At 39.0% G+C, this 72,089-nt stretch overlaps 1 protein-coding gene and 1 non-coding gene across 9 annotated transcripts; one reads left to right on the top strand and one right to left on the bottom strand.

The window, feature by feature from the left end:
* Nucleotides 1-15,019: 15,019 nt before the first annotated feature.
* On the top strand, nt 15,020-35,811 carry LOC107801254 (vacuolar sorting protein 3). Of its 8 annotated transcripts, none has more exons than XR_012699294.1 (14): nt 15,020-16,095; nt 16,614-16,889; nt 20,580-20,776; nt 21,980-22,121; nt 22,633-22,905; nt 22,981-23,053; nt 29,413-29,461; nt 30,966-31,254; nt 31,393-31,434; nt 31,708-31,754; nt 31,865-31,976; nt 33,721-33,810; nt 34,562-34,732; nt 35,058-35,811. XR_012699294.1 is itself a non-coding variant. In XM_016624540.2 (14 exons), the coding sequence occupies exons 1-14, from the start codon at nt 15,046-15,048 to the stop codon at nt 35,148-35,150; spliced, it is 2,940 nt and encodes a 979-aa protein (XP_016480026.1). In that variant the 5' UTR covers nt 15,020-15,045; the 3' UTR covers nt 35,151-35,811. The 8 variants fall into 8 exon arrangements, 1 of the variants encoding a protein (XP_016480026.1); XR_012699293.1 differs by having other exon boundaries at nt 31,708-31,776; XR_012699290.1 differs by having other exon boundaries at nt 31,379-31,434.
* A 3,568-nt stretch (nt 35,812-39,379) lies between these two features.
* LOC142170009 (small nucleolar RNA R71) lies at nt 39,380-39,487 on the bottom strand. The gene has a single exon (XR_012699628.1). It is a non-coding gene; the product is annotated as a small nucleolar RNA R71 (small nucleolar RNA).
* Nucleotides 39,488-72,089: the final 32,602 nt, after the last annotated feature.

Raw genomic sequence — 72,089 nt, 5'->3', positions numbered from 1 at the left:
CGACAAAAGTTACAAAATCCTAAAGCTCATTCAACCACGAGTCTAACCATACCAAATTTATCAAAATCCGACCTCAACTCGACCCTCAAAGCTTCAAATTTTATTTTTAAATACCTAAGTTCCAACCCCCGATTTACACCTCAAAAACATGTAATCTAGTCAGAATTTTTTATGATAATTCAATATTATGGAGTAGAAATGATCACAAGGGACTTACCTCAAGTTTTCCCGTGAAAACCTTGCTCAAAATCGCCCAACCCGAGCTTGAAATGCCCAAAAAATGGCAAAAGCTCGGAACCCCTCTATTTTTTGTACTGTCCAGGGATATTTGCATCTGCGGCAACTTGGCCGTTTCTGCGCCAACCGGGATCGTTTGTACATAATTCGACATCCAGTCACTATTTGAACTTAAACTTTTAATTTTTTATTAAAATTCCATATCTCGATTTAGGGACCTCGGAATTTGATTCTAGGCATACACCCAAATCCCAATTCACGATACAGACCTATCGGAACTGTCAAAATACTGATCCGAGCTCGTTTGCTCAAAATGTTGACCAAATTCAACTCAGTTGAGATTTAAAGCTCTAATTCATATTTTAATCCATTTTTCACATAAAAACTTTCCAGAAAATTTTACAAACTGTGCACGCAAGTCGAGGAATGATAAAATAGTGCTTTTCGAGGTCTTAGAACACTGAATTAATTATTAAATTTAAAGATGATATTTTGGGTCATCACAGATTCAGATCTTAATATTAATGGTATTGACTCTTACCAACCATTTCTTTTTTATTTCTCACACATTTATATTCTTAAATATTTTCTTAGTTTTGTTTAATAATTGGGTATTTTTCAATATTACACGAAAAATTGATTTAAAAAACTATTATTTTAGTAAGAAAATATTTTAAATATAATATAAAAACATATTATCGTGGGGGTATTTTTTTTCTCAATTTCAACTCTTTATGCAGTTTATTTAATATTACTTTTTTTTGGTATTGGACATTATAGAGTGATAATTTATTGCCAATACAGAGAATTCTTATGAAATTGATTTTATTAAACCTTTCTACATATTTTTAATAAGAGTTTAATAGACAAATTTTATTAATTTTAAAATCTTAAATATTAAAAATTGGCATAGAATGTATTGTAGTCCGAAAAATAGGTTATTGCAGTTATGTCATCTTCCTATGAGTTCTTCCGTTTAATAATTTAGGTCTATTTTGGTATATTAATATCGTATTTATGATTTTATAAAAATACAAGCTTTTCTTTTTCTAAATGAATTTGGACAATATAATACATTCACAAATTAAATTAGTAATAGGACACTATAATACGTCTTCCATTTAAATCAGTAATAGAAATTTTTAAGAATTATATCCCGAAAGTAATAGAATTACATAACTAAAGATATTTACTTGTTCAATTTTATATGAATTAGACAGTCCAAAAGTAATTATACTAATAGGATTCCTAAAGGTAATCATGTAGGATTTCTAACATGTGGTATTATATCCTAAAACTAATAAGATTATTGTAACGACCCGGCCGGTCGTTTTGAGAGTTAGAGCCCTGAACCCTATTAACTGCTTTTTCCATATCTATTTCTGCTATTGTCACATGCCGGGATGATTGATTTTGAGTTTCGGAGTGTTTTGGGACACTTAGTCCCTAAATGAGAGCTTAAGTCTTAAAATTTGGACCGTAGTCAGAACTGTGTGAAGACGATTCCGGAATGGAATTCTGTCGGTTCCATTAGCTCCGTTAGGTAATTTTGGACTTAGGGGCATGTTCGGATTGTGTTTTGGAGGTCCGTAGCTTATTTAGGCTTGAATTGGCGAAAATCGAATTTTTGGAGTTTTGGATCGGTAGTTGAAATTTTGATATCGGGGTCGGATTCCGATTTCGAAAGTTGGAGTAGGTCCGTAATGTTGAATATGACTTGTTTGTAAAATATGGGGACATTCGGACGTGGTTTGATAGGTTTCGGCATCAGTTGTAGGAATTTTAAGTTTTAAGTTCTTTAAGTTTGAATTGGAGGGTTATTCGTGATTTTAGCGTTAGTTAATGTGATGTGTGGGCTTGACTAAGTTCGCATGGTATTTTAGGATTGGTTGGTATGTTTGGTTGAGGTCCCGGGGGGCCTCGGGTGAGTTTCGAGTGCTTAACGGATCAAACGTTGGATTTGAGTTGCTGCTGAAATCTTCAGGCATCTGTCATTTTCGCACCTGCGGTGGAGAGACCGCAGGTGCGTGATCACACGTGCGGAGAGGCAAGCGCAGAAGCGAAAAAGTGGAGGAGTGCCAGGGGTCGCAGGTGCGAGGTGAATTCCGCATCTGCAATGCCCGCAGATGGTCAGGGTCATCGCAGGTGCGCAATGTCCGCAGAAGCGGAAGGGATTCCTACATGCGCGCACGCGCAAGTGCGGCCCTTTCATCGCAGGTGCGAAGGCAGAGGGGGTAAGTAATTTGTGCAGATGTGCACATTTTGCCGCAAAAGCGCACCCACAGGTGCAAGCCCAGGTTCCGCAAGTGTGGAAATACCTATGCAGTGGTTAAAACCGAAGAGCTTCACGATTTTTGTCATTTTTGGACTTTGCAACTCGGTTTAGGGCGATGTTTGAGAGCATTTTCGAGAGATTTCTTGAGGTAAGTCCCTTGTGCTTATTTTTGATCAATAATCTTGCTTCCCCGTGTATTTTTCCACCTAGTTAGTGTGTATTTAAGGTAAAAATTGGGAATTGGAGGCTAGAGATTTGGAAGTTTGATTTGTGGATTTGGAGGACCATTTGGTGTCGGATTTTAGTAAATTTGATATGGTTAGACTCGTGAGTAAACGGGCTTTCGTATTTTATGACTTTTACTTGATTCTGAGACATGGGCCCCATAGGCGATTTTTGAGTTAATTTCGAAATTTTCGTTAAAATGTTGATTTCGTTAATTAGATGAGTCTATTATTGTTGTATTTATGATATGTAATTGCTTTTGGCAAGATTTGGGCCATTCGGAGCCGGATATTCGTGGAAAAGGTATTGTGACCATTGATTGAGCTTGGTTCGAGGTAAGTGGCTTGCCTAACTTTGTGTGAGGGAAATCCCCTTAAGATTTGGAACTATTGTGATATGTGAGCGCCATGTATGTGAGGTGACGAGTACGTACACGGGTCACGGGCTAGTTGTGGTAAAACTCGATTTTCTTACTGAGCAGCAACATGTTTTTCTGTTATTTTGAGTTATACCATTTTAGTGAGTACTAATCTATTTTCATTATTAATTGAGTTATTCAAATATGTGTAGCTATCATGTTTAGTCTAATACAACATGTCTACGTGTCTTAATTGTTTATGTGAATTATGTGCAACATGCTTAGTGAATTTCCTGCTTCTTCCCTGACTAGTACTTAGTATAAATTGTAAGAACTTCGTGATGTAGTTGTATTTCTATCATTTGCACTGCATATTTATTTTGGGACTACGGAACGGTATTCCGGGAGATCCCCCTATACTGCATATTTACTTTGAGACTACAGAACGGTATTCCGGGAGATCCCCCTGTCTTGCATAATTACATTGGGACTACGGAATGGTATTCCGGGAGATCCCCCTACATATTTACTTTAAGACTACGAAACAGTATTCCGGGATATCCCCCTGCACATTTACGTTTGGGACTACGAGACGGTATCTCAGGAGATCCCTTGTTGTGTTTCTGTGTACTAAACTGTTACCTTCTATGATTTCATTGTTGTTAAATTTTAGCCTTTATTGCGGTATTACACATTATATTGTTTTATTATATATATTTACCAGTAGGGCCTTGACCTGACCTCGTCACTACTCGACCGAGGTTAGGCTTGGCACTTACTGGGTACCGATTGTGGTGTACTCATGCTACTCTCTGCACATGTTTTTCGTGTGCAGATCCAGGTGCACCTTATCAGCCGCACTATCAGTGAGCCTGGACAACTTTGGAGACTTCAAGGTATATCTGCCGCGTCCGCAGACCTCGGAGTCCCCTTCTACTCTTTCTCATGTCCATTATCTTCTGTATTTTTTCTTGTTAGATTCTGATGTATAGGGACACTAGATTTTTTCTTCTGTAGTTTGTGATTCACGATGTTCCATTTTTTGGGATTTGTTGTGTATTTTTGAATAGTTGGTTAAATTTATATTTTTATTTCATTATTTCGCAAATATTTTAGGCTTACCTAGTTGTAGAGACTAGGTGCCGTCACGACGTCACACGGAGGGGAAATTGGGTCGTGATAAGTTGGTATCATAGCTCTAGGTTCATAGGTGTCGTGAGTCACAAACCGATTTATTAGAGTCTCGCGGATCGGTACGGAGACGTCTGTACTTATCTTCGGGAGGCTATGGAACTGTTAGAAAAATTTCACTACTTTGATTCCTTGTCGTGCGAAAATTGTTGACTTCAGGGATTCTAAATTTCTGTATTATATTCTCTCACAGATGGTGAGGACACGTACAAGCGGATCTGATAAACATGCACCCGCGCCCCCTGCTAGAACCGCGAGAGGCCGGGGCCGGGGTAGAGGCCGAGTACGTCCACGTGGTGCAACCAGAGAACCCCGCACGAGCTGCTACAGAGGAGCCCCCAGTAGCTCAAGCTGGAGGGCAGACACCTGAGATACCTGTTGTTGCACCAGCCCTCCAAGAGACTCTAGCCCAGTTTATGAGCATGTTCAGTACCTTAGCTTAGGCTGGATTGATTCCACTTGCTCCTGCCACATCTCAGGCCGGGGGAGGAGCACAGACTCCCGTCACCGGTACTCCAGAGCAACGGGTTCAGGTCGACCAGGTTCCAGAGATTGTACCAATGCAGCCGGTAGCTCCAACTCAGCCCGAGGTTAGGGCAGCAGCTTCTGAGGCGGAGTAGCTCAGACTTGAGAGGTACAGGAAGTACCACCCACCTACTTTCAGCAGATTGGCTATAGATGATGCTCAGAGTTTTCTGGAGGAGTGTCATCGTATTCTCCGTACTGTGGGCGTAGCAGAGACGAGCGGGGTTTCTTTTACCACATTCCAGCTTAGAGGAGCAGCCTATCAGTGGTGGCGTGCTTATGAGTTGGGTAGTCTGGCTGAGGCAGCTTCGCTTACATGGACTCAATTCTCGGACATGATTTTGAGAGAGTATGTCCCTCAGAGCCTCAGGGACTCATAGCATGCGGAGATTGAGCAGTTGCGCTAGGGTGCTATGAATGTGTCAGAGTATGCAGTTCGCTTCACTGATTTGGCCTGACATGCACCGGCCTTAGTTGCCACAGTTCGAGAGAGGGTTTGACGGTTTATTGAAGGTCTCCATCCTAGCATCCAGAGTAGTATGGCTAGGGAATTAGAGATGGATATTTCTTATCAATAGGTTATGGGTATTGCCAGGAGATTCGAGGGCATGTTTGCCCGGGCTGGTTAATATTCTGGAGCTCATGCCCCAGCAGCTCGCCATGGTAGGGGTTATGTGAGCCGCCCCGTTCATTCAGCTCTTCTAGCCTCCAGCGGTGTTCCAGCTCCTTCTAGACCCCAGGAGCCTTATTATGCACCGCCAGTATCTAGTGTGCCTCCTGCACTGGGTGTTCCTAGCGGCCAGTCCAGCAGACCTGGCCCGAGCCAGTCACAGCAGCCACGCCCTCCTAGAGCTTGTTTTGAGTGTGGCGACACTCTCCACATGGTGAGGGATTGTCCCAGGATTAGGAGGGGTGCACCTCCACAGACTTTTCAGCCACAACATGCTCCACCGGGTCCTCAAGCTATGATTACAGCATCAGCTGCTACCCCACTTGCTCAACCAGCTCGAGGTGGAGGTCGGAGAGGTAGAGGTCGCCCTAGAGGGGGAGGCCAGGCTAGATATTATGCACTTTCTGCTCGTACAGAGGCAGTTGCTTCTGATTCTATCATTACAGGTATTGTTCCGGTCTTTCATAGAGATGAGTCGGTATTATTTGACCCAGGCTCTACATATTCTTATGTGTCCTTTTATTTTGCTCCGTATTTGGGCGTATCTCGGTATTCTTTAAATTCCCCTATTTACGTATCTACTCCTGTGGGAGATTCTCTTGTTGTGGACCGCGTGTATCGGTCGTGTTTGATTGCTTTTAGTGGTTTTGAGACCAGAGTCGTTTTACTATTGCTCAGCATGGTGGACTTTGATATTATTTTGGACATGGACTGGTTGTTGCCCTATTATGCTATTCTTGATTGTCACGCTAAAACCGTGACTATGGCTATGCCAGGTTTACCATGATTAGAGTGGAGAGGTACCTTAGAGTATACTCCCAGCAGAGTTATTTCTTTTCTTAAAGCTCAACGAATGGTTGAGAAGGGGTGTGACGCGTATCTAGCTTATGTGAGAGATGTCAGTATTGATACCCCTACAGTTGAGTCAGTTCCTGTAGTGAGGGACTTTCCAGATGTGTTTCCAGCTGATCTTCCGGGCATGCCGCCCGACAGAGATATTGATTTTAGCATTGATTTATTGCCGGGCACTCAGCCCATCTTTATTCCTCCATATCGTATGGCTCCTCCTGAATTGAATGAGTTGAAAGAGCAGTTACAAGAATTGCTTAATAAAGGCTTCACTTGGCCAGTGTGTCACCTTGGGGTGCTCCTGTCTTATGTGAAGAAGAAGGATGGTTCTATGCGGATGTGTAATGATTACCGCTAGTTGAACAAAGTCACAGTGAAGAACATGTATCCATTGCCTCGTATTGATGACTTATTTGATTAGTTACAGGGTGCCAGAGTGTTTTTCAAGATTGACTTACGTTCAGGTTATTATCAGTTGAAGATTCCGGAGTCGGATATCCCGAAGACTGCTTTCAGGACCAGATATGGTCACTATGAGTTTCTTGTGATGTCTTTTGGGCTGACCTATGCCTCAGCAGCTTTTATGCACTTGATGCACAGTGTGTTCCGGCCCTATCTTGACTCATTCGTCATTGTGTTTATTGATGACATTCTGGTATACTTTCGTAGTTGGGAGGATCATGAGCAGCACCTGAGGACTGCACTTCAGACCTTGAGAGAAAAGAAGTTATATGCAAAATTTTCAAAATGTGAGTTTTGGCTAGACTCAATGGCATTATTGGGTCATATAGTATCGAGTGACGGGATCCAGGTGGATCCAAAGAAGATTGAAGCAGTGCAGAGTTGGCCCAGACCGTCCTCAGCTACAGAGATCCGGAGTTTTCTTGGTTTGGCGGGGTATTACCGTCGCTTTGTAGAGGGATTCTCATCTATTGCAGCATCTATGACCAGGCTGACCCAGAATGGTGCTCCGTTCAGGTGGATAGAGGAATGTGAGGAGAGCTTTCAGAAGCTCAAGACAACTTTGACTACAGCTCCAGTATTGGTATTACTTACATGTTTAGGGTCTTATATTGTATATTGTGATGCATCACGGATTGGTCTCGGCGCGGTGTTGATGCAGGATGGTAGGGTGATTGCCTACGCATTCAGACAACTGAAGGTGCATGAAAAGAACTATCTTATCCATGACCTTGAGTTAGCAGCTATTGTTCATGCCTTGAAGATATGGCGGCATTATTTGTACGGTGTTCCTTGTGACATTTACACCGATCATCGGAGTTTGCAGCATCTGTTTAAGCAGAAAGATCTTAACTTACGTCAGCGGAGGTGGTTGGAGCTACTTAAGGATTATGATATCACTATTTTGTACCACCTTGGGAAGGCCAATGTGGTGGCCGATGCTTTGAGTCATCGGGCAGAGAGTTTGGGGAGTTTAGCATATCTATGAGCAGGAGAAAGGCCATTGGCGTTGGATGTTCAGGCCTTAGCTAGCCAGTTTATGAGATTGGATATTTCTGAGCCGAATCGAGTATTGGCTTATGTGGTCTCTCGGTCTTCTCTTTATGATCGTATAAGGGAGCGTCAGTATGATGACCCTCATCTGCTTGTCCTTAAGGACACGGTCCAGCACGGTGATGCTAAGGAGGTCACCATTGGAGATGATGGTGTATTGAGGATGCAGGGTAGGCTCTGTGTGCCCAATGTAGATGGTTTGCGTGAGTTGATTCTCCAGGAGGCTCACAGTTCGTGGTACTCTATTCATTCGGGTGTCTCAAAGATGTATCAGGACTTGAAACAACATTACTGGTGGAGGAAAATAAAGAAGAACATAGTAGAGTATGTTGCTCGATGTCTGAATTACCAGCAGGTAAAATATGAGCATCAGCGACCAGGTGGATTGCTTCAGAAGTTAGAGATTCCGAAGTGGAAATAGGAGCGGATCACTATGGATTTCGTTGTTGGACTTCCATGGACTCAGCGGAGGTTTGATGCGATTTGGGTGATTGTGGATAGGTTTACCAAGTCGGCTCATTTCATTCCTATGATGACTACCTATTCTTCCGAGCAGCTAGCTCGAATCTACATCCGTGAGATCGTCAGGCTTCATGGCGTACCGGTATCTATTATCTCTGACTAGGGTACGCAGTTTACATCACGGTTCTGGAGAGCTGTACAACATGAGTTAGGTACTAGGGTTGAGTTGAGCACAACATTTCACCCTCAGACGGACGGGCAGTCCGAGCGCACTATTCAGATATTAGAGGATATGCTCCATGCATGTGTGATAGATTTTGGGGGTGCTTGGGACCAGTTCTTGCCACTTGCGGAGTTTGCTTACAATAACAGTTATCAGTCCAGCATTCAGATAGTACCGTATGAGGCTCTATACGGTAGGCGGTGTCGGTCCCCAGTGGGTTGGTTCGAACCCGGTGAGGCCAGATTATCGGGTACGGACTTGGTTCAGGATGCCTTGGAAAAAGTAAAGGTGATTCAGGATAGACTTCACACAGCTCAGTCCAGACATAAGAGGTTATGCGGACCGGAAGGTTCACGATGTGTCATTCATGGTTGGAGAGCGAGTCTTGCTCCGAGTTTCGCCTATGAATGACGTTATGAGGTTTGGAAAGAAAGGCAAGCTGAGCCTAAGGTTCATTGGTCCATTTGAGGTGTTGCGTCGAGTTGGGGAGGTTGCTAATGAGCTTGCCTTACCTCCCAGTCTAGCAGGAGTTCATCCGGTATTCCATGTTTCTATGCTCCAAAAGTATCACGGCGATCCGTCTCATGTGTTGGATTTCAGCTCAGTTCAATTGGACAAGGATCTATCCTATGTTAAGGAGTCAGTGGCTATTTTAGACAGGCAGGCCAGAAAGCTAAGATTAAAGAACATTGCTTCCGTGAAGGTTCATTGGAGAGTACAACCGGTCAAGGAGGCTACTTGGGAGACCGAGCAGGATATGCGCAACCGTTATTCTCATCTTTTCACCACTTCAGGTATGTCTCTATGCTCGTTCGAGGACGAACAATTATTTTAAGAGGGGGAGGATGTAACGACCCGGCCGGTCATTTTAAGAGTTAAAGTCCCGAACCCCTATTAATTATTTTCCCCATATCTATTTCTCCTATTGTGACTTGTCGGGATGATTGGTTTTGAGTTTCGGAGTGTTTTGGGACACTTAGTCCCTAAATGAGAGCTTAAGTCTTAGAATTTGGACCGTAGTTGGAACTATGTGAAGACAGTTCCGGAATGGAATTCTGTCGGTTCCGTTAGCTCCGTTAGGTAATTTTGGACTTAGGGGCGTATCCGGATTGTGTTTTGGAGGTCCGTAGCTTATTTAGGCTTGAATTGGCAAAAATCGAATTTTTGGAGTTTTGGACCGGTAGTGAAAATTTTGATATCGGGGTCGGATTCCCATTCCGAAAGTTGGTGTAGGTCCGTATTGTTGAATATGACTTGTGTGCAAAATTTGGGGACATTCGGACGTGGTTTGATAGGTTTCGGCATCGGTTGTAGGAATTTGAAGTTTCAAGTTCTTTAAGTTTGAATTGGAGGGTGATTCGTGATTTTAGCGTTAGTTGATGTGATATGTGGGCTCGACTAAGTTCGTATGGTGTTTTAGGATTGGTTGGTATGTTTGGTTGAGGTCCCGGGAGGGCCTTGGGTGAGTTTCGAGTGCTTAACGGATCAAAAGTTGGATTTGAGTTGCTGCTGAAGTCTTCAAGCATCTGTCATTTTCGCACCTGCTGTGGAGAGACCGCATGTGCGTGATCGCACGTGCGGAGAGGCAAGCGCAGAAGCAGAAAAGTGGAGGAGTGCCAGGGGTTGTAGGTGCGAGGTGAATTCCGCATCTGCGATGCCCGCAGATGCATCAGGGTCATCGCAGGTGCGCAATGTCTGCAGAAGCGGAAGGGATTTTCGCATGCGCGCACGTGTAGGTGCGGCCCTTTCATCGCATGTGCGAAGGCAGTGGGGGTAAGTGATTTGCGCAGATGCGCACATTTTGCCGCACAAGCGCACCCGCAGGTGCGGAAATACCTGGGCAGTGGTTAAAACCGAAGGGCTTCGCGATTTTTGTCATTTTTGGACTTTGCAACTCGCTTTAGGGCGATTTTTGAGAGCATTTTCGAGAGATTTTTTGAGGTAAGTCCCTTATGCTTATTTTTTATTAATAATCTTGCTTCCCCATGTATTTTTCCACCTAGTTAGTATGTATTTAAGGTAGAAATTGGGAATTGGAGGCTAGAGATTTGGAAGTTTGATTTGTGGATTTGGAGGACCATTTGGTGTCGGATTTTAGTAAATTTGATATGGTTAGACTCGTGAGTAAACGGGCTTTCGTATTTTATGACTTTTACTTGATTCCGAGATGTGGGCCCCACAGGCGATTTTTGAGTTAATTTCTGAATTTTCATTAAAATATTGATTTCGTTAATTAGATGAGTCTATTATTGTTGTATTTATGATATGTAATTGTTTTTGGCTAGATTTGGGCCATTTAAAGCCGGATATTCGTGGGAAAGGCATTGTGACCGATTGATTGAGCTTGGTTCAAGGTAAGTGGCTTGCCTAACTTTGTGTGGGGGAAATCCCCTTAAGATTTGGAACTATTGTGATATGTGAGCACCGTGTACGTGATGTGACGAGTACGTACACAGACTAGTTGTGGTAAAACCCGATTTTCTTATTGAGCAGCAACATGTCTTCCTATTATTTTGAGTTTTACCATTTTAGTGAGTATTAATCTATTTTCATTCTTAATTGAGTTATTCCAATATGTGTATCTATCATGTTTAGTCTAATATAACATGTCTACGTGTCTTAATTATTTATGTAAATTATGTGCAACATGCTTAGTGAATTTTCTGCTTCTTCCCTGACTGGTACTTAGTCTAAATTGTAATAACTTCGTGATGTAGTTGTATTTCTATCATTCGTGCTGCATATTTACTTTGAGAGTACGGAACGGTATTCCGGGAGATCGCCCTATACTGCATATTTACTTTGGGACTACAGAACGGTATTCCGGGAGATCCCCTTGTCTTGCATATTTACTTTGGGATTACGGAACGGTATTCTGGGAGATCCCCCTGCACATTTACTTTGGGACTACGGAACGGTATTCCGGGAGATCCTCCTACACATTTACGTTTGGGACTACGAGACGATATCTCGGGAGATCCCCTGTTGTGTTTCTGTGTACTAAACTGTTACCTTCTATGATTTTATTATTGTTAAATTTCAGCCTTTATTTTATTGCGGTATTACCAGTAGGGCCTTGACCTGACCTCGTCACTACTCGACCGAGGTTAGGCATGACACTTACTGGGTACCGATTGTGGTGTACTCATGCTACTCTCTGCACATATTTTTCGTGTGCAGATCCAGGTGCACCTTATCAGCCGCACTATCAGTGAGTCGGGACAGCTTTGGAGACTTCAAGGTATATCTGCCGTGTCCGCAGACCTCAGAGTCCCCTTCTACTCTTTCTCGTGTCCATTATCTTATGTATTTTTCCTTGTTAGATTCTGATGTATAGGGACACTAGATTTTTCCTTCTGTAGTTTGTGATTCACGATATTCTGATTTTTGGGATTTGTTGTGTATTTTTGAATAGTTGGTTAAATTTATATTTTTATTTTATTATTCCGCAAAAATGTTAGTCTTACCTAGTTGTAGAGACTAGGTGCCGTCACGACGTCACACAGAGGGAAAATTGGGTCGTGACAATTATAAGACTAATATTTAGAATTTCGATTATGTCCTTTTATTATGAGTTATTATACTTAATATTATAAGGTTATTTTTGTAAACCGACATTGTATTCGTACTTTTATAATAATATAGATAGATAGATATAGATATAGATAGATATAGATATAAGACATAAAAATAAAATGGTAATAATATTAGGCAAAACCATAAACTTCTACTAGAAATTCCCAAAATTCAGTGTCACAAGTGCACGAGCAATCTAGTAGAATATACAAAATCCCTACACCTACTGTCTGAAATAGAATAGACAGAAATAGTAAATACAACAAGAGAAGATTCCGGGTCCTGTCGATCGAAGCATGAGAAGCAGCTCACCACTAGGTCTCTGGATGATGCTGATGCGCGGCCGAATGGATACGAGATGTACTTGCCTCAGTACCTGCACAATTTGTGCAAAAGTGCAGCATTAGTACGTAAATCAACGCGTACCCTATAAGTATCTAATATAACCTCGAAGAAGTAGTGACGAGGGGCCGACATCGACACTTACTAGTGGTCAATAAATAAAGTACATGAAGTTTAAATAGGCATGAAATACAACAGTGACAATAGAGTAAGAAACAGAAAATGGCGTGATCCTTTAATCATGATATCAATTTAAGTCCCCAAATATCACATGCCATCTCAACAAATAAAAACCATCAATTAATTATCAAATCTCAAGTCATGAAGAAAATATCATGTATATTCTGACTCTTAATAATATTACGCACGAGTTACGCGTGGTCGTACGGTCCGATTCATAATAATCGTGTACACAGCCGGAGGTCGACCAGCACGAACCATAGATAAATCTCAAATATACTGCCGAGGCATTCGGCCCGATCCATAGGAATAGAGAAACTCTGCGAACTGCGGTCAATGACTACAACACATGAATGGTACTCAAAGAAGGCATAATTTCCACCAACAATCAAGTATTTCGCCAAAACTCAAGATAATGAAGCTCGATCTAATAAAATCCCAAATCCAATGTAAATTATAAATTCAAGTAATTAAACTAACAAATTGAGTTCAAACAATACAAATATTGCATGATAAAGTACTAAGTCTACCTGGACATAAACACGCTTTTAGCTACGTACGGACTCTAGTCACCTCGCGCGTATGCAACACCCATAATTAGTAGCACATAACAATTTAATTACCTACAGGGATAAATTCCCTCTTACAAGATTAAGCAAGAGACTTACCTCACTTCAAAGTTCACTAGCCGGCTCTTCAATCACACTAATTGCCTCAAATTGGTGCCGAGCAATTCGAAACTAGCCAAAGGTCGTACAAACTAAATAATATATGCTCAAAAGTTCATAATTCATCTATTAAAGTAATTACCCAACACAAATCGGAAAGTTCCTAAAAGTCACCCCCGGGCCCACGTGCCCGGATTTTAAAAATTTTCGTAGAATAATGTTACCCATGACCCTATGAAGTCAAATAAATAATTTCTACTAAATTCCATAATCATTTTCGTGGTCTAGTCCATTTTTACTAAACCCTAGATTTTTCAACAAAAATCCCATAATTTTTACAAATTTCTATATTAAAATATACCCATAATCTATATATTAAACTCACATTATGTAGAAATTACTTACATTGAGATGCTAGGTGAAAATCCCTCTCCAAGGAGCTCTAAAATCGGCCAAGAGTCGAGAGAAATGAAGAAAATGAGCCTAAGTCCCGTGTTTTAAAATGCTTCTGCCCAGTGATCTTTCTTCGCGATTGCGACAATGCCCTCGCGATCGCGAAGGCAAAACTGCAAAGGCCCTCAAAAACCTCTTCGCGATCTTGACAAGATCCACATGATCGCAAAGGCCAGCCCCACCAATCATCGCGAACGCGAAGGGCATCTACTTGATGAGCCCCAAACCCAGACCATTCTACGCAAACGCGACCCAACAATCGTGAACGCGGAGGCGAGTGTCTCAAAGCTTCGCGATCGCGACCCCGCATTCATGACGCGTATAACAAAAGTCCTCAGCCCCAATTCATTCATCGCGAACACGAGGTTTTCTCCGCATTCGCGAAGAAGGAAACCAACAGCAGGATTTCTGCAATTTTTTACTTAACTCCGAGTGGTCGAAAACACACCCAAGCCACCCGGGTCCCCGTCCAAATGCACCAACAAGTCCATAAACATAATACGGACCTACTCGAAGTCTCGGAACACGTAAAACAACATTAGAAGCAAGAATCACACCCTAATACAAAATTAATCAACTTATGAACTTCAAACTTCTTCAACTAGCTCCGAACACGACGAATCATACTTAGACAACTCGGAATGACGCTAAATTTTATGCACAAGTCACAAATCACCATACGAACCTATTCCCAGGCTCGGAATCCCAAACGGACAAAGATAATACCAAAGTCTACTTCAAACAAAATTTAAGAACCTCTTAAACCTTCAAGGCGCCAGCTTTCAACAATAAGCGCCGAAACGCTTTCGATTCACCGAACTCGATCCGAACACACGTCTAAGTCCAAAATCATCATATGAACCTATTGGAACCATCAAATCCCGGTTCCGAGGTCGTTTATTCAAAATGTTGACTCAAGTCAAACTTGGCTACCTTATGCCACTATTATGGAATTAAGTGTTTCGAATTCAACCCGAACTCTTCCAAAACCAAACTATCATCCTCGCAAATCATAAAACAACAAAAGCACATACGGAAAGTACTAAATAGGGAAACGAGGATCTAGAAAACAAAATGACTGGTCGGGTTGTTACATGATGTATATTCTTTGATTTTGTGTAGATTTTATTATATTTTTGTATACCATATTAAATAATAAAATACAACTAATATTTATCAAAATAATATAATATATTAGATCATAATTTTATAAGATTAATATTTTGTCAAAATAATATAATAACACTAGTCATTTGAAAAAAAAGAAAGGAAAGAGATGTTCTGTTGTCATTCTATATGACTTGCTTTACAGTGGAGCCATGGTTGAGTTTAGTAAGTGATCGCTCCTCGGCTTCTCCAATGGCGAATTCGAAACCCAAACCCGGATCCGAACCCAAATCTCATTCCCAGAACGTTCTAGAACTTCTCGCCGGCTTAAACCCTTCCATTCCTCCAATTCCTCCGGTTCGTTCTTTAGCGATCACCACAATCTCCGATTCCCAAACCCTAGTTTTTATAGGAACAGTCTCCGGTGACGTCATTTCACTATCCCTGAACCCTAACACCGGTCTATCATTCCACCTGCGGCTGAACATCATCGGCAAACCTGTGAGTTCGATCCTCATTGTTAGTCATATCGGAAAACTCATTGTTCTCTCCGACGGTTTTATTTATTTGCTTGACTTGAATTCACTAGAACCGGTTCGAAAATTGAGTCTGTTGAAGAATGTTAATGCTGTAAGTAAGAGATTTTTAAGTAGAAATTACAGTATAAACCCTATTTCAAATGGGGTTAAAGGAAAAGAAGATGGTTGTTTTTTCGCGGTTGCGATGGGGAAGAAGTTGATGCTAGTTGAGCTGGTTTTGAGTGGTTCTCCTGTAATTTTGAAGGAAGTTCAGGGTGATTTTACTGACGGGATAATGTGTATATCATGGGTAGATGATTCTGTTATTGTAGGAACTAGTAGTGGTTACTATTTGTATTCATATGCAAGTGGGCTGTCTGGTGTGATATTCTCCTTGCCTGATTCGTCCGTGCCGCCAAGGATGAAGTTTTTAGCAAAAGAGTGCAAGGTGATGTTAATGGTGGACAATGTGGGTGTTATTGTGGACAGTGAAGGGCAGCCTGTGGGTGGTAGTTTAGTTTTCGGTGAAGCTTCGGAGACCATGGGGGAAATAGGGGCATATATTGTGGTGGTAAGGAATGGGAAGTTGGAGCTGTATCATAAGAAGTCGGGGAATTGCGTTCAGCAAGTGTCGTTTCCTGGTGAAGTAGGTAGTCCTTGTGTTGTGGCTGATGAGGAGGATGGAAGAGGAAAGCTTGTCGCTGTAGCGGCAGGCTCAAAGGTAATACTTGATCACTTTAACTGTAAAAGGTCTACACTTTGATGCTTTCTGGGTTAGGTTTTAGTCTTTAAGAATTTATACGCTCCAATGGTTAAGGGGTACTTAAACCTTTGCTTGTGCTGAATCATCCCATGCATAACTTAATTCTCCGTGAGGGCCTGCAGAGTTGTGAACGTACTTATAGAGACTTGTCTAAGCTAGAGTATCAAGGTGATCTTTTTGATAATTCATTATTTTGACCTTAACAAAAAGGTAAAAAAAGGAAATAGAACATAGCTTCAACTATTTTGCTGAGGCATCTGATGAAGTTATGAAAATAAATTCTGCTTACTCACTGGAAGGCCTCGTGAATTATTCTTGTAGATGCATGGTCCCTTAGCTTCGTCGGGTTCTCTCTGTCATTGGATTCTTTATTATGTCTTAGAAGCACAGTGATTGTTTGGAAAAAGAGAAAAGAACATTGTAAAATTGCCCGTTTACAGTAATTAAATTCATGTCTAATTGTGTTCTGGTGGCAGATTATGTGTTATCGGAAGGTGCCTTGTGAAGAACAAATAAAAGATCTATTGCGAAAGAAGAACTTTAGGGAAGCAATCTCACTGGTTGAAGAGCTTCAAAATGAAGGTGAAATGACAAGAGAGACGCTCTCTTTTGTCCATGCTCAAGTGGGATTCCTTTTACTGTTTGACCTACACTTTGAGGAAGCAGTTGATCATTTCTTGCTTTCTGAAATAATGGAGCCTTCAGAACTTTTCCCGTTTATCACACGAGACCCAAATCGGTGGTCATTGCTGGTACGTGCTGGTGTATCAGTTATTGTCCTGTGCATGCATTTATGTTTTAATGCATGGATCTCTAGCTATTATGATGGTATATGTGCTGATAAATCTACAACATGATTTTCGCATCTGTTATATGAGTCAAGTTAGTTTCAGTTAGTCCATCCAGTCTTACTAAGTACATCTGTTCTTTTTCTTGAATCTTTTTCGTATCTGGTCTCCGATTCACCGTCATTGGGCCCCAGTCTAGTCATTTGGTGCCAAAGAGTGTGTCTATATGTTTTATGTAGGAAAAAAGAGCGTGTCATACCATACTTATTATCCTAATATATGTATCAGTCTACCCTTTTTTTTCTTGCTGTGTAGGAAAGGACCAACTAGGTGCAGTCCATTCTTCTTCTACTTCTTTCTTTTTCTTCTTTGCTGCATTTTAGTCCTGCTTATGCCACTTCTTTTGCTACTTTTACAACTTGCCATAAATTGATTGAATCTTTTGCTTTACCTATAAAAAAAGGGAATCTTTTATTTCAAACTTACTGCATAAGTTAACTAGGGCAATGCTAATATTCTGCAGCAGTTCCTAATATTTGTCCCTCATAAAGGGTGACAACGAGGACTGAGCTAGTCATGTTGGGGTTGTATGCTGGCATTCCTATCAACATGGGCTGCTTTTAGGATATGCAGGATTTTCGTATATTAGGAAATTTAAAGCTAAATGCTTTGCACCTGCTTGGACCATAGATAATTTTGATCTGAAATACAACTCAACTAAGTGATTATTTCAACCCTTATTTCTTTTTTTCATTAAAAAGGTAAAGTCTATTGATATGAGGAAGAAACTTGTGTACGGGATCTGTAGAAAATTTCACTAAAAAACATGATTCTTTACAAAGAGCACCTAATTTTCTATACTAATTAGTATCTAATGAGTGCTCCATTTTCTCGGTTGCTCCTACTGCGCTTTGATTTCGTTCGTTCAATATGGTCCACATAAATGCCAAGTGAGATACTTCATTAAAAAAAATGCCAAGTGAGACACCTCCTATACTCTTTTTCTCTGTCTCTTTTTCCGAAGATTTCGATCCTAATGACATGCTTTAACACTGAGCAATAATCGATACTCAATATACCTCCAAACAGTGTAGCAATAGCTGAATCACATCTTTTCTAGCGCACCTACACATGATGCACCAACTGATGTAGACTTTTCTTCTTCTTTCTTATTGTCCATCTGTCATAATTGCCTTCCCACCAACCATGCAAAAAACTAACCTTCGGTCTCTTTCTCCAGATTCTAAAGTAAAACTGATCTTACAGTAAATATGCCATTACTTCCTTGTATTATTTCGTTCCTACTTGAGAACAACCTTTGAAGCTCTCCTTTCCCTCACTCAAGTCCCATAATGGTCTACCTTCTTGTTCCTTGTGTATCCGAGCGTTGTCTTCCCTCTGTTAGGGGCATGTATAATGTAATGGGACATGTTTGCAGCATATCTGATTCTAGAACCGGATTGTGACTCCATTTCCCTCTTTTCCAGCTTTCAATAGCCTCAATAAATTATTTCAACCATTCATTTGGATTCATTATTTATGACAAACGACATGTTAAATCTGAAAACTTGAGACCCCCTCTTAATTCTTAAATCGAAATATCTCCATCCAAACCAACTCTAACAGTAATTCACCAAAAATATGATACTCGCCTGGACGCCACCGTCTTAAAAAAAGATACTCCAGCACAATCACATGTGTTGGCCCTTGGAGTCTCTCGCTAGATGTGTGACTCTCTTTCTTTCTCTGCCGAGGAGGCTCTTCTTATCCAACTTTCTCTTTAGGCAGAATAGGCTGAGAGACACTTCTACTCGTTCGGTTTTGACATCACGGTCCTCCTACTTCACGAAGTTTCAAACACTTGTAGTTGTTCAAAATCAAAGTTTTAAACCGCTTTGATCATTGGCCGAGTATATGTGGCAGCTTGACAACGAATTGGACAAAATATGTGTATTTCACACGTATATGGAGCGTAAATATAAATATTTAAACTAGGAGATGATTAAACTAATAAAAAAAAGCAAAAGAAAAAAGAAAGGAAAAAGACAAAAAATTAAATACAAAAAGAAAATAAAAGTCAAAGAGTGGTTTCTCTTTCACGTTTTCCCCACCTCTCCCTCCCCCATTTTTCTTTCTCCCCCTCCATTCTTCCCTTTATTACCTCTCCCCCATTTTAACCCCAAATCCAACAGCAGCACTCCCAGATTGGTAGCAACTTTATGGGAGAAATTTCTTTTCGACCTCCCCCATTTTCTCCCCCCAACTTCTGAAGACGAGCTGTTGCAAGGAAATGAAATAGAAAAAGTGCAAGAAGATCACTAACAAACCGTTTTCCGGTAGAGGAATCTTAAACAAATTTGGGTGGAGTTTCCAGTGATGATGGTTTTTAGGAGTCGTTTCGGATCGATTATTTTTGGTGGTTGATTGGTGGTGCTATGGTGGAGTGTTGGCTGTGAAAAAGCTTTTTAGGTGAAGGGTGGTCGGAGAGGAATCACATGCATTGGTGGGCGATTTTTAAGAGTTGAGTTGAAAAAGAGAATTAGAAAAATGAAGAACAATGAGAGAGTGGTCACCGGTGGGAGAAAAAATGAAGAGTGAAAGAGTGATCACCAATGAGAAACAAAAGTTTGAATTCATTCTCTCATTGTTTGTATCATAACATTGTTACTTTGTGGGCTGTTTTGAACGTGGTGGTAAATGGTGAATGGTGGAGAATAAGGATGATGAGAGAGGAGGAAGGTGATGGTGGCATGGAAAAGAAAAAAATATAATTTTTAAATAATATTAAAAATAAATTAAGCGGTACAAAACAATAAATATGATTGGCAAAAAGATATATATTAATTATTGAAGAAATCATTATGAATAAAATTGTCACTCCTTTCTTGCATTACATATATATTTTTTATTTTTTTCTTCGTTGCGCCTTTTTTAACTAAAGCCCACACTTTAATTGCGCTTTGCGCTTAAAGCCCCGATAGACTTGACCGCTTTTCGACGCTTTTCGCCTATGATAATACTGGAATGAAAGAGTGGTCACCGATGGGAAAAAAATGAAGAGTGAAAGAGTGGTCACCGATGGGAAACAAGAGTTTGAATTCATTCTCTCATTGTTTGTATCAAAACATTGTTATTTTGTGGGCTGTTTTGAAGGTGGTGGTAAATGGTGAATGGTGGAGAATAAGGATGAGGAGAGAGGAGGAAGGTGATGGTGGAATGGAAAAGAAAAAAAATATAATTTTATATAATATTAAACAATAAATTAATCATGATGTGTTACAAGAAATCTGGTGTGGATACTAATGTGTCATCTACGTGAGGTCACAGTGGTTTAAAATACTGAGTTTGAACAACTATAAGTGTCGGGATGACTTTGTTGAGTACATGGGCCTGGATGACAAGCGCGAACAAGTACAAGTGTCTTTTAGGCTATTTTGCCTTTTCTTTAATCTCTTATTTTCCTTTGGTGCACTCACGAGGTTCCTGTAGGTATAGTAGATTGAGCGTCATTTATAGAAAACAATATCTTGTTGGAAGGTTTTTTACTTTTGGTGTACTTCTTGTATATGAGTGTTTTTGCCCATTGTTAATAAATTCTATACTTGATCAAAAAATATTTAAATCTTTCTTTAATGTGCTGGAATTCGTTCACAGGTTCCGAGGAATAGGTATTGGGGCTTGCACCCTCCTCCCTCACTTCTCGAAAAAGTTGTGGATGATGGCTTAACTGGTATTCAGAGAGCTATCTTCCTTAAGAAAGCAGGTGTAGAGACTGCAGTTGATGACGAGTTTCTTCTGAATCCACCAAGCAGAGCTGGTTTATTGGAGTCTGCAATTAAAAACATGACCAGGTTATCTATTGATAAGAGTGTGTGTTTACTACCAACTTCTTGTCCTAGTTCTGGCCTCATGTCTTCTGGGTTGAAACCTTCCAAAACCAAAACAATATTTGATTTTTCAAGAATATTTTTTTTTTAATTTTAAAATGACCAGTGTTCAATCCAACTTTGCACTCTCATGAATTTTGAGAATTTTTTTTAAACTGTTCCCACTTCCATTGTGGGGGAAAAGAGAGAAAAATGAGAAAGAGTGGATATGAATGTCTTCCTCAATATTGATAAGACTTACGAATGTTTAGCTTAAGATTCCTAGACAGAAAATTCATCAAGGGACATCATAATCACATCTACCAATGGAGGTTGTCAATATGGACGTTGCTCAAGTTTTATGAGATAATATTTAGATAAAAAGCTATATAAGTCACAATATTTTACAATTAAATATATTTTAGGAGTGAAAACATCATATTCAAAGAAAACCTGTTTAACTTCTGTCACATAAAATAGGACTGGGAGCAATTCATGAATGGAGCATAGATATATGAAATACTTACTTCGGGTGACTTAAGGATATATCACAGATAACTAGTGTAACTATTGTAAGACCATAATGGAAGGTAGAAATGATTTTATGCTTAGGCATGTAAGCTTGATAATTAGAGAAATTCTAGGTTGAGAGAGACCTGCCTTTCAGGTTTATGGGGTTGATATAAACATTGGCAAGGATTTAAGATAGAGAGAAAGCTGTGAACTGACCCTTTGAATTGTTTTTCCCTTCCTTCTCAGAGAAATTGTAGACTATATCGGTAATTCCTCTAGGCGATGTCTTAATTTTCTAGTGTAAGTTTCAGTTGAATTGCTATTGGTGTCTCGCTTGTACCTTTATTATCGTTTCATAAGTTGAGAACAGGAGGAATTGACCACAAAGCGTCAGTTATTGTACTAATATGTTACAACATGGTTTTGGTATCGTCTCTTTGGTGCTAACAGAGAAATTTAAGATGGGAAGAAAACTAATATAGTTCTCTGCCCTTTGTTTAACTTGCATTCATTTAATATATTTAGGCTGAGTATGTTTTTCAGTATTCAAAATTTGGTTTATTTTGTCGGATACTTATGAAGTTTGCTTGTTGAAAACTTTTATCTGGTGTTTTTTGTCCAATTTGGTTTTACTTGTCTATTCTGATCCTTAGTTTTTCCTCTCTTTTATAACAGATTTTTAGAAGTATCACGACATAAAGATTTGACTCCTTCAGTGAGAGAGGGAGTTGACACACTTTTAATGTACCTCTACAGAGCTCTAAATCGTGTTGATGACATGGAAAGACTTGCCTCATCTGAGAACAGTTGCGTAGTGGTATGTCTATATAACCTTGTCCTATCTTGTCTAATGTATGATATGTAGGTTGCGTTTCTTTACAGTGTATCGCACACAGTTCTTGTATTGATCTGCTAGTGAATGTGCTATCAAACTCTTTTTTTGACAACGGTGGGTTTGGGCTAGCAAGGCTTAGGCAGGTAGAAAGAAATCACCTAGGGCTTTTTGCCTCTGCTGGAATTTAAGCCTTGATTTCTCATGGTGTTAACCCACTCCTTCACCCCTACGCCTCACCTTTAAGTGCTTATCAAACACTTATTTGTTATACAAACCATATCCAGCATACTTACTGAATATTTTTTTTTGGATTAGGTAAAGTTTATAGATCTTAGTGAAAGTTGATGTAGATAATATAGAAATGTTGTGTATGTAGACCTTAAGGTGTTGTAGGCTTGTAGCATCTTTCTTTGCTAGGAAACAGTTCAATCTTAAAGTTGAGATCTGGTATCTTCTCTGAAGGATAGCCATAAAAATTAAATGGACAGTGCAGGAGGAGTTGGAATCACTGCTGAGTGAATCTGGGCATTTGCGGACACTTGCTTTTCTGTATGCCAGTAAAGGGATGAGCTCAAAGTCTCTTTCAATCTGGCGTGTCCTGGCTCGAAATTATTCATCAAGCTACTTGAAAGATTCACATGGTGCAAATCATTTACAAGACACCACAAAAGACAATTCCTCTGATCAGCAGACTGCTGTAGCCGAGGCTTCAAGAATTCTTGAGGCATCATCTGATCAGGAGTTAGTACTGCAACATCTCGGATGGGTATGGCATTCTTTTTGGTTTTCAGGGGCTTTCTGCTTTCGACATGCTAATTGAGAGTATTAATTTCCATTTTAGATTGCAGACATCAATCAGGTGTTAGCTGTTCAAGTGCTCATATCGGAGAAAAGAACAGATCCTCTCCCACCAGGTATGTCTTACATGGTATCTAGTGATGTTCAAATTTCATACCAATCTGCAAAGATTGGCTTTTCTGTAGTAAAATTTAGCCTCACACCGACGTTTAAAGAACTGATATCTCTTTTGATAAGGTAAATAATTTCATTAAAAGGCAGCCCGGTGCACAAGGCATCTCGCTTGAAGGGTCACAGGGAAGGGCATTTTTGTTATGGAAAGTGAAAGTCGTTTCGTTTAGTACGAGATCGCTTCACACCTCGCGGTACTTACACCTCTCGCTTATCGAAGTCTCGTTCAAAAACCTCTCCAGCTGAGTTGGGCGCACTGGATGGCCTGAAGTTGGTTCGTCGAGCAAGAGGAGAGAAGGATCAACAAGGATTTCATACCCTATGATAGTTATTTTTCTCTCCCCTAGATATGCCTTTAATAAGTCCTCCACCTATTCTCGTGTGACGACATCTATGATTGTGAAATCTTCTTCACTAGTACAAGGAAGGTGGAAGAAATGAAGTCTCTCTTTTTTGGGGGGGGGAGCAGAGCAGTCAAAGAATGAACCAAACCAAATGATTGTTCTAGAATGGCTATTCCTCTGCTCGCAGAGCGGTATACCGAAAAAAAGAAGGGACTACCTTACTTAAGCAATTCTTCTTATTCTTATTCTTTCTTAGTTGAAGTTCCTATATTGGTTTTTTCTTTCTTTTATGAATGTTATAACTCCTAATTCTTTGGTAGCAGACAAATAATCCAAACGAGAAAATCATATCTTCAAAGCTCATCACTTCAATAAAGGCATTGAAGTTAGGAGGCCGACCCCGAAGTTTGTTCTAATGGATCCGCAATTACATTAAAGTTCCCCCTACTAGCCAGGGGAAGTTAATGCAAGTGCACCCCAAGGGGTGTGATGTAGACAGCCTACCCTAATGCATGCATTAGTAGCTACTTCCACGGCTCGAATCGTGGGGAATCTTTTTCTTTCAGTAAAGAAGGGTGGAGGGGCAGGCCGATCTCAAGCTGGATGAGAAGGCAAATAAAGACTACTAATTCTGAGAATAGTCATAATTCAATTTTTGGCCTTGAATTAATGGTTTACATAGACAGGTAGGTTAGACCATGCCCGCTTTTATTTACCTAAAATACCCCTGCTACTTTGCTAAACCATTAAAAAATCATGGATAATATTGTCATTTTATTCTACACATAAAAAGGAAAAGAGTTGTCCAGATCACGTTTTTTACTTTTCCAAGAATTAAGGCAATTTTGTAGCCCCTTTCTCCTCCATGGCGAGAGCAGCAATTAACCTTTGTTTTTGGAAATTTTGCTCTTTTTTCATCACCAATAAAGAGTAGGAATATAATTACAGTTGGTGAAAATACAATTATTACAGTGGAAAATAAAATTAAAAATTATAAGTTCTTCAGGCCGAGGCGCGAGATAAGCGAATATCTCACTCTCTGTAAGGAAATTAGCCCAATGCTGTAAAATCTTCACCGGTTCAGCAGTAAAAATCTTGACTTGTCCCTTCCAGGACACAACAAACCAAAAATGTTGTATGATCCGAACAATCCGTGGACTAGTTTTTGAGTCTAAAGTTCCACCAATAAGAACACTTTCCTTCAACAAAGTAAAACTCTCTTTTGTAGTGAATAAGTTGAAGATTTATACCTTTTTCTTTTCTCACAACTCTTTTTTTTTCTTTCAAATACATTTCACTTTTGTTGCACATTACAACACTTTCCACACATCTTCACAAGGTAAGAAATACTACTATTTATAGGTGTAAGAATTCTTTCTTGGAATAAATTGGAAGGTAGTGAGGTAATTAAGTTATGTGAACATGAGAGATTAATGGCTAGTTTAGTGGGTCAATGATATGATAGAACATGAGATAGTGGTTATGGAGAATTGTGGCCACTTTTTAGATCATGGAATAGTGAATTTATAAGAGTTATGATCACTTTCTCCACTTAATAGCTATGACAGATAATACAATTTTAAAAAGTACAATTATGTGAGCATGTTGTAACTCCTTTGATTTAATTGTTCGCTTGCTTTCTATGCAAAGTGAGAATGATGTGATATATCAAAAGGAGTATGCTAGCTTAGATGGAAATTTGAGATGTGACTAATTGCACTAGGCATGATGATATTGCATATGCAACATGAGTACTTAGCAAGTTTACAAGTAAGCCAGGTAATGAACATTGGCATTCCATATGAGAGTTATATTTACTTGGTGTCAAATACCTATGGCATGTATTACAAAAGATATCATGTTGTACACACAAGAATTTTCATATTCAGAATGGAACACTTCATCTGGTGATTCCTATTATGCTACTGGTTGTATTTACTTTGGGAGGTGGTGCTTTGTTGGAAATCGAAAAAGCAAACTATTATTGCCGACTCTATCGTGGAAGCTGAGCTTATTGCTTTAGCTTCAGCTACTGAAGAAGCGAATTGGTTGAGAGATTTATTATTTCAACTACCTTTGAAAAACCAATTCCTCCAATTTTATTTTCTTGAGATAGTACCGTTACTATTGATAGAGTGCAAAATAGTTATTACAACGATATATCCAGACCCATATTAGGTGTTATCGGATGCGAAAAACGCAAAACAACTCGAATGTCCTTTGGGACTTTAAGCACTAAGTGCAAATAAAACGTGGGTTTAACTGAAGAAAGACGCAAATGGAGAAAAAAAATACAAATATGTATGTGCAGTTCAAGACTAATAAATATACGCATGAATAACAAATATATGGACAAAGAAATTGAATAAAAATTACAATAAATGGAGTATCAATTGTTTTGTGTTGCCTCTTCAGGATTACGCCCATTGGCGAAGAAAAGTATGTCTTAGAGCCTTGATGATGACATTGAAGCACTTGCTAAGCGAGGCGAAGCGTTCAACATGTTGTGTGGCTCGCTTCAGGGCTTAAGTTTGCCTTAAGCGCACCTTTAAAAGCAATGGGTCCCACAAGGAGAAAAAAAGTATTGTGAGATTATGTTTGACAAGTGGTAGCATAAATGTTGATTATGTTAAATCTTGTGATAATCTTACAAATCCATTGACTATGGTCTTAGCAAGAGAAAAGGTTCGGAGCACATCGAGGGGAGGAGATTGAAACCTATAAATTTATGAGCATATATTTTGGGGACCCATTTTGGGGACTAGAGATTCGATAACTAGGTTCAATGGGAAGAAATGATCATATGATAGCTTATTTTGACATGCACTATTATATTTATGTTTTTGCCATCCTTATGGACTGAGTGCATTTATCCTGTAACGATTTGTGAAGGATGAGTCTATGAACTCTTAATGAAAATTTGTAGCTTGTTGAGTGGATGTTAGAGTTACAAAAGCACCCTTGGCAGATTTTACCTATATGAGTGTGGAAGTAAGTCACTTCCTATGGGAATTGGGCTTTTTAAAAAACACTCGTGAAATCGGGATGGCAGAATGCCGTAATGTGATGGCTAATAAAGATCATGTCAACAACTTGATTTTTATGTGTAAGTAGTGATACTTTATTTCCCTTAAAAGTCATCGTTCAAGTCTACGACCGCTACGACTCTGGAGTAAAAATTGTTGTTTTACTTAACGGAGGATCAATGCAGAGCACACCTTCATTATGCATAATAGTCTCTATTGAACTGATATACTCTCTTATTTTAATAGTAAAATGAGTGGGATTGTTGGAGAATATTATATTTTAATATTAAAATAATAATATTAAATACACTATTTGTCATGACTATTAAGTGGAGAAAGTGGTCATAACTTCTTCTAATCCGCTATCCCATGATCTAGAAAGTGGTCATAATTTTTTGTAACCACTCCCGTGTTTTACCATGTCATCAACCCACTAAAGGCCAAATAACTAGCCATTAGTTCATATCTCATGTTCTCATAATTTATTATCCCACTACTTTATTCCAAGGAATAATTTCTATAACTATAAATAGTAGTACTTCTTACCTTGTGAAAAGTATTGCAGTGGGCACAAAAGTGAGGTGTATTTGTGATAAAAGAGAGCTGTAAGAAAAAAAAAGTGTAAGTTTTCAACTTATTCACTACAAAAGCGAGTATTATTTTGTCGAAGCCAGTGTTCTTGTTGGTGGAGCTTCCAGATGTTGTTCGGGTCATACGACATCGTCAGGTTGTATTCTAGAGGGGACAAGTCAATGTTGTTACTACTGAACGGTGATGGTTCTATAGCAGTGGGTTTGAATCTCCTTAACGAGAGCAAAATATCTGTGCATCAACCTCTAATTTTTTTTAAAATTATTTTTCAACTGTACTTGTATTTTCACTAACAATGGCAGTGTATATGTCCGTGCATGTGGGTTTTGCTAGCCTACTACAATCAGAAGGTTAGACCATGGTGACTTTTATTTAACCATAATACCCCTGCCACTTCTCTAAACCATTGAAATAACATGGATAATATGTTCATTTTGTTCTCCACATGAAAAGGAAAAGAGTTGTCCGGATCATGTTTTTTACTTTTCAAATAATTGAGGCAATTCTGCAGCCCCTTTCTTCGCCATGGAGAGAGCAGCAACTGCCCTCTGTGTTTGGGTAATTTTGCTTTTTGTTCATCAACGAAAAAGAGTAGGAAAGAAGGAAAAATTGAACGCTTAAATTAATGACTGAATGCATGTAATTATTGTCTCTTTCCTAGCTAAAGCAAACTCTTAAACCCTAAAGTTTCTTTTCCAATCCCTGAAGTTCTTTGATTCCTCCTCCACAAAGACAACTGGCTTCTTTCTCCTTTTTGTTATCATCATCAGGCCTTGGAATATTCTCTACATTCGTGACTTATATGAGCTGAGAAGTGAGTCGAGAAACATAAAGCCGTGAAGTTTCGTTGGAGCAACAGGGGAGGGGAGGAAAGAGAAAAAGAGGGGCGAAATATAGAGAGTTGGGTTTGATTTTGGTTTAGTTCTTGGTTGAAAAAACTAGAAAAGTACCTACTATTAATGAGATAGTAAGGACATTTTGTGTAAATAAAAACGGGTATTGATGTTAATCTACTACAGTACGCACACAACTTGTATTATGTTGTATTAGTGCACCAATGCGACAAAAGACTTTCATGCAGATTCGGCAGCTTTCTTCTTACATGGTTATTATTTTTCAGTTATGTTTAAGGTGCCGACATCAAAATGCAAGGATGAAGTTCAGCTACACCAAGTTCAATATTAGAATTTTACCCCCCACCCAAAAAAAAATAAAAAAAAGCCCAAAAGTGAAAAAGAAAACCTCAACAACAGAAATCGCAATTCTTGTCAACTAAGAGTGTATGCACAAACTAATGCAAGTTACCATTGTGGGAATTGTGTCAAAGTGTTGCGTATCCATGTAAGATAACAGTAGCTTATGCACATGGCTTGGTGCAATTGGTGGCACATTTTGGACAATGTGAATAAGATCTTTTTTGATAGGTTTGCTTAATTTTAGGAAAAATTTATCCAGATTTAAACGATAATGTCTGTGTGGGTGATACTGAGAAATTCCATGTGAATTAGCTGCCCCAGCCCCAGCCCCATTTGTTTGAAACTTGGAGGAGTATGTACCTACACCTCTGCCTGCTCTCACTTATATAGCAGATTTCAGTCAGGGGGATCTAACTTGTGACGTGTGCCAAACCCACACTTCACGTTCTGCATGCTGAACTAGAGATACGGGGGCAAGCTGGCCTGATAATTAATTTCTCGAAAAGTAGATGTTTACTTTCTCAACTGTAAATTTTAAGCTCTTTTTAGCATACCTGATTGCCTAATAAATCAAAGAGGTGAATATACCAGTCACCCAATGCTAAATTGTATTATCTTTTAGTTTCAAATATATCAAAAGAGGTTGGGGGCAGTCATCCAAGTACAGGAGAAAATAAGAGAACCTCACAACATATGCTTTTAGAAACATGGTAGTTAAGTGGAGAAGGGTAGAGGGGCGGGCCCTTTCTCCAACCGTGCACCTACTGGCCTTCGGGAATTTCTCAGTTATTAAGAAAGAGGAAGTAGAAAGAAAAGTAGTTCTCTTTATAGGTAGTGCAACTATTATAGGTAGTGCAACTATTATCCGTCTTTTAGTCAGGTGGCCTTCGGGAATTTCTCAGTAATTAAGAAAGAGGAAGTAGAAAGAAAAGTAGTTCTCTTTATAGGTAGTGCAACTATTATCCGTCTTTTAGTCAGGTCTTTGAATGATAAAATTAAAATATTATATTACTCTCTTCACATACACCACTATCAGCTTATTTACTTTTTATGACTCTATTAGCTTTCATATCTTTTCTTTTGCTTGTTTTTAAAATGTAGTTTCTTCATTAAGTGGCATTCTTTTAATGCAAGTCTTCAATCACAGATGAAGTAATTGCCGCAATTGATCCCAGAAAAGTCGAAATTCTTCTAAGGTCAGTTGTTTTGCCTTGCCAACTCTTTTTCAAACTACATTCTGTCTCTTTCTCCTGAACTGGTGATTGGTGCCTGGGTTTTGTTTCTCCTTAGTTGTGTGGCTGGTGTGACATTTTTGCAACTTTTGACTGCACTGTCCCACTTTTTTGCTTCCATTTTGGAGATTGCTAACTTATCCGACAAGAAAAGTGTAGTTCTACCGTCTTTTTTTCCTGTTAACAAATTGTTTGAGTTACTGAGTGCTGTATCACATTGCGAATGATAAGCAGCTTTTTTTCGTCCCGCTCTGCTACCCCCTTGTTCTGATAGCAAGGGCATATTGTAGACCCAAATTGAGAACAGTCTGATTAAGAATTAGAATAGCTCATGTTTGCGGTTGAAAGGAAGCAGAAGATGAAGATGAATCTGGTGGGAGCTCCAGAAGATTAAGAGTTAAAATTTTACTGCCTTAAGAGTGGAGTCTAGTCAGTGCTTGACATTTGGCTATTTTCCAGACCTAACTCTGTTTTTGAACTGTGATTAAGTGTACTATTTTTTAGTCTTGTAACTTGCTAGCTTTATCTTACTCGCCAAACCAGTTAGAAAGCCAATTCTTTGAGTAGATCAATGTTCTTATAGTGTAAGCACATTTATTCAAAGCACCATGACCATAAAGCTGTTCCATACTGTGAAGAGGTTTTAAGATAATACATTCTTTTGAAAAAGATGGTACTTTAGTTTTGTTTTGATATTTAGCTAATTAAAACTTGGATTTTTTTAATGTTCTACATAATGTGACTGTAGTGTGGCTTGGGCTATTGTTAACTAAAATACGACCTTCTGAGTAAATCCGAAGGTGACACACATATGCACTAAACTTTATAGTTTACTGTTGACCTGGTATGTCCTTTTGTCTTCTTTGTCGACTTGCTACATAAATTCTAGATCTTTTTAGTACAAGAGATTTCTTCAGAGTCACTCCTTTCATCAACTAGCTATTAGGTAGCATAAGACTACTTGAAAATTTACAGCTGTATACTAATTGCATAGTAAGTACCAATACAAAAAGGATAAAATAGCTGGTAGAATAACCTTAAATTGCATTCAGTCACTCCTTAACCGGGTGGGAACTGAATAAAGCGAGTAGCATGTAGCGTGCCGAATTTTCTCTTTTTATTTCTTCTTAATTTGATCGATATTTTTATTAATATTAGTTTTTTTATTGGTGGTGTTCAATTATGTCATTGTATACCTGCTGTCTCCTGCCAATATGAGTATCTGTAATTCTGTTCACCAAGGTTTAGACGGAGGGGAACAAGTCACCTAAGCTGGTCTTGCCTCTATTGAATGTCAACCCTGGACTCCCATCGTTCTCATCCCGCTTCACTGACTTCTATACCACAGCCTTGGCCACCTGATTTGGTTTGATAATATATGCTTGTAAAGATGGTATCTAAATACTATTGAGGTATTTAGTTGTCTATATGTTTCTTTGAATTATAAACTGGAAGCTTTACCATGCAGATATCTCCAGTGGTTAATTGAAGATCAAGACTGTGATGACACACGGTTCCATACAACTTATGCGCTCTTGCTTTCAAAATCGGCACTTGATGCTAATGAAAAGGAACATGCTATACCAAATTCTGAAGGTGTAAACCAAAAGGAGACGAGTATGTCAGACCATGGAAACAACTCAATATTTGATACTCATGTCAGAGAGAGATTGCAAATTTTTTTGCAGTCCTCTGACTTGTATGATCCAGATGAGGTGCTTGACTTGGTTGAAGGATCCGAGTTATGGCTGGAGAAGGTCAGTAAAAAATTTAGGCTATTCATAGAAATAATGGTCTATGCATCTCTGCTGGTTAACAGTTTGAACCATCTGGTTCTCCTTGTGATTTGCGGTCCTTGTGTTCTTGATGGTTTTATTCCAGGCTATTCTTTACAGGAAGCTTGGTCAAGAAACATTAGTGCTTCAAATTCTTGCCTTGTAAGTTAATAAACCTTTGGTTATTGCTTTGAATAAATCACAACAAGCTTTATCATACTAATGAACAGCTAAAAAGATATACTGTTTCCCAAATGTGGGCAATGGATTGGTGACAATATTTATGGAAAGTCCTTCACTTAAACAGGCGAAAATATTTGAAAGCTTAGTACCCACATCATTGCGATATGAATGATATACTTGAACCTGCAATTACTCTGAATGAGATAGTTATAACTGTGGGATTTGTAATTTAAAGTTGTGTTCATCTGGCAGGAAGCTGGAAGACTGTGAAGCTGCAGAACAATATTGTGCCGAGATCGGTAGGCCAGATGCTTACATGCAGTTAGTACAGTATTCTCTCATTTGTTTCTTTAGCTTATTGGTTTAAAAGATGTTCTCTTAGCTTTTCCCCTTCCTGGTATCTTCTTAGGCTGCTTGAAATGTATTTGGAACCAATTAATGACAAAGAGCCTATGTTTAAAGCTGCTGTGCGTTTGCTGCACAATCATGGAGAAATGCTAGACCCTTTGCAGGTTTTGGAGGTACCAAAACTAACCTTCTTCCCGTCTATTACTTATATAATGGGCAATGAGGAGACAAAACCCTGGTACTGTTCCCAGGGCTTTAGTCTAGGTGGAAGAGTGCAGCGCGTGATGTGCTGGTTAGGCGCATGTCACGAGTTCGAACATTAACCCTACCGCAGACAAAAGCCCGGTATTTAAGTGGAGAAGGGCAGAGGGGCAGGCTCATTATCCACCGATTTCAAACTGTGCGCCAACTGACCCTTGGCATTTCTTGGTTATGGGAAAAAATAAATAATGGTCAATGAGGAGAGGAAATGTGAAGCTAGCTTGGGAAAAAAGTAGCTACATTTTACTCATTGGGATCTGTCACTTCAACATTTTATCTGCCATGGAACGTAGCCTCACTAATAGTTGTGTTGGTGCTTTGGAGGGAAGGGAACACGAGAGCATTCAAAGGGGTGGAATATGATCGTGCACAGTTTAAGACATCCCTTTTTGTCTCTGATTGTTTTGATGCACATACGAGATCCCTGGTAGTATAGACGATTGGATCTCTTTTGTGGGGAGCAATATTTTTGTGTAGCTTCTCTACCTCTTCGTATGCTTCTTACTTGTATGCATGGTGTGATTATCCCGAAACCTCAATAAAATTTAACTTATTAAAAAAAATACGATTATCCACCCTCTAATTTAAGTAACACGGTTCAACTGGGACGGAAGATTAAAATTCTGATTGACTTGCATACTGGTTTTTAGGTAGGAGAACTCGTCTCCAAAATTTTGAAAAACAAAAATGTGGTACAAGAGAAATAAGGTCATTGTTGAAACCTATTCACAGGAAAAACATCTCATCGAACTTTTAAGTAGAAGTTTTGATGTTCAATTTTTTCCTCTTGAAATCTTTGGATTTGTGGTCTTTGAAATTTTAGTAGTGTGTGAAACATTTGGGTTATCAAAACTGGGAATATGTTCTTTAAATTCGGAAGACTTGAGTGTATTCTTATTGGGAAAGTTGGAGTTTTCTCACCTTAATTTTAGCCATTGGTGTGTATTCAGTCACCTAGAACCTATGTTGCACGGACTCTTTATATTAGCTTATGCACCCCTATCGACACGACACTAGTACTAGTAAGGGTGTGAGATTCGTACCGGGTGTGGTCAATTGAGATTGGGTACTTTGACCACAATCCATGGTCAAATTTGAGGAAAAATGAAAAATGAAAGATTGTATTTTAGCTATTGCATGCTAGTGTGTATTGCCTACAATATAGACTAGAACTTATCAGATATTAAAAGTAGTCCACTTACTTCCTAACATATCTAGTCATGCGTCTTGTAACATTATTATACCATTCTTGGCTATCGTCTTTTATAATTGCCTTTGTTTGAAGTGAAAGATGAAGTTTGATTTTTTTATTATGGTGATCTTTAATTTCTAAAGGCTATTAAAAGAATTTTATCTGTCTCACATGGCTTGATAGGTCCACTTATGTTCTTGTTACTCTTTTTCTCAATTATTTGGGGAAATCAATGGTTATATTTTCATAGTTTCATTGGCCAAGTGTTGATGTTATTTGACTAATTCATTAACATAAATAAAAGATGCTATATTCATCTGGGATTTTTTCGTGCTGTTTGAAGGAAATCAGGTGATGAGAAGGCTAATAACCTAGAAAATAATCTAATTTGCTTAAGGCAATATATGCAAAGTCACGATAGATGTCAAAATGCTACTCATTCTTAGTTGAGGTTCACTTTGCAGAGATTGTCACCAGATATCCCCCTTCAGCTTGCTTCAGAGACAATATTAAGAATGTTGAGAGCTCGACTTCACCATCATCGTCAAGGCCAAGTATGTCCTAAACTATAGGTGTTGAAATTTCCATTGATCTTGAGCATTTATTAAAATATATTTTATTTATTATCTTAAGGGTGTACACTTTGTGTATGTTTTTTTATACAAAGTTTTGGCATAGAACATATGCTATGTCTATGTTATGCGAAACTTCAGCATGAATGTCACTGGAGACAAGAACTTACTGCTCTTGAGCAGTACTCAGCTTATGCCAATTTTCATGGCATCTTCTCCTTTGTGTTGAGTCATTATGGTATGTGATTTCATTTCCCTCTTGAACCGGGTACTATTAGATGCTTGGCTAAATAAGCCAGGCATTGCATGATATGGAGGTGCAACGCTGGTCAGACTGCTTCCTAAAGTGCAAAGCAACTTACCCACCTAGCTTCAGGCTTTAGTGCACCTTAAACATGCCTTTAACAGCACTGGCTTTCTGGATGACATCATATTTTTTCAGAGACAATTTTTTCCATGACTGAATCACAGAGTTGTCTTACAGATTCTTTCTCCAGTGACGAGACTGTTACTATTTTTCTTTTTCTTTTTTATAAGTTTGACTGCAAACTCTCGAATGCTTTTTCAGGTGCTGTATTAAAGTGTGACCTAATTGCATAGTTCTTTTATATCTTTGTCCTGGCTGCCTTGGGTCTACTATTTTGTTCTGTGGTCAAGTTGCAGTTCATAGAATAACACTATTTACAGCTAATCTACTTTTGCACATGGCATCTGATGATATTTGATGCTACAGATTGTCCATAGTCTATCTCGTGCTTTGGATATTGATGCAAGCTTAGCAAGATTTGAGGAAAGATCACGGCATGTTTTGATAAATGATGACAGTGTCTGTGACTCTTGCCACGCTCGACTTGGAACCAAACTGTTTGCAATGTATCCAGATGATACCATAGTCTGTTACAAGGTTTGTCATGTCTTCATTTATTTATGGCTTATTGTAATATCATGTTCTTGCTTGACATGATCTTTTAGCTTGATTGGGAAGTTCTGTTGCAGAAACATTATATATGCCTTCCTTGCCCCCCAAAAAAACATTTTATGTATTTTTCATCTGTGCTGACTTATTATTCCCCATTTTGACTTGCTGCCTGAAAGTTGCTTGGAAGATCTCTTTCTATATATATATATATATATATATATATATATATATATATAGGGTGAGAATGAGACTGCAAGGTTTATTGTGCTGAAATTTAGATGATGATATTGTGTACTGCTTTTATCTGCAGTGTTTTCGTCGTCAAGGTGAGTCAACCTCCGTGTCAGGTCGCGATTTTAAGAAAGATATGTTATATAAACCTGGTTGGTTAGTGACAAGGTGATGCTACTAAGGGGCATTGGGATGATCCAAACATTGAATGGCTTGGCATTAGTGCTTGCTGCTTATGTAGTTTAACTTTTAATATGTCCGCAGCTCATCTCAAAAGAACTCACTACACTCCCATAGTTGATTATGATAGTTTCTCTAATGTATATTTGCTTCAGTAGGAGACACAAAGGCATGCCCTTGATGGCTTCTTTATCCGTGCATAGCCATGAGCACACGGCATTTTGATTTCAAAAGTAGTCAGTAATGCACTCGTGCTCAAGAGCGAATTGTTTTGAATAAAACATAGCTGGTCTGTGGGGTTATGGTTGGTCGATTCAGCATCACCACTCAGTACTACAAGTTCTCTGTAAAACTCTAATATAGCAACTAGGCGCAAGATATCTGCTTACAGAGTTATTAATTGATCGGCAACTTTATATTCTGATGAAGAAGGTGGAAAGATGTCATTATCACTGAAATCTTGTGGGAGAATCTGGAGCCTTGGTGTTGATATGTAATGTTTATTATTTTTCTCCATAGATGTCATGTTTACAAGAGCAGGGTTTCGTGATCAGCTGTAGGAACAGATGTATATTATATCATTTTTCTTTTCAGATAAATGGTTTTTGTATATCTTCTTTTGGAAATTGAGTATTGCATCTTTTTGAAGTTCTTGAACATGAGACAGGAGAGCGTGAATATTTCAACCCTTTGCTTTTCTTTTAAAAGAAAAACATTATAGCCACCATTGTGGTGGGAGGTTAAAGCATGACCTCGACATGTATATTAATAATTAAACCAAAACATCATGGGGGATAGGGGCAGATAAAACTGTCCACTTCCTGGAATACAAAAAGATTTGCTAATAGAGGCCGTTTGCAAGAAGGGTAAGTCCTATACAAATGTGAGGATGTTATGACATCCTGGGAATTAAGTAATAACAATTCTTCACAAAAGCTGTACATTGAAATGGTTCTTCTTCAGTTTAATCCTAAACTTGGTCAGTTGGTCCCTTTTTTTTTTTTTGATGAAGTAAGGGATATCAGTAATGGCATCAAGTAGATGCAATTAGTACAAAAGATGGCAAATGCAAAAGTGAGTTTGTTAGCTCAATTACAATGTGATCTATACTAAAGATAAGGAGCTAACAAAGTCCAAAAACTTATCAGTGGAGTTTACTCCAGCTATATAAAAATAAAAGACAATTAGCCTTGAGAGTGATTAGGAGGTTGATATTCCATCAAAAACATCTTCGGTTCCTTTTTGTCCAGATTCACCAAAAAATACAGGCAGGAATCATTTTCCAGTTCTTTCTGATGAACCTACCAACTTTCCAAGAACTCCAGCACATGAAGGCATCTTTAGTCCTCTCAGGCATTACCCAATTGAGTCCAAAAACTGAAAAGAACATGTTCCAGATATCTGTAGCAACTGGACAATAAAATAGGAGATGACTGTTGGTTTCTATGTTCGGATGACACATATAGCATCTGTTGATAATGTGTATGTTCCTTCTCCGGAGATTGTCTTGAGTCAAACATGCTTCATAGAGTGCTGTCCGCTAAAACAAATCACCTCAACGGGTAATATCGTTTTCCAGATTAATTTTCAAGGCCATTTATCCACCATCTCATTCTAGGCACAAAGAGTTGAATATCCTGCTTTAACAGAGTATAAACCATCTGCTTTATCACCCCATCTTAGTCTATATGAAATCTGCTCATTGGTTATGCAGTTCCCCAATCTTTTAAGTAAGTTGAGTAGTTCTTCAAGCTCCCAATCCAACATGTTCCTTCTGAGTTGTGGGTCCCATGTATTGTCTGCTCTATTTTGTGAGATGGTGGAGTTTGGATTACTGGAGATCAGGAAGAGATTAGGATAATCAGTTTGCAAAGCTGAATTCCCCAACCACTTGTCTTTCCAAAACTTTATGTTTGTCCCATTACCAACCTGGAACCTGCAGTTCTGGTAAAATTCATCCCACAGTTTGGTTATGTTCTTCCACAAGCCTACACCATGTGGAGCTCTAGAGGTTTTGGTGCATGATGGTAGGCTATAATTGTGTGTTTTAGTTGCTTGTCACACTCTAATTTAATGCACTTTAATTGAGTTTGAGCCTTAATCGCTAGTGTTTTGTACTAATTATATGTTTAATGCCTTGTAGGAGTGATTCCGAGCTATGTAAATGTTATGAGATGAATTCACGATATTTTGGAGCTTTGAAGTCTGAGTAAAAGCTCAATGATTAAGTTGGAATCGAGTTCGGGGATCAACGGACACTAGTGAATTCAAAAAGAGAAACGAAGAACCGAGCCGGACGTCACCCAGGTGCACGACCACGCACTGGGCGCGCATGGGAGGCATAACACTAACGCAAAGTGCGCGGCCTAATGCGGGAGCACTATCCCAGGTGCGCGGCCGCGCACGTCCTGTCCGGGAAAAGTCCTACTTCGTGAAGGAGAAGGTGTGTTTGTTTGGGCCCGACCCTACTTGGTATATATACATAGAAAAACGGTATTTTGAGGACTTTTGGACATACTTTAGACCTAAGGAGGCTAAGGAGAAGTGGGATAAGCAAGAGCACAAGAATTTCATCCTTCAATCCTGACTCAAGACAAGGGTTTGGATTGTTTTATGTTTTTCTTTAACTTAACTTTATTTGTGATGAATTTTTCCATATCTATGGAGTAATTCTTTATTAGGGATTGATGGATTTTGTGTTTTGAGAATTGTTTGTGGATATTAACTCTAGTTTTTATGTATTGAATCGTTTTGGGTGTTTTAATTGTTGCATATATATTCACACGTTTATGTAATCGAAAGAGGCGTAACTTGTGATGTTTTTGCATTATCTTGTTGGTTGAATTCATTGATTCTTCTTAGTAATCGAAAGAGGCTAGTTGAATTATTGTTTAGACCTAGTTAGGAGAATAATCGAAAGAGGTTCTCTTTCAAACCAATCCACTACGAATTCTTGCATATCTTCACTGAGCTTAACTTAGTTCATATTGTGAGGTTGAGACTTAATCGAGAGAGGAGTTTCTACTGAACATTCGAACTAATAATAGAGTGAATTCGAGAGACTCACTTGAACCTTAGAAGTAAATTAATTAGAGTTAAATCCCAGACAAGTATCTTGCACCTATCCAATTAACCCCTATTTTCTCACATTGATATCTTCTTTGCTTCTTGTTACAATTGTCATTAGCCAATAGTTTAGACTCTTAGTTAATTTTTTTTAATCACATAAATCTTAGTTGTTGATCATCTTGGATAGCAATCAAGCTATAAACTATGAAAATACTGTTTAACTCCAATCCCTGTGGATATGATATTATATTATATTATACTATATTCGACTAGCGAGCATATTTAAGTGTTTGTTTTGCGCTCGTCAAATTTTGGCGCTGTTGCCGGGGATTGGTAATTAATAGTGTTTGAAATAGTTTGTGGTGCTAATTCAGGAATTTTTCTTTTTATTTTATTTTTTTGTCTCTTTTTACGTTTGGTGTTCCTTGATTGTGCGCATGCTACATGTTAGATTGGTGCATGACTCGATCCTCTGGGAAAGAAGTGTTCCCATACGAACCACAAATCGAGAAACAACTGCGATAGTTGAGGAAGGAAAGAAATCTCCCCGAGAATACAGAGAATGTTGGGAAATCCTCAACCAAAGAAATTATGGCGGGAGATGATGATAATGTTGATTTGGCTGCAAGAGAGGCAGCCCAACAAAGAGAAAAAGCTGCACGAGATGCTGAGGAGACAACTCTTCAAAATGCACAACTTGTCTTTGAGGAGGCTAGGGCTCGGAGAATGGCTCAGAATCAACCTTTGGATGCAGACCAATTCGAAAACATAGCTCCCGGTGCTGGGAGACCACTTGGCGATTATGCTAGACCGGTCTACAACCAAGGCTTATCAAGTGTGAGATCACCTCCAGTTACAACTAATAATTTTGAGCTGAAGCAAGGGTTGCTCCAAACTCTTCAAAACAACTGCGTTTTCATAGGAAAGATGAACGAAGATCCAAGCAATCATCTGATGGACTTCGAGGAGATTATGCACACCTTTCAATACAATGGTGTGTCATAAGATGCGGTTTACTTAAGGGCATTCCCCTTCACACTCAAAGATGATGCAAAGCATTGGCTTCGAAGCTTGCCTAATGGGCCGATTAGAACATGGGATGATATGACCAGAAAATTTCTTGACAAATATTTCTCATCAGCTAAGATGGGCAAGTTTAGAAGAGAAATCTATAACTTCTATCAGAACGAGACTGAAACTATGTTTGAAGCTTGGGAGAGGTTTAAGGAGATAGTACGAAAGTGTCAACATAGCTGATTTGAACTCTGGATGCAACTCCAGGATTTTTGGGATGGGTTGACACCAGCCTCACGTGGAACATTGAGAAATGTAGCTGGAGGCCCATTGATGAAAAAGACTCTAGAGGAGATAGTCACAATTCTGAATGACTTATTTAAAGACGCAAATCAGTGGCCCTCTGAAATTGCTGAAAGAAGAAGATCAATTGGTGTTCACCAAGTTGACGCTAACACATCTGTGCAGGTACAACTTGATGCCATGGCCAAGGAAATAAGGAAGCTAACCTTAGACTCGATACACAGTGAGCCCCATGCAGTGTGTGATATATGTGGAAGAGGGCACCCTACTCATGAGTGTCAAGCCTCAATCGAGGAAGTTAATGCTGTTGGGAATTATAACTTCAATGCAATGGGTCAGAAGCACCTCTGTTTTTCATGGAGTTCACCTGGGGGTACTGCAAATGCATGGCAAAAAATCAATCCCAGATTTCAAGGACAAGTAGCTCCTGGTTTTGTGAATCAGCCGAGGCCGCAGTTCCAGCCTCAACATTCCACTCAGCCTGGGCTAGAAAATCTAATGAAATCCTTCATTATCAAGACAGATGAGAGATTAGATGCTCATGGTTCAACTATCAAAGAACTTGGCACTGATTTGCGAAATTTGGAGAAGCAAGTGGGACAAATTGCAACTGTATTATCTGAGAGAATCCCAGGTACTCTACCACCTGATACTGAAAGGAACCCCAAAGAAATAGTGAATGTTGTGACCTTGAGAAGCGGGCAAGTACTGAAAGATCCCACTCCAGTCCAAAAAGAGGTGGTACCTGAAAAAGAAAGTGAGGAGAAACTGAAAATTGAAGGTGATAAGAGGATGAAAGGTAAGAAGGGAGCTGGCAAAAAGAAGGAGGAGGACACTTCGAGAAAGGAATATTGGAATGAGAGCGAGCACATGCCTGCTCTACCCTTTCCCCAAAAGTTATATAGAAAAAAGCTAGACAAGCAGTTTGTGAAGTTTCTAGGGATGCTGAGACAGGTTAATGTAAACTTGCCATTCACAGAAGTGTTCTCACAAATGCCAGCTTATGCCAAATTCTTGAAGGAGATCCTTACAAAGAAGAGGAAGATAGAAGAGACCTCAGTGGTCAAACTCACAGAGCATTGCAGCGCAATCTTGCAAAACAAACTCCCACAAAAGTGTGGAGATCTAGGGAGTTTTACTATACCTTGCTCGTTAGGCACTCTTAACTTTGATAAATCTTTATGTGATTCTGGTGCCTCAATTAATTTAATGCCTTTGTCTATTTACAGGAAATTGGTGAATAAGCTTGGAGAGATAAGGTCTGTGCCAATATCTTTGCAGCTGGTAGACCAAACAACTATAATACCTGAGGAATAGTGGAAGATGTCTTAGTTCGGGTAGATAAGTTTGTATTTCCTGTAGATTTCATAGTGGTGAAGATGGAGGAGAATAAAGAGGTCCCCCTTATTTTAGGAAGACCATTCTTAGTGACGGGCAGAGCAATATTAAACATACATGATAGAAAGCTCATGCTTAGAGTGGGTGAGAAGACGGTGACTTTCGAGATGAATGTAGAGATGTGGGTGAGAAAGGGGAAGCCAGATGCAAGTATAGAGTGGAGAGTGAAAAGTTCGAAAGAGAAGGCTGAGATGAGTGAAAAAGACAAGCGTGGGGTGTACCCAAAGAGGGATGAGAAGAAGCTGTCCGCGTGGATGTGTGCACTAGTTCGGGCATGAAGAATGGAGCCCGACTTTGACTCAGACCCCGACTAGAGATTCAGGGAAGTTTCCTCTACTTTATGCTTTTTAATTGTATGTCATGAGGACATGCCACAACTTAAAGTGTAGGGTGGGGGATATATTTGTATGTATGTTGTATGTATATTAAGTCTAGTTTCTTTTGGTTAGTTGTAGTAGTTTGATAGAAAATAATTTGGAAAACCATAAAAATTTTAATTTTTTTGATTTTTCCCGACGATGTATATCATTCGATGAGTTTCTTGAGGGATTAAAGTCGAAAGAAAAAGACAAAAAGCTTTTCTCTTGTTAGGTAGTGTATTGATTCTCCCTTGATTTTTCTTTGTGCCGCAGTTATTTTTTAAGTGTTTTATTTGAACCGAGTGTAGTTAGTGTTTATTTTTGGTTAGGAATAGGAAGCCTTGTGTTGAGAGCTGAATTGAAGACAATGGCTCTTAACTGTATTATACCTTGAGAATAGTGAGTGCTTTAGTTGTGACACTTAGGCTCAATTTTTGACTCTTGTATAAGTACCTTAAAGTGTATGACCTTAACCTTGCTTAACTGCTTTGACTAGAATGTCTTGAGAATCCAATCTTGAGTGAGTTATGTGCCATGTGTGTGTTAGTTTTCGTGTATTCTGTTCATTGAATTTGATGTCTAGAACTTGCCCCGTGTGTTTGCAAAGTGAAATAGTAGTTTTATTCAGTCTTGGAAGTGATATAGGCATTTCTTTGTTGAGCCAATTATATGCCTTATCCACCAAATTGTTATGTATCGTAGTTAACCCCGTTGAGCCTGTAATCCTGTTTCTTTGGTAACCACATTACAAACCTTACCCATTTGTTTGAATTAACCATCTATTTGAGCCATTTCCATCTAGTGAGCACTTGAAATTGTATGAACTTTGTAAAAGTTGAAGTGTGGGGTGATTGGGTTGGTTTTTGAGTGGAGCTAATGAAATAAAGAGAAAGGTGCACTGTTTTGAAAAAGTAAGATCCACTTAAATTGAAAAAGAAAAAAATTCATAGTGTATTGTTGTGAAGATTATTCATTGATAAGTGGTAACACTTGATGTATTTGTGCTTAAAGAAGTTGGGAGTTAATGTAAATTGATATGAAGGTGGAGTATTGGTTTGACATAAGTGTGGGGTTTTAACAATGAGATGTATGTATTAAAGTGCTTATGGAGGTGTAGTCACTCTTATATCTAAATGTATTCTACCCGTCTCGCAACTTACATTACAACCAATTAAAGTCCTACTTGATCCTTGACTGAATGAGCTCAATTAGTGGAGTAGTACACTACGGGCAAGCCTATGGTTCATCTTTTGTGTCATATGAATGTTGTTTCTGAGAGTGAGCGAATTCTTTCTATTTGAAGTTCCTAATTATGCTTAAATTTGATTGTGTGTGGAACTACTCTCTTTTGTTGTGAGGGCATGTGATTCATGAAGGAAAGGTAATGTTGTTGACCTCTATGTTAGAGAAAGTGAGCAAGTTGTAAATAATGCGTGGTGCTTTAGAGTCAAATCTTGAGGCGAGGATGTTACATAAGAGTGCTTAGTCTATTTTAAATATTCTTGGTATGATGAGTTATGAGAATTGTTTAAAAAGGTCGTGTAATTATAAAGTGTATTTTGATTGCTCGAGGACGAGCAATGGTTTAAGTGTGGGGTGTTGATGGTAGGCTATAATTTTAGTATTTTAGTTGCTTGTCGCACTCTAATTTAATGCACTTTAATTGAGTTTGAGCCTTAATCGCTAGTGTTTTGCACTAATTATATGTTTAATGCCTTGTAGGAGTGATTCCGAGCTATATAGATGTTATGGGATGAATTCATGCTATTTTGAAGCTTTGAAGTCTGAGTAAAAGCCCAAGGATTAAGTTGGAATCGAGTTCGGGGATCAACGAACACTAGTGCATTCAAAAAGAGAAACGAAGAATCGAGCCGGAGCGCATGGGAGGCAGAACACTATGCAAAGTGCGCGGCCTAATGTGGGAGCACCATCCCAGGTGCGCGGCCGCCCAAGTCCTGTCCGGGAAAAGTCCTACTTCGTGAAGGAGAAGGTGTGTTTGTTTGTGTCCGACTCTACTTGGTATATATACATAGAAAAACGGTATTTTGAGGACTTCTGGACATAATTTAGACCTAAGGAGGCTAAGGAGAAGTGGGAGAAGCAAGAGCACAAGGATTTCATCCTTTAATCCTGACTCAAGACAAGGGTTTGGATTGTTTTATGTTTTCCTTTAACTTAACTTTATTTGTGATGAATTTCTCCATATCTATGGAGTAATTCTTTATTAGGGATTGATGTATTTGATGTTTTGAGAATTGTTTGTGGATATTAACTCTAGTTTTTATGTATTGAATCGTTTTGGGTGTTTTAATTGTTGCATATATATTCACACATTTATGTAATCGAAAGAGGCATAACTTGTGATGTTTTTGCATTATCTTGTTGGTTGAATTCATTGATTCTTCTTAGTAATCGAAAGAGGCTAGTTGAATTATTGTTTAGACCTAGTTAGGAGAATAATTTAAAGAGGTTCTCTTACAAACCAATCCACTACGAATTCTTGCATATCTTCACCAAGTTTAACTTAGTTCATATTGTGAGGTTGAGACTTAATCGAGAGAGGAGTTTCTACTGAACATTCGAACTAATAATAGAGTAAATTCGAGAGACTCACTTGAACCTTAGAAGTGAATTAACTAGAGTTAAATCCCAGGCAAAATTTGACAAGCGCAAAACACACACTTAAATATGCTCACTAGTCAAATATAGTATAATATAATATCGTATCCATAAGGATTGAAGTTAAACAGTATTTTAGTAATTTATAGCTTGATTGCTATCCAAGATGATCAACAATTAAAATTTATGTGATTAAGACTAAAATTAACTAAGAGTATAAACTATTGGCTAATGATAATTGCAACAAGAGTAAGCAAAGAAGATATCAATGGGAGAAAATAGAGGTTGATTAGATAGGTGCAAGATACTTGTATGAGATTTAACTCTAGTTAATTCACTTCTAAGGTTCAAGTGAGTCACTCGAATTCACTCTATTATTAGTTCGAATGTTCAGTAGAAACCCCTCTCTAGATTAAGTCTCAACCTCACAATATGAACTAAGTTTAGCTCGGTAAAGATATGCAAGAATTCGTAGTGGATTGGTTTGTAAGAGAACCTCTTTCGATTATTCTCCTAACTAGGAATAAATAATAATTCAACTAGCCTCTTTTGATTACTAAGAAGAATCAATGAATTCAACCAATAAGATAATGCAAAAAAACATCACAAGTTACGCCTCTTTCGATAACATAAACATGTGAATATATATGCAACAATTAAAATACCCAAAACGATTCAATACGTAACAACTAGAGTTAATATCTACAAACAATTCTTAAAATACCAAATCCATCAATCCCTAATAAAGAATCACTCCATAGATATGGAGAAATTCATCACAAATAAAGTTAAGTTAAAGGAAAACATAAAACAATCCAAACCCTTGTTTTGAGTCAGGATTGAAGGATGAAATCCGTGTGCTCTTGCTTCTCCCACTTCTCCTTAGCCTCCTTAGGTCTAAAGTATGTCCAAAAGTCCTCAAAATACCATTTTTCTATGTATATATACCAGGTATGGTCGGACCCAAACAAACACACCTTCTCCTTCATGAAGTAGGACTTTTCCCGAACAGGACGTGCGCGGCCGCGCACCTGGGATGGTGCTCGCGCATTAGGCCTTGCACTTTGCATAGTGTTCTGCCTCCCATGCGCGCCCAGTGCGCGGTCGCGCACCTGAGTGACGTCCGACTCGATTCTTCGTTTCTCTTTTTGAATGCACTATTGTCCGTTGATCCCCGAACTCGATTCCAACTTAATCCTTGGGTCTTTACTTAGACTTCAAAGCTCCAAAATAGCATGAATTCATCCCATAACATCTACATAGCTCAGAATCACTCCTACAAGGCATTAAACATATAATTAGTGCAAAACATTAGCGATTAAGGCTCAAACTCAATTAAAGTGCATTAAATTAGAGTACAATAAGCAACTAAAACACACAATTATAGCCTACCATCAGTACACCAGTGGCTCTGCACGCCATGCTTTGCAGCCACCACATCCTTCCAAAGAGCAGGTGATTCCAGACCATATCTCCAAAGCCATTTCATAAGCATGCATTTACCGTGAATGGCTAGGTCTTTTATGCCCATACCACCAAGGGATTTAGGTTGTGTGACTCTTTTTCATTTGACCAAATGAAACTTGTATGTTTCTCTGCTACCTTCCCAAAGGAAATTACTTCTTATCCTGTCCAGTTATTTTTTCACCTTGCATGGGATGGGGAATAATGACATAACTTATGTGGGAATGCTGTCCAAAACACTATTGATAAGTGTGAGTCTGCCACCCATTGAGAGATATTGCATCTGCCAAGTAGCTAACCTTTTTTCAAAATTTCCACTATACCATTCCAAATTTTAGTAGACCTGAATTTAGCGCCAAGTGGTAGCCCAAGATATGTTGTTGAAAAAATACCAATGTTGCAACACAAGATGTCTGCAGAGTCTCCAAATTCTGAACATCATTAACTAGATAAATGTAGCTTTTCATCATATTAATGTGAAGCCCTGACATTGCCTAAAACATAAGCAGTGTAAGATTTAAGTGTAATACCTGGGACTCCTCTGCTCCACAAAAAATGAGGGTATAATCTGCATAAAGCATATGTGAGATTATCCATGAGTATGTGATTTGATATCCATTGTTTGTATACATACATTCTTGTATATGTTTTCTGTGAGATGGACTGGATTGACATCACGTGAGTGGTCCGTGTAGGTTTTTATGATTATAGAAGGTGATTTATCTGTGTGATTGCTATGATTATGGCACGTGAGTTGTCCGCGCAACGAGTGGATAAGGATCCATCCTCCTAGAGTCGTCCTCTCATGTGTTCTCTTCTTGACGACGTACACACGGATTATGGAAAACTTATCAGTGTTTGGACTTTGCGTATCTTCTCTATATGCAAACTCCTTGGATGTATATATGATTTTTACCACATATCTTCTCTATATGCTAGCTCCAGAATGTATACATACCTTTTATGCATATCTTCTGTATATGCTGCTTTGATTGATGAAATGTTTCACGGTACATATCTTCTCTATATGTCAATCTGCGTAATTTGACTTGTTTATTCATGTATATCTTCTCTATATGAAACTGTTGAGGAGTTATTTAATATCAAATGCATATCTTCTCTATATGCTGCTTTGATCGATGAAATAATGTGCAACACATATCTTCATTATATGTCAATATGTGTTACTTGACTTGTTTATTCATGCATATCTTCTCTATATGCAACTATTGATGAGTTATTTGATTATAAATGCATATCTTCTTTATATGCTGAGTTGTAGTTAGTTTACGATACTTGAACATATCTTCTCTATGTACACCGATAGCCTTACCTGTATTTCATGCTTAGATTTCGGTACTCTTATTATGTACATGTTTACGGTATTGAGCTATACATGTTAAGTAAAGTGAGTGTCTTTTGACTTAAAAACCTCGTCACTACTTCACTGAGGCTAGTCAAGATACTTACTGAGTACATGGGGTCGGTTTGTACTCATACTACACTGCTGCACCTTGCGTGCAAATTTCGAAACTGAGCTGATATGGATGATGAAGGCTAGCATTGAGGATGTACCAACGTTCCAGCTGCAAGCTACCACCTTGTTCATGGTAGTTTAGGACTTATTTTTTTTATATGTAAATTTCAAATAAATGATGTAAACTTTCTTTATATCAGGATTGTATTCTTATTATTAGTCGCACGTGGCCTATATTACCATTATTTGCGATAGTTGTATCGAATTTCGCATTCTTATACTATTATTTATTTTATGATTTCCAATTTAGATAGAGGTTATATGTTAGTTGGCTTACCTAGCAGGTTGGGTTAGGTGCTATCATGACTTAGTGGATTTTAGATCGTGACAAGTTGGTATCAAAGCTCTAAGTTCATAGGTTCTACGAGTCAGGGAAAAGTATCTAGTAGAGCCTTGTGGGTCAGTAGGATGACGTCCATACTTATCTTTGAGAGGCTATAAGGCATCTAGGAAACTTCTCTTTCTTTATCATCCTTATTGTGCGACTTTGATTCAGCTTGAAAGCCTAAATCTTCAGTTTCTTTCTCTAGATCCATATGCGATGTCTTCAAGGCAAGTTAAGAGGAATCTTAAGAAGTTGGTCAGTTTAGCAGTGGCTTGGATCAGCATGGTAAAAGAAATGACTGGTTCCTTTGGTATGATAGAGCTTTACAGGTGTTTTGTGGCAATACTTTTGGGTTTGGCAATCTGTGTAACTTAGTTGATTTAGAGGGATTATGTTCTGATGGCTTAGTTATGTGCAAATGAGTTTCGAAGAGGTTACAATGGGTTTGACCAAGACTTAAGGCTGATGTCTTTTACGGGTATGGAAAGTTTGTTGCATGTTGTGATTCTCTCCTGAATTGAGTTAAGTGGAAGGTTTTTGGTTGATGAAGTGTTTATGAGGAGGACCATCCTACTTATGATTCAAAGTTGATAATTGGGTTCTCGTATTTTCATATAATAACATGTTAGATGCGGTGAACTGTGTGGCATTGGGACTAAATGATCAAGATTGTGGTTCTGTTTTGAAAGAAAGGTCACGAGTTCTATACTGCATGAGATATTTCAGATGTTTAAGAAAATGCTAGTACTATCTGGTATCGCCTGAGAAGGGTGCGTGTTGTAGAAAACGCATTGTGAATTGATTTGTGGATGCTTGACTAGTACTGCAGAAATCGCATTATTGATGATTGTTGAGGTTCAGGTTTGCTACTTGATGCGAAATATTTATGGAAGTATTTCTCATGAGGTGATTGTGTATGCATAACGTGGCAATCATTTGAGTGGAAAAGTCAGATATCAGGTATGGAGATTCTCGTATTCTTGAATTATAGATATTAGATTCTCTTAGAGGCAGACTATCCCTTTGGTTGCGGACTGTGAAAATGTGTTAAAAGTTAGGCAATTGATTGTATATGTTATGGATAGATCGATGTGGACCTTTGGAAGACTATTTACCTATTTCAGAATGGTTTGAATCAGCTTGGGGGCCCATTGGTAGGCCTAATGAGAATGTGTACTCTATACTGATTTAGAGTTGCTTACTCAACACATCACTTGTTGTGGGTGTGTCATCGGGTAGAATTGATCTTATTCATGCCATGCTATATATCATGTGTTACTTTTTTATGCTATGATGGGTGGTGAGACTACTTGATTATCCACACACATGTTGTGATCCTGTTTAGGTCTTGCGGCAACGTATGAGCGAGGTGACTCTTTAGATATTAATCTACTGATTGTACCTTAGTCGTGCATACCTTTACCTATGGTGTATTATGCTATTCGCCTCCCCTGGTTATAGTTATGCACTATACGTGCTTGTCATTATTGGTCACATTCGAGTTGTTGCTTGTTTGGTGCACAGATTGCGTCATATGTGGTTCTAGGTGGCATTTGGTGTGGCCTATTGGTCGAGCATCTTATATTGGGTAAGACAAGATTATTAGACTTGGAAATAGTGCAATTAGATTTGGATAAGGTATGTTTGGAAGAAGAATGTCATTAGTCAGCTCAAATTGGCGATGGTCCTTATCGGGCGAGAGAACTCCACGACTTATTGATTTTATTGGGTGGCTATGAGTTTCTACATGTTTCTTTCATCATTAGCAGTATTGCAAAGGTTTAGAATAAGGTTTTATTTGATATGAGGTATATTATCAGTCCCGGGTTTGATAATAAGCAACTATTGTGGTCGAGGATATTGCTATGAGTAAATGAGCCATGTGGTACATCGTGTGGTTATATCTTGGGAGTATATTTAAAACTTGATGCAGCTTGTGGGTTTTGGCACAATGTATATATACAATAATTAGATCCGGGGGTGGGGGGGGGGGTTCGAAAGTTGGAATTTGGTTCTAAGGATTGTAAGTGTCACAATCTAAAATTCCACCTAGTTGTGATGGCACATAACCCAACCCGTTGGGTAAGCCAAACAATATATAACAACTCGAACGAAAAATCATCAATAACCAATAAATAGGTTGCGAGAAATCTATACAACTATCCCAAGGGCTGATAGTCAAGTTATGAGCCACTAAGATTATGAATAAGAATTCAACGCTAATTTGAAGAAAGATTACGCTATCTATATGAAATTTACGTAAATAGAAATATTAGTCATAAACTATTATGAATAAGGTGGTAGCTTACAACTGGAATACTGGTACATCAATAATGCTAGCCTTCATCATCTGTACCAACTCGACTCCAAAATCTGCACGCAAGATACATAAGTTTAGTATGAGTACAACCGACCACATATACTCAGTACGTATCAAGACTAACCTCAATGAAGTAGTAACGTGGTTTGGTAAATAAAAAACTCACTTTACATAATCTGTGCAACTTAATAGCATATACAATAATAGAGAAATATCCAACTAAAACAACTGTAGAACAACTGATATCAGTAATAAGGTGCACAATTCCAGAAGAAGGTAATACACATGCTTTTCAAATAACCAGATCAAAAGCATATACTAGGTACCAAGTCCGCGTGTCAACAACGTGTATGCTAAGAAACTTAACTCAAGTACTTTTTACATGATCACAAAGGGACAATGTATGATAAGGATCCCTTTTTCTCAATAATTTTCAATGGCTTTTATACGAATGCTCTAACATGAGACAAAGTATCGATGCATGATAAAGTCTCAACAAATATATCAAACTCGACACTCTCCAAGTGCCCAACGATCCGTTAGCAAGTCCCATGCATATGAAAAATGCATGAATGTACGTATGTCAATGATAGGTATGAATGTGTCTACACGAGTCTAGGGTGTCAATGCATGCTCAAGACTCGATCCACTCCACTAAATCAACAACAATACACACACTCACACACATACACACTTCACACACAGTGCTCACAGGGCCCGAAGTAACATTAGTAATAACCCAACTCCAGAGGGATAGATCTATATCTAACCGCTATTGCAGCGTGCCACCTGATACAAAGCACACTGATCCAAACATAATACCGTTGCAGCGTGCAACCTGATCTAAACATAATAATATTGCAGCGTGCAACCTAATCCAAACATAATACCGTTGTAGCATCTAACCCGATACAAACATAATAACTCACACGGGCAACTCACGTGCAATAACAACTCAATCCCCTCACAAGTCTCAATGTGTCCAAGTACCTCACAGTATCAAAATCATATCAACTCACATGGTATGTGCCATCATGCCCTAACTCCGCTCATAGCACTGTATCCGTATGTAGGGTTATATGCATGTGCGTGTGAGATAATATATGAATGGTGCACAAGGAGATAAGGAGTAAATATGCGAATGTATATTCATGAAGGTAAGGTACGACTAAGGCTAGATCAATTAGCTCAACATATCCAGAATGAATCTTCATGTCCAAATAAAGAATCGTAAGCCTATACAAGATCCCTAGCATGAATAAGGATGCCCATATAGTCATACAATAGAAAAAATATGTCATGGTTAGAGCATGTAAATGACGTGTCAAAATAGCAGTCATGATCAACAAAGCACATCGAGCCTAAACATATATGCTAGCACGATTAAGAGAGCTCATGTAGTCGTACCAATAATTTAAGGCGTATCACAAGAATAACATGTTTGAATGTGCATTCATAAAATAATGTGTGACTATGACCAAATCAAGTATATCAACAAATCTCAAGAATAGCTCATCACCTCAAATAACACATCACAAGTTGAAACATAATCTCTAAGCATGAGTAATTGTTCCATGAAGTCATAAAGATCAAAAGGAGCATAAGTCAAGAAGAATACATGTCCATTCAGGGCATAACAATGTCTCGATTCTATCCCCATCATGGTACAACCTCGGTATCCACTTATGCACTCGTCACCTTGCATATACGTCACCCCCAAAATACATAACACATAACAAATAATTCTATTTTTAGAAAATATTCTCTCAAGTCGAGGTTAAGCAATATACTTACCTTTTGCAAACCAAACCAATCTTTTAAAACTGTCTTTCATTTAGAAATCACCTCCAATCGGCTCAAATCAGGACAAATAATACTCAATAAGGTCAAATGAAGCTATAAAAATTAACCCCAAACGATAAAGCTTCAATGTTTAATCAATTCCGAAAAAGTGAACAAAAGACAATAAAAGTCGACCTGGGCCCACTTCGTCAAACCTCGAAATTGGAACTGCATCCCGATTACCCAAGAGTCATGGAACCCAAATCTATAATCAATATTTCATTTTCATGGCATTAGCATGTTTAAATCAACAATTCTCCATTTCTAGGTTTTCTCCCATTTCCTGCTTGATTTCTCCCAAATTCTTGATTTCATGTTTAAAATAAATGATAGATCCTTAGCTTGATAATAAACGTGAGTTAAAATCACTTACCCCAACGTGGTTGATGAATAAATAGGTCAAAACCCCTTAAAATCGAGCTTCCATGCTCCAAAATTGAAGAAAAATACCAAAACCACAAAATGATCTCTATTTATAGTTAAAGAACCATTTGCTAGTAAATATGCACTGCCACGACGCCTCATGCATCACCCCCGCGTCACGGTAGTGCTATAACCTATAACACTCTACTAACCAAAAATTGCTCTGCCGCCCTTCAGTAAACAACCATAACTTCATGCTCAGATGTCAACAATTTGGACCACAAAAAACTAGACTCAAAGAGATACAATCCCACCAAAACCTCATCCAATGCTTTTCTGAAGTCAGGTCATCTGCAGAAAAGCCCTATTTCAGCAACTCAATTATTGGAACCAAAATCAGCCATACCCGCAAGTCATAAAACAAGGTAAATATATTTGTGCCTTGAATGAAGAATCTTATGGATGGCCAAAGAGCTAAGGAAGTATTGTTGTTGTGATTGGTTGCAAATAATAGTGGAGGTTTATAAAATGTAAAAAAATGATAAGGTAAATATATTTGTGCTTTTGTTTCCCTTGTGTGAAAATCAAAAATGTTTTGGGAGTATTATTAGTAAACCGAGGAAGGGTGGGTCATAAGGCCCATACCCGAAACTACACTTGCTGGTGTAGGAGTGGATTGTGATTATTCCCCTTATTTGGAATGTCATTGATGGATTGATATTATTCCCCTTAATTGGGATAAAACTGATAATGGTTGTGAATTGGAATAGTCAACCCACACGTCATATGTGGGAAGGCGGCCTAGCTGATCGGGTGGAGATCAGATGCCATGTTGCGCACATGGTGGTACTACTCTTGGTAACACCTTTTTTTCGCATCACATGTCAAACCACATTGTTCGTGGGGAGATGGCCTAGCCGATCGGGCGTGATCGGACTCCGTGCTAAAAACACAGTGGTATATTGGTGCTAATGATCTCCCAACCAAAAATATATATTATTTTCGTATTTTTAAAATTATTATATTTTAACTGGGCATTTGGATATTGTTGATTGTGACTTGTTGCTTCTATGGTTTCCCCTTTCTTATATGGGCATTCTATTTTGAAAGAGGACAGTTAGCTTTACATACTAGTACTATTCCATATGTACTAACGTCCCTTTTGCTGGGGGCGCTGCATCTTCCATGGATGCAGGTGGTTCATCAGCTAGCAACTTTGGTCCTCGTTAGTAGTTACTCCCTATTCACTCGGTTGAACGCCAGTCGTGCTCCCCTAGTTCGGGGCGTGACACCCTTCCTCGGTGACTAACGGTACTCCCAGAGTGTTTATTTATTTAAAGGATTGACAATTCATTGCATTATCTTTTGTATATCGGTCATTTCATTGGCGCCAATGGCCATAACACAATGTCACTCTTGGCACGTTGGCCGTATTTCACATTTCATGTTCATCTCTTTCACTTTAAAATATCATCACGGATCATCAACAACAAAGCATTTCTATTCAAGACTTTAAGTCCACATATGAGCAAATAAGAATGTTAAGCACATTGGGATTTCTTACACAATTTGGCATAATAGCATTCATTTGAATCACGACCTGAAGTTATAACATTTAGATATGCAACCCATGCTCCGAGCACATTTTAAAATAGAACATAAAACAACAAGAACATTGGAATACATATTGAACATATATCTTATGACACAAGGCTTATTTGGAATAATCAATTTATAATGAACAACTCGGGACTTACAAGGATATTGTGGGATTCAATTCTAAGAGAGAAGTTTAGCCAACATACCTCGCCTTGAGCTTTCCTTAAATTACTACAATGTTCCGGAAATCTTAGCCACTTCGATCTATTAAGAGATATAGCAAAATTGAACACAAATTAGGAAGGAATTCATAGTTCTAGCTCATTTGAGCATTTTATCAAACACTTGGTGTGCATTAAGGTTTCAAGGTCCTCATATGGTGGATTCCTTCATTCCACTACCCAAAGTCTATCCAATTTAGCTCAACAATCTTCCCCTAAACCTTGATAGTACATGCATGCATAATGGACAACTCCCACACCCAAGAATGGCTTTTCTCATTACCTATTTTCAGTTAAATCCGAAATTGAAGGCTAGGGAGTAGAATCTTACCTTTAGGATGAAAGCCTAGTGAGGTTTTCCTTGCTAATTCTCCAAGACTTGAGCAAGAATTGAGAAACGATGAGTTTAGAAACCCACTTTCACTCTAGAGCACTTCCCCACTCTCAAAATATTAGATTTTTACCTTACAAATGGTCTTCAACGACTATATATCGAAATAGGGTCGGGTTAAAAAAATTAGAAAAATGAAGCCTCAATGCAGATCTGCGGTCGCATATGCGACCGCATAACACTTCTGCGGTATGCAAAATGCACTGCATAATGGCCCTCAGAAACTGGGCATTTTTGCTTCACTCTGCGACAGGTCTGCGGTCCGCAGAGTGATTCTGTGGTCGCATAGTAGATCGTAGAAACGTCCTACTATGCCAAAAATTTTCTTCAACTCCCCAATGCACTGTTCAACCCAAAAAGTCCGTACCGCGACGAGCAAGCTCGCCGTGAAGAATCTCTACAATCATCAACACATAAGTCTATCTTTGCACACGAAACCCCGTGTTTTAGGTAAAATTTTATGGGGCCTTACATGTACCTAATTTACTCTATCGAGCCGCACTATAGTCGTCCAGGTACGATACCTGTTGGTTGTGCAAGCACTGATCAGTTGGGTTTTACCTAGCTCCACGTGGCTGGGTATGATTCTACCAAGCCTTATGATGCCCGAGTACGTTTTTACCGAGCCTATTATGGCCGGGTACGATATGATGACGATGATGCCCACAGAGGCGTATGTTTTTAAAAGTGTATATATATGTTTTAAAAGTTTATGTGTATATATATATATATGTATATGTATCATGCATTTCATGTCAGTAGCCCTCAGAGGTACCCAGATGTTACAGGTTGTATATTCTCTATCCCTGTTTACATTACTGCTCGTACTTATGCTTTCCTGCCTTACATACTCAGTACTTTATTCGTACTGATGTCCTTTTTATTTGTGGATGCTGCATGTCGTGCTGCAGGTCTTGATAGACGGGTAGATGCAGCTCCCCTACCACAGTAGGCTGCCCAGTTCAGTGTTTATTGGCGAGATCCCTTCTTCGGATTTGACGTGGTCTTGGTATGCATTTTTGTTATAGACATTATGGGTATGTCAGGGCCATATTCCGTCTATGTTGCAGCTCCTTTAGAGGCTCATAGATATTTGTCATGTGTATAGATATTTTGTTCGGCCTTGTAGGCCCATGTATCTCATGTATATCATTTTGGGGTTGTCATATGTCAAGTATTCCCTTATATTTTATTATGGTTATCTCATGACGACCCTTCTGGACCATTTACACATGATAGTATGGTTAAAGATACGTTACTTTAGTGCTCGACAAGTAAGTCCTGGGTCCCCATCGCAGCCCTATGATTTGGGTCGTGACAAACTTGGTATCATAGCAGGTCTATCCTAGGGATGTCTACAAGCCGTGTCTAGTATAGTGTTGTTTATGGGTATGTTGCATGCTACACTTATAAACAGGAGGCTGCAGGGCATTTAGGATGGTTACTTTCCTTTCACGTTCTAGATCGTGCGATAGAGCTGAGTTGTAGGTTATCGAGTCTAACGTATGTGTTGATGTAGGTTGTACATAGATGTCATCGGCCAGAAGCAAGACAACTAGTGGGGATGTTTAGGAAAGATCGGGAGAGTTTATGAGATGTATTTCTTCAACTGAGACCAATCCGTCTCAGGACCAGGTTGAGCCACTTCCTCAGATAGTCCCGGTTCCACCAGTATTAGAGGAGCCGAGGGAAGCTCCAGTATCATTAGTTCTACTAGTTCCACCACCGGCTCCATCAGATCGGGATGAGAAAAGTAGTACAGGTATTAATGCAGTCGCTAGCCTCTTAGGATTGGCAGCATCTGAGGGCCCCTGATAGTAATAAAGCCCTTGAAGGGTCAGGAAATTCACAACCTAAGGAGTTCAGAGAGCGAAAGCCGTCTATATTTTCAAGAGATGTTTTTGATGAAGCTATAGGATGGACTAAGAGGGCCAGGACAGCTGATGATTACAGAGGATTACCGGGTGGTGGTAGGTTCCAACAGACTGGGTTAGTATAGGTAGAATAGAGTTGCCCCGACCATTGCATCATTAGTGCGGTTGGGCGCATGCTGGCCAATGTCGTGTAGGAACTGGTGTTTGTTTTTGGTGTGGAAGAAGAGCCACAAGATACAGGCATCTCCAACGCTTAAGCATAAAGACAAATATAGGAGTGGAGATGTGTCGGGCTCGGGGGATTACATTTTGAGTACAGATACACGACCCGATTTTCTTTTATAATGTTCATGTTGACTAGTAGAAAGTTACCCGACAATGCGGAGAAGCTCAGATGGATGATTTCCGACCCTTATGGATAAATCGTTGTATATGAAAATGTAGTAAAGATAGACGATTATCACATCATGCGAAAGATATCATCGGGGAGGTTCTACAACTTATGGGGTTATCAGATAAGTAAAGCAATATCAGACAACTATAGAATGAGGCAAGTTAGAGTACGGAAGTCGAGAATCAAGGATGTTTTGTTGAAATTACTTTGAAGAAGATGAGAAGTGGAATGTTGTGAAAGGTTTGTACGAAACCAGATAGAGCAATATGAGTGAATAGGGAAGACTAATAAGGGACAAAAAGTTAAAGTATAGAAGTACAATAAGATTCGTAGGCAAGTGAGCTCTGGGGTTATAAAGCAGTATGAGCCACGTTTTCATTAAAAGTGGATTAGTAATTTTAATAAGGATTATCGGAAGGTCAATTTAACCATATAGATGCGAGGTACTGATATCGGAGGATGTCTTAGGATGAACTAGAACTAAGGTACCGATTAGAGATTCAAAGGACTCTCACACTAGCTACCATTGTAGTGATAGAATGAATGAATGAGCAGAAGGAGGAAAGATTAGTGGGAGAACCCTGAAAGAAATTTGTAAAGATCACCTTGACAAGCCATGTGAACTAAAGTTAAACTCGTCGAAACATGCCAGCAAGAGCGTATGACTTGCTACATATATTGACCCCTATAAATTGTCTTAGAGAAAGAAAGGTTACCCATAGGTCAATCGTAAGCTACCGGGAATACGGACCTACGGAAGGCGGAAAGACAAGTAGGACTTCGAGCGTGAAATATTGAACTATTTCCCAAAGGGTGGAGATGAGGTGGTAAAGCACTAAGTCGAGAGCACGTTTATTTAACAACGAAAAGATGGGAAGATTGGGACATGAAAGAGTATAAGAAACTTTAAAGTAACGCATGGGTACAAACGATATGGAAAAGAGACGATATTGGTTTTTAAATCGATGAAAATCGTAGTCAAACACTTTATACATGGGAATGTTAACCTCAAGAATGTGTTAAAGTTGGAAGATATGACTCCAAAGCAAATTACTGAGATTGAAAGGAGAAGGAAGAACAATCATAAGGAGTTAGAAAGGTACCCGAGTATGATGACTCTTGAAATTAAAGATAGACCATGTTAATATCTAAATGTTGCAACCGTGAGGGGCAGTTGAGATGACCACAAGAACAAGGGAGTTTGTACAATATTTCGAAAAAAAATCTAAAGAAGAGAAACCATCAAAGTGAAAACAATAAAGTCGACATCGAGGATAAAACATAGGATAGACAATAGGAAAAGGACGAAGTAGAAACAAGCAGTATAAAGGTAAGCTGTTTCACAATGTTAGTTTCTTCTATAAATCAGAACCTAACCAATGAAGAAATACATCAAATGTATACGGTAACAAGAAGATGAAAATCTATAGATGAGGTCCAAAACTATATGTACAAGGGATTCAGAATGTGTGGGAATTAGATCACAGTTGCAAATAAGGAATATCATAATATAATCTTAATAAGAAGCCGTTGACAACTAGGGGCAGTGAGAAAAATAAGGAAGAATGGAGGACCATAATGATATACATGTTTCATATAAGATGGCTTAGAGGTCTTCACCAATTAACATGTTTGGAATACGCTTGGCATGCTCAATAATAAAGGTATAATGGCCTGGAATATGGCAGAGTCATCCCTTATAGATAGGGAAGATTTCCATTTTAGGGAAAGTTAAAAGGGGTATTAGACAAGAGAAAACTATAGCTTTTGAGTTGATTGAAGGAGGGATCTTGAAATATCATGGCCGATTTCATATTAGGATAGAGGTTCATTATTCAGGCTATTCTATTCATCTTGGAACGTCAAAGATATACCATGATATTAACGGATTACATCAGAGATGACATGAATAAAACCATTGTATGGTTTGTGGCTTAATATTCCAGTTGTTGATCGGACAAAATAGAACATAAGAAACCCAATGGATTGACATGGAATAAAGTAACCCAATATGGAAAGGAGAAGTGATTGGCATAAGATTTGTTACAAATATAGCAAGTTCGATTCCACATGGACGACTGTGGTTAGTTTGACAAAAATCAGTTTACTTTTACGGGACAAATTACTAAAGGTTATGTAAAATGGAAGGGTGCAAAAGGTAGATCGGGTACATAATATTTCTGCCTCGATTACAATTAATAGAGGTGCTCAGTTATAGATAAATTCTAAAAGCCCTCTCATGAAACTTGGGTAATAAGATAATTCTAGCAAGTGAAGCGTACAATTCAGATGCTCAAAGATATGTTATAAGCTAAGATGCCAAATTTTACGGAAAGATGGGATAATCAATCAACGACTATTGAGTAGCGCACAACAATAACTATAGTAGTATCTATACATGCGGGAGAATCATAAGGGTACATTTTAAATTGAACGGAGTAACTCCTTATAAAGCATGATGCATAAGGAAATATGGATTCCCCATAAGCCAGTTTGAAAGACAGAATTGTTCGACCAGGTTTAATGTATCAAGTTATAGAAAAGTCAGCCTTATTCAAGAGTGTTTGTGCTTAGAAGTGTCACAGATCGAACCCTAACACGCGACGACAAGACTTAAGAAAATCTCGAGTTAATAATGAGGTCTTCTTAAAAATTTCACTCACGAAGAGCATAATAACTTAATGGGACAAGCTAATCAAGACATATATAAAGCCACATTTAAACTACCTAGAGAAGGGACTGAATTGAATTTTCCCCCGGAATTAGGACCCGTTCACCCAGTTTTCAAACTCCGATATTGAAGGAATGCATTAAATGTTATACAAGTAATAAAGGATCGATCTTATGAGAAGATTCTAGTAGCTATAAATGAATCAGGAATCTATGATGTAGAAGCACATGAGGTTCAGATTATCGAGAACCTGTTTTATGAAGAGGTTCTAGTTGCTATTTTAGATTAGCACATCCACAAGTTAGAGACCAAGAAAGTAATTTGCGTAAAGATATGGTGGAGGAATAAGAACGTCCAAGGAAAGACGTGGGAAGCCAAAGACAAAATGAATTCAAAGTACCCTCGGCTGTTTAAAAAAAAAAAAAAATTCTTAACGGCTATAACTCGATCATGTGTTTTCTTATCCCAAGTTATGTGGTTTCAATTAACACTCATTTTATGATTAAATGTTATTCAGAATTGAAGCGTTACAGAGTTTTCAGGAGGAAAATTATTTAGACACAAGGTATGGGATAGACCTATTTGCAGAGAAGACTCTATCAAAATTTACATAAAATACGTAAGGGCTAGTTTCTCTTCAAAGACTTCTTTACATTCGAGGACAAATGTTCCAAAGGGGGAAAGGATGTTACACCCTGTACTTTCATGTTAGAATTCTTCTTAAGTGAATCAATATGAGACGGAGAGTTAAAGGACCTTTACGAAGATAATGATGGGTTAAAATAAGCTTTAAGGTAGTATCGTGAGGGTTGGAATGTTAAGAAGCTAATCGAGTAGAAGAAAATAAGTTTTCTCGAAAGTCGGCAAGTTGAGAATATTATAACCCATACTTGTGGGGTGAGACTAAGGTTCTTAAGATGATAAGAAGGTAATTTTATGTGATATTTAGTTTTAAAATAGCCCTATGTTACGTTTTGAAGTCAAGCGAGTTGTGAAGCAAAACTCGACGAAAGTCGTCACAAGTTACGTTCATAAATTTTACTGAAATTTAGGTCTAATGTCAATGAGATTTTCTCCCAATGTAATTGGAGTTATGGGGTGATCAACCCACTAAATTTAAGGTCTACGCGTCTAGTTTCAAATGCATTAAATCGTTTATCGATACAACACGGAGTAGAGTGATATTTTCAAGGTCGCTTGGGAATAATCTTAATATATAAAGTTGTGGCCTTCGTCTCCAAGCTTCATTTTCGACCCAAATCAGACCTAAAACTCTCTATACACCTCGTAAACATATCCTTAGGATTTGAAAGCTATATCAAAGGGGGAAAAGGTGAAATAAGTGGATTCAAGCCTTGGGAGCCCAAACTAGTTGATAGTTTGTCACAATCTCTCTTCGTGGATGATTGAGGAAGATACAACAATGAAGTAAGATATGAAAATTGGAAATTTGTGTGCTATAAGGTTTATTATTCACCCCTCCCCTTAGGCTGAGTCGTGTTTAGGCCATAGCAAGCCTAGATGTTGGAGGAAAACATGTTAAACTTAAAGTTGGGAGTAAGTGTGAGGTGTTGTGTGAATGGGACTGTTTGGAAGGTTTTAAAGCTATTTTTTGGCTGGTTCTTGATGTAGTATATTGGATGTGTTTTTGTTGATGTTGTTCCGGTCATTTTTGGTGTTGGTTTGAATTGGAAGGAAGTGATATAGGTGTTGTCCAATTTTCTGAATATCCTAGGTGTGTTGTTGTTGATTGTTGGACTGTTTGGGAGACTTAATATGATTATTGTTGATATTGTTTGGGATGTTTAGTGAATTTTGTAACTTGTGAGAAGTTATATAAATAGAGAAGGTGCTGCCCGTTTTATCATAATATAGGTTGTGATCGATATATAATAGTTACGACGCTTAAACGATAGCAATAATATTATTTCTCTTATTGTAGACTAAGGAGCAGTGAAATTTACATGGCTTGACATTGGGAAATATATACAAGGTATGTGAGGCTATTTTTTTTTATTTTGCACGACTCCGATTGTACATAACCTAAACTAATGAGCTTCCAAAGATACTCCACTCTTATAAGCTAGCAGTACTTAAATTGTTTCCCTTCTTATGGAATGATTGATGTTGATGTTGCTTCTCTTATTGTTATATTTTCAAATGTTGTTGGTATTTCTTGATTGTTATAATATTCATGATGACGACTTAACTCTAATAACGTATACGGAGGTTATCGACCTTTTGCCACTCCGAAAGGTTTAGAATGTGATTCCTTGAGTCCAGCATGCATTATATATATGTACCTATTTTACTCTACCGAGCCGCGCTATAATCAGCCGGGTACGACACCTATTGTGCAACTACTGATCAGTTGGATTTTACTAGGCTCCATGTTGCTGGGTACGATTCTACCAAGCCTTATGATGGCCAACTACGTTTTTACCGAGCCTATTACGGCCGGGTATGATATGATGATGAAGATGCTCATAGAGGCGTGTGTGTGTGTGTGTGTGTGTATGTGTGTGTGTGTATGTGTGTATGTATCATGCATTTCATGTCAGTCGCCCTCAGAGGCACTAAGATGTTACATGTTGTTTCTTCTCTATCTCTCTTTACATTACAGTTCTTATTTATGCTTCCTGCCTTACATATTCAGTACTTTATTCATACTGATGTCTCTTTTATTTGTGGATGCTGCATGTCATGTTGCAGGTCCTGATAGACAGGTTGATGGTCCTCCCAATAGGCTACCAATTCAATAGGAAGTGTTGTTGCACTCCACTTTCCTCGGAGTTACCTTTCGAGTCAGTATACTTATGTACATATGTTTATGGGTATGACGGGGCCTGTTCCCACCTTATGATGTTTATGTATTCCTTAGAGGCTTATAGACAGATGTCATGTGTATAGATGTTTTGTTTGTCCTTGTAGGCCTGTATATCTCATGTATATTATTTTGGGGTTGTCCTATGTCGAGTATTCCCTTATGTTTTATTCTGGTTATCTCATGACGCCCCTTATGGCCCATTTACGCATAATAGTATGGTTAAGGATATGTTACGTTGGTGCTCGGCAAGTACGGCCTGGGTGCCCGTCGCGGCCCTCCAATTTGGGTTGTGAAACTTAAACTCACTAGAACTATTCTCGAGAGTCATCCACTCTTCTCTACTCCCCGATGCATAGACAATATGCACCGAACAACTTGTGCTCCATTACCACATAAATAGTCCAAGAAGCAACCTCATCCTAAGGCAACCGAGTAAATACTTTCCCCTTGCATACTACATCCACAATGAATATCAAACCAGAGTCATTCCATAATCTCCATATATTAATAAAGTATAGCACATCATGCATCCATCAAATTCCATGCCCAAATCATCCTAGATGTCACTCTTCTCAAATCGTAGCTAATACACAAGCATATCATAGTCCAGTAACTGCAACAACACATGACTATATGTGGATTCCTTGCCCAAATCATCCTCGATGTCACTCTTCTCGAATCATAGCTAATACATAAGCATATTCTAGTTCAGTAACTACAACATCGCATGCCTATATGACCCGATCGTTGGTGGTAGACTTCTCTACTTGGCTTGAAGCCATAGTCACATCATTCGATAATCCGCAATAACTTTTCCTCCTTAACTATCATGATCTCGCACTATTACTCAACTGAATTTCTCATAAGCTCATGTAGCACTAATCATAACACATTCCAAATCATCTGTCAAAGGCATACTCATCCTTGTCATAGTCATGCCAACTTCCTCAAGCGATCCAAACTCTTATTGTAGTACATACATTCAACAAGATAAAAGGAAAACTCTTCATAGAATCCTCATAAGAAGCATACAACCTCAAACCGTCTCGTAGGAGACAACCTACCTGCTTAGCCTCAAATCGATATCTTCATATGACCTTACCATGGTTACAACCACTATACAATCAACTGATCCTCTCGAGTCTACACTCGTCATCAAGACATAAGAATCCATTTCATTCCACTAGTGAACTACGGAAAGGTCAATCAATACATCCACAACTCACAACTGTATTGCACATCAAGATGATAATCAAGCATCCATATTCCCTTTTGCATCTCAAGAAAATCCTTCTCGTCATATCCAAACTATCTACGCGTAGTCCTTAGTCACATAATACTCATTCAAGGCTACCTTGCCACTCACTGAGCCATCAATCCCACTCCTAAGGATACTACCGGACATAAGAGCCCAAAACCACATGCTCACATAACTGATTCTTCTGATCCAAAGCTGCAGTCTAAACCTGGCCACAAGTACTTTAGATTATCCTACCCTTATAACACTGAAAAATATGACACCACAGGCTGTCGGTGCACAATTGATATCGAGTACTCAACATCGCATACAAATGAGCAGAAATGAACAAAAGATATAGGCTTTAGGCTCAAATAAAGTCGCAATATAAGGAAAGAAAGAAAGGGAAGTTTTCTTAGATTCCCTATAGCCGCTCGAAGATAAGTATAGACATCATCATACCTATCTGCAAGAATCTACTAGACATTTGCTTATGACTTGTAAAACCTCTGAACCTAGAGCTCTGATACCAACTTGTCATGACCCAAAATCACACCTAGTCGTGATGGCACCTAACCCAACCCGCTAGGTAATCCAAACAACATATAACACAACTCGAACAAAAAAATCATCAATAAACAATAAATAGTTTGTGAAAATCAATACAACTATCCGAAGGACTGCTAGTACAAGTCATGAGCTACTGGATTATGAGTAGGAATTCAACGCTGATATGAAGAAAGATTACACCATCTGTTTGAAATTTACATTAACAAAAATATATGCCCTAAACTGCCATGATCAAGGTGGTAGCTTACAACTAGAACGCTGGTACATCAACAATGCTAGCCTCATCATCCATAACAACTCGGCTTCAAAATCTGCACGCAAGGTGCAGAAGTGTAGTATGAGTACAACCGACCCCATGTACCCAATAAGTATCAAGAGTAACCTCAATAAAGTAGTGACAAGGTTTAGTAAAAAAATACTCACTTTACATAACCTGTGCAACTCAATAGCATATTCAATAATAGGGAAATATCCAAGGAAATCAACCATATGAACAATGAATATCAATAATAAGGTGGCACAATTCCAGAAGAAGGTAATAAGCATGCTTTTCAAATAACCAAATCAAAAGCATATACATGCACCAAATCCGCGTGTCAACAACGTGTACGCTGAGCAATTTAACTCAAGTTCTTTTTAAATGATCACAAAGGGACATTGTATGATAAGGATCCCCTTTTTATCAATAATATTCAATGGCATTTCTACGACGGCTCTAACATAAGACTAAGTGTCGATGTATGGTATGGTCTTAACAAATATATCAAACCCGACACTCTCAAGTGTCCAACAATCCGCTAGAAATTCCCATGCATATTAAAATTGCAAGAATGTACATATGTCAATGATAGGTATGTATGTTTCTACACGAGTCTAGGATGTTAATGCATGATCAAGACTCAATCCACTCCACTGAATCAACACCAATACACACACACACACACACACACACACTTCACACACTCAGCTTACCGGGCCCAAAGTAACCTATATAATCACCTGACTTAGGAGGGGGGGGGGGAATCTATATCCATGTGCCGTTGCAACATGCAACCTGATCCAAACATAATACCGTTGCAGCGTACAACCCAATCCAACTATAATACTATTGTGACGTGCAACCTGATCCGAACATAATACCGCTGTGATGTGCAACCCGATCCAAATATAATAATCCGCATAGGCAACTCACGTGCCATAACAACTTAATCCGCTCACAAGTATCAATGTGTCCAAGTATCTCATAGTATAGAAATCATATCAACTCGCACGATATGTGCCATCGTGCCCTAACTCCGCTCGTAGCACTGTATCTATATGTCAGGATATATGCATGGGCGTGTGAGATAATATATGAATGGTGCACAGGGACATAAGGAATAAATATGCGGATGTATGCTTATGAGAGTAAGGTATAACTAAGGCTAAATCAATTAGCTCAACATATTCGGAATGAATTATCATGTCTGAATAAAGAATCGTAACCCATGTCAAGATCCCTAGCACAAATAAGGATGCACACATATTCATACAACAGTCAAAAGATGCCATTATTAGAGCATGTATATATCGTGTCAAAATAACCAGCGATGATTAACAAAGCACATCAAACCTAAACATATCTTCTAGCATGATTAAGAGATCTCATGTAGTCATACCGACAATTTAAGGCATATAACAAGAATAACATGTTCAAATGTGCGTTCATAAAATAATGTGTGACTACGGACAAATCGTGTATATCAACAAATCTCAAGAATAGCTCATCAGGCTCAAATGAAAAGTCACAGTTGGAGCGTAATCTCTAAGCATGAGTAATTGTGCCTTGAAGTCATAAAGATCAAATGGAGCATAAGTCAATAAGAACACACGTCCATTACATGGTACAACCTCGTTATCCGTATATGCGCTCGTCACATCGCATATAAGTCACCCCCAAAACACATAGCATATATCAAATAATTCTATTTTTAGAAAAATATTCCCTCAAGTCGGGGTTAAGCAAGCTACTTACCTTTTGCACGACAAATCAATCTTCTAAGACCATTTTTCATTTAAAGATGAACTCCAACCAGCTCAAATCTGGCCAATCATACTCAATATGGTCAAATGAAGCTATAAAAATCAACCCCAAACGATAAAGCTTCAATATTTAATCAATTTCCAAAAAGTCAACAAAAGTCAATAAAAGTCGATCCAGACCCACTTCATCGAAACCTGAAATTAGAATCGAATCCCGACTACCGATTAGTCATGGAACCCAACTCTATTTCACATTCCCATTTTTATGTCATTAATATACTAAAATCAACAATTCTCCATTTCTACGTTTTCTCCCATTTCTCACTTTATTTCTCCCAAATTCTTGATTTCATGTTAAAATAAATGATAGATCCTTAAATTGATGATAAAATTAAGTTAGAATTGCTTACCCCAACGTGGTTGATAAAGAAATAGTTCAAAACCAAGCTCCCATGCTTCCGAATTGAAGAAAAATACCAAAGCCACGAAATGGGCTATATCTATAGTGTAAAGAACCATCTGGCAGTAAATATGCACATCCTTATCTTTAACTGGTACACCCATTCTGATATTTCCTTTACGATTCCGAAGTTATTTTCTCCCATTCTTCCATTGTTGCACCGCATACCGAAGATAACATAGAACACTCCAAGCCACTTTTCATAATCCACTACAAAAGCTCAATACTTAACCATACTACTAGCTCTAAATCCTTAGGCACCGCAATTAAAATTTGAACCTACTAGGACCATTGTTGAGAGTCATCCACTCTGACTTGGTCCCGACCATAATCGAACTCCAAGGCTCCACTAGCACATGAACGCCCTCTCAAAGAAGCACCCGACTAAATCATTTTCCTTATACACCACTTCCACACGAAGCCTAGACTCTGAGTCTTCCCCAAATCTGAACACGAATCGATAAGGCCAAATATAGCACATATTCCTCAAATCCTTTGCTCAAAATACTGCTGATGTTCTCTTCTCTTAGTCATAGCGAGCCATCAATACACTGATAACCAGAAACCGCACTAGTTGACAATTACACAATCCAATCATAGACGGTGGGCTCTCCCACTTAGCCTGAAGCTACCATTGCATAACCCTGGAACCCACCAAGATTCCTTATCTCCTATTGACATGATCTTGCACAATCAACCCGCCAAATTCCTCGAAATCCTTCTATTAACCTTTAATGAACACTCCGAACCACTAGCCACATTTACAATTCAATCTCTCACCGGGTAGCCAGTAGAATTCTTCACAGAAGCTTTATCAACACCATGCGACTGCTAACCTGCTCACAGGAGATAACCACCTATGGAAATTCCATGCCGACATCCTCCAATAACGTTGCACCGAGTACAATTACCACGAATCCAATAAACCATCCTGAGCTCGTGCTCGTTCTCCAGCTGTACAAGTCCGTTCACTCCTCATGGGCATCAACTAAAGGTGCGACAATACATTACAATCCAAAATCATGTTGTATCCTTCTTCATATCAAGCAACTCCCTCCTGTCACACCCAATCTTCCTCAATATAGCAGCCAATATTCCAAATTAAGCCTGTAGACTTAGTCACTTTCCACCATGAAATCCCAAATCACTCTAAACTTTCCTCAAGGCGTGTAGCTATCCTATCATAGAACCCGCATGCTACTCTGCCACTCTCCCACTTTGGTCAAACTCACTTCTTTAAGTAACTACCCGACTCCTGTTTCTCACACTTGGCCTTCTATGAGTTTATCCACCGCAAGGCACCTCCCACTTATCCTTCCTCATCCTTCGTTGCCAGTTGTTGCCTTAAATCAAGATCTACCTCTGTAGCACTTGAACCGATAGATCGCTACCAACTTTAAACCTTTCTGGAAATCATCTTTCTCGAGCCATCAATACCAGGAATGCTGATTCGATCCTGAACCGCTGCATACTACGACCTCTAACAGCCGCTTTCCCGGCACCATTTATAACGCTCTGCCCCAAGGTAAATTGAAGGGAACCATAACACCAGCGAAATTAACACATTATAACCAATCAAGGACGATGACGCCACATCACAGGCAAAGATGCCACCACGCTCGAAAATACCAAGTCCCGCTACTCCATCAACCCAAGTCTGAACATTCTTACTTCGATTGCCTTTCCTTCGTCGGAAGTAAAATACCGAATCTCTAAATCATGCACTGAGTAAACCTCATTCCAAGTCATTCACTGCTTCGACGCATAGACAAGCATCCTTCCATTACACAAACACGGTGCGATAGCAATGCAAGAATCATCGTAACAATCAATGCCAAGCCTCAAAACCTTAGGTAATACTGATACTGAGACAGAACGGCCTTCTGCAAGGCGACGACAATAGCCTAATCAAATACGCACGGAGAAACACCCTACACCACATCTGTAGTTCCACTAAAATTCCTCGATTCCCAATTTATAACAAGCGCTTCACGTCGCATAAGGCTGAATAGGAAGGGAATGAAGGCATAAGCCTTAAAAGAATCAAATCGCACGATGAGGAATCAAGAAGGGAAGTGCTCCTTACAGCCCTGTAGACTCTTGAAGATAAGTACAGACGTCTCCGTGCCGATCCGCAAGACTCTACTAGAATCGCTTATGACTCGTGAGACCTAAGTGAACCTATTGCTCTGATACCATGTAGTCACGACCCAAAATCCTTGAAAGGTCGTGATGGCGCCGGACACTACTGTCAGGCAAGCCAACACCAATAATTAGTAAATTCTCATTTTAATATTTCTGAAATCGTAAATTTGCTTCAATTAAATAATAAATGATGAACTTCACAGAGTAAATAATAATGTTTTTCGAAAATTTCACTACTGAATAATCCCATAATCATCCTAGAACCCGGTGTCACAAGTGCATGAGCCTCAACTAAGAATGTAAAATAAAATACAATATCTGCCCGAAATATAAATTGGACAGAAAAATATAAATACTTTGAAGGAGACTCTGCTGGCTGCAGACTCGTAACGTGGAATGCAGCTCACCTAATTCCCCGCAATAACCGTGCCTCTGCGCCCACAAGGCCACTAAGCATATATGCACCTGCACAAAAATGTGCAGCAAGTTTAGTATGAGTACATAAATCAATGTATACCCAGTAAGTATCTTGCCTAATCTCGAAGAAGTAGTGACGAGGGGCCGGCTCCGACACTTACTATGGGCTATAGATAAAACGTCAATGAGGCCATATCAATTTATCAATAAATTTATATCTCCGGCCAATGAGGCCATATCAATTATCAATAATTCCAAAACAATCAATTATGTCATGCGCAAATCATGCCGAGGTCGTACGGATGGATCCAACATAATATTAAACTGTGCACTGCCGGAGGGTCGAACGACGCGAACCATAGATGCATCTATTTAATCTACCGAGGCGTTCGGCCCGTTCCACAAAAGTAAACACAATCAAACAATTACTCAAGAATTCATTAAGGGGCAATTACCCAAGGAAAGTGTCACTCCTCTTTTAACGGTCAAGAAAACAAGTTTAATCCTTTTAGAAATTTATTTTCCAAGTTCGATATAGTTTAAGAAATTTAAATTGACAATGAGGTTACAATTATCGCAAGTATGGCATGATTTTGGGGTCCTAAACTACCCGGACTTAAGCATAATAGTTGCTACGCACGGACTCTCATCACCTCGTGCGTACGTATCCCCCACAAATAGAAGCACATACTGATTTAGTTCACCTGTGGAGTAAATTCCCTCTTACAAGGTTAGGAAAGAGACTTACCTCGCTCTGAAGTCCCATAACCGGCTCCAACGCCACTCTAGCACCTCAAACTGATGCCCAACACTCCAAACTAGCCAGACAATGTGCAAACCAATGAAAATATACTCTAATACGCATAACAATTAAATTTACAACAATTCCCAACTCCGCTCGAAAAGTCGATAAAATCACCCTCGGGCCCACATGCCCGGATTCCGAAAATATTCGAAGATAATCATTACCCATAACTTTATAAACTCAAATATATGATTTATTCCCAATTCCAGGCCCAAATTCGTGGTCAAAATCCAAAATACCAAATTTTAGGTTTTCTATCCAAAACCCCCACAATTTCTACTAATTTCCATGTTTAAATTCTTATACAAAACCATGTATTTAACTTATAATAAGTGGGGATCACTTACCTTGAGTTGCTTGCTGAAAATCTCCCCCTGAAGCACTCCGAAATCCCCCAAACCAAATGAAAAAGGGAGAAAAATGGGCCAAGTCCCATTTTAATGAAACCCCACTGCCCAGTGACATTTTCGCACCTGCGGCTCTTAGGTCGCTTATGCGCGTCCGCTTATGCAGAACTCCATCCGCAGCTGCGGCCCTTGCCTTTTCTGCGGCTACTGACATCGCACCTTCGCCATCGCAGGTGTGCAAACCCTTCCACTTCTGCGGTTCTCAGCAGCCTTGGCTCCTTCCGCTTCTGCGGTTCTCAGCAGCCTTGGCTCCTTCCGCTTCTACGAGCCATCTCCCGCACCTGCGGGCTCGCACCTGCGGCCCTCTTCATGTTGGTGCGGTGACACCAGATGCCCAGCTGCTTCAGCTCTTCCTCAAATTCAAATTCGATCTGTTAACCACCCGGAATCCACCCGAGGCCCCCGGGACCCCGTCCAATCATACCAACCAGTCCAATAACATAACACGGACCTGCTCAAGGCATCAAATCATATCCAACAACATCGAAATCATGAAGCGCACCCCAATTCAAGCTTAATGAACTTTAGAACTTCAAACTTCTATATTCGATGCCGAAACCTACTAAATCACGTCCGATTGACCTCAAATTTTGCACACAAGTCACATTCGGCATTACGGACCTACTCCAACTTTCGAAATTGGAATCCGATCCCGATATCAAAAACCCGGTGAAATTTCTCAAAAATCATCCAAATTCCAACTTTCGCCAAATGATCTTCAAATGACCTGCGGACCTCCAAATCCTCATCCGGACGCGCTTCCAATACCATAATCACCATACAGAGCTATTCCCAGGCTCAGAATCCCAAACGGACATTGATAACATTGAAACACACTTCAACTCGATTTAAATGAAATTCTTCCAAAATGCCAACTTCCATAATAGGCGCTGAAACGCACCCGGGTCATCCAAAGCCCGATCCGAACATACGCCCAAGTCCAAAATCATCATATGAACCTATTGGAACCTTAAAATCCCGATTCCGAGGTCGTTTACTTAATAGTCAAAGTTTGGTCAACTCTTTCAACTTAAAGTTTCCAAATTTAGAATTTTCTTTCCAAACCGACTCTGAACTTCCCGAAATTTAATTCTGACCACGCGTACAAGTCATAACACCTGAAGCGAAGCCACTCAAGGCCTCGAACCGCCGAATGACGCGCTGAGGCTCAAAATGACCAGTCGGGTCGTTACAGTTCTAGTCTAGCCGGATACTACACATGCCGATGGAACTCAAATAAGAAGGAAATCAGGTTATTACTTAGTAGAAAAATTGGGGTTTTACATAATTGGCCCGTGTATGTACTCGTCACCTCACGTACACGATGCTGATATATCAAAAATAGTACAAATCCTACGGGGAGTTCCCCCACACTAAGTTAGGCAAGCCACTTACCTCGAACCAAGCTCAGTCAATTGGTAAGAATGCCTTTTCCACGAATATCCAAATCTGAATGGCTCGAATCTAGCCAAAATAATTCAATACAGTCAACAAAAATTATAGGAATCAATTTCATAAGAAAATACTACATTTTTCAATAAAAATCCGAAATTTACTCAAAAACCACCTGTGGGGCCCAAGTCTCGAAATCCGACGAAACTCACAAAATTCAAAAACTCATTCAATTACGAGTCCAACCATACCAGTTTCACTCAAATCCGACTCTGAATCGACACTAAAATCTCAAAAAATCGTTTCTATGAGATTTTTCCCAAATTTCCATCTCAACACACTAATTAAATGGGGAAATAAATGATATATTCGTGTATATTGACCAAATCCGAGTTAGAATCACTTACCCCAATGTTGTTCCTTGAAAATCTATGAAAAATTGCCTCTCCTCGAGCTCCAATTCATCAAAAATGGCACAGGGGACGAAGTCCCCTATTTTATAATTCTGTCCAGGCAGCCCTCGATCCTGCCTCGATCCTGGCCCTCGATCATGGCTTCAATCATGGCTTAGATCATGGCCCTCGATCCTGAGCCTTCTATCATGGCCCTCGATCCTGAGCCTCGTTCATGGCCCTCGATCCTGAGCCTCGACCCTGGCTTCGATCCTGGGCACGATTTTCTGGGCTCGATTTCTGTATTTCCAGCATAAGAAAATTTGCAGCAGCTGTTTTAGTCCAATGTTTGATCCGTTAACCATCCGAACCTCACCCGAGGCTCTCGGGACCTCAAACAAATATACCAACAAGTCCTACAACATCATACAAACTTATTTGAAACTTCAAATCACATAAAACGATGCTAAAACCATGAATCACACCCCAATTCA

Source organism: Nicotiana tabacum, chromosome 15 (assembly GCF_000715075.1).
Source record: "Nicotiana tabacum cultivar K326 chromosome 15, ASM71507v2, whole genome shotgun sequence".
NCBI classification, from domain to species: domain Eukaryota; kingdom Viridiplantae; phylum Streptophyta; class Magnoliopsida; order Solanales; family Solanaceae; genus Nicotiana; species Nicotiana tabacum.
The sequence above is the reverse complement of the archived record's forward strand: the minus strand, read 5'-3'. Positions and strand labels throughout refer to the sequence as shown.

Bases quoted from the DNA above. Each gene is read 5' to 3' on its own strand.
- LOC107801254 (XM_016624540.2), top strand. From the start codon at position 15,046: ATGACTTGCTTTACAGTGGAGCCATGGTTGAGTTTAGTAAGTGATCGC. The intron at 29,462-30,965 runs GTCAGTTGTTTT...TTTACCATGCAG, and splicing joins AAAGTCGAAATTCTTCTAAG to ATATCTCCAGTGGTTAATTG. The intron at 31,435-31,707 runs GTAAGTTAATAA...TTCATCTGGCAG, and splicing joins GTGCTTCAAATTCTTGCCTT to GAAGCTGGAAGACTGTGAAG.